The sequence below is a fragment of the Cannabis sativa genome, chromosome 5 (genome assembly GCF_029168945.1).
Source record: "Cannabis sativa cultivar Pink pepper isolate KNU-18-1 chromosome 5, ASM2916894v1, whole genome shotgun sequence".
Classification (NCBI taxonomy): Eukaryota; Viridiplantae; Streptophyta; class Magnoliopsida; order Rosales; family Cannabaceae; genus Cannabis; species Cannabis sativa.
In genome coordinates, this window is record NC_083605.1 from 30,163,788 (window position 1) to 30,235,876 (window position 72,089).

At 35.5% G+C, this 72,089-nt stretch overlaps 1 protein-coding gene across 1 annotated transcript; it reads right to left on the minus strand.

The window, feature by feature from the left end:
• Nucleotides 1-40,110: 40,110 nt before the first annotated feature.
• On the minus strand, nucleotides 40,111-42,221 carry LOC133038260 (serine/threonine-protein kinase PBL34-like). The gene is made up of 3 exons (XM_061116352.1): nucleotides 42,199-42,221; nucleotides 41,020-41,422; nucleotides 40,111-40,514 (listed from the first exon to the last, which is right to left on the minus strand). Exons 1-3 carry the CDS (start codon nucleotides 42,219-42,221, stop codon nucleotides 40,266-40,268), a joined length of 675 nt encoding a protein of 224 aa, XP_060972335.1. The 3' UTR covers nucleotides 40,111-40,265.
• Nucleotides 42,222-72,089: the final 29,868 nt, after the last annotated feature.

Here is a 72,089-nt window from a genome sequence, read left to right on the forward strand (position 1 = left end):
GTATTTATATAATTTTTTTTTTTTGAAATCAATGTATTTATATAATTTGTAATTTAAATTAATAATTATAACTATTTAAATTCTTAATACAGATATGTATTAAATCAAATTAAATTTTATTTTTTTAGAAAAATATTTAATATAGTGGTACTTTTTGTGTGTCACTATATCTCCAAAAATATTATTAAAAAGAAAAAAAAAAGATATAGTGACACTTCATGTGTGTGGCTGTTACCTTTTCAGTCTGACAAAACTTGACTCTGTACACCTATAGTGACACGCAAAAAATGAATGCAAAAAGTTTCAGTGACACGTGTGAAGTGTCACTAAAAATTGTCTTTCCAGTCACCCTCATTAGTGACGTGCGTTGAAGTGTCACTATACACTTTTAGAGTTACTCAATGTGTCACTAAAACCCGATTTTCTAGTAGTGTTCACAAGATTTAGATGCTTCATAACACCTAAAAAATTCACTTCATTTATACAGTCTTTATGCCCTGGACACTAGAATGCAAATACATGGTAATTTTCATTAGATAACTTCAAGCACCTGACAATGGCATTCCAAAAGCAACATTGATCTTCTAAAACAAAATCCATTTCAACAAATCAAAGATTTCAATAGCTATTTTTTATCGGTTGAACATGTACAAAATGGGTTCCTTCTTAATTGAACACTTGAACAACATGATGAGTTCTAGAATTGCAAATTAGTGAACGTTTTTTTTTTCTTTTTATAAAACTTTTTCTTAGGACTATAAAACACTTCCAACACATTATTCAGATTTGTCAACAAGCTACTGCAAATCCAAGATTCTTGAAACAGACCAAACAATGAAACAATACAAACATAAATGGATTTGTATATACATCGTGCCAAAAAGAAAAGAAATGAGGAAAGACATGCCTGGAAGCCACTACGATTCAACTATTTGATCGCAACATCAATCTTACAGGGAAGGGCATCTTCGTTGTCGTCCTGTCGTCAATCTCAACATCCGACCCCGAAACCTTAACAACTCCTCTGTAAACGCAGCCAAAACCTCCCTCCCCAAACAACAATGCCATACTGAACCCTCTGGTGGCCGATTTGAGCTCGGAGAACGTGAGCACCCTCAGATCATTGGCTCTACGCAGACTCAGGAACTCGTAAACACCAATGAAGTCAGAAAAGTCCTTGGAGTCGGAATCGAACTCGGAGCGGCGATTACTGTCAAGGCTGCTGGAGGCAACACTTAGCGAGCGAGCCCAAGACACCTTGGAGCGAGAGTTTGCTAATGAAGATGGTGATAATGCTGGAGTTTGCCAATGAAGATGGTGATAATGCTGGAGTTTGCCAATGAAGATGGTGATAATGCTGGAGTTTGCCGAGCTCTGTTTTTTTTTTTTTCTGAGGAGATAGTGTGAGAGAGAGCAAGAAGCCGTATAATTGGTAAAGAAATATATATTTGTGCACAAATTTTAATCTGACCGTATAAATGAATAAAAAATTACTTATAAAAGTATAAATAAAAAAAAAAGAACCTTACTTATTTTTTACACTGAAATTAATTTGTTTTTTAAAAAAAGAAATTTGAAACAGGTAATCATTTTTAAAAGATTTTTAAACTGAAATTAAGATTTGAAACAGGTAATCATTTTTAAAAGATCCTAATGTTTGTAGAACAAAATAGATATTTAATGTATATATATAACGTTTTCATTTTCATTTTCTGCACATAATCAAACTATCAAAATACTATAAAATCTAGTGTCCAGTCCACATCTCTTACTTTCGACCTATATTATATAGTGATCACACTCATCTTTACAAAATTTTGGAAATGGTATTGCATTTTCTTATTCCTTCTTCAATTAATTAGTTAATTATTATTATTATTATTGTTGTTATTATTATTACCGTTTATGTTAGTTAGTTTTTTGATTTTATATTACTTAGTTTTGTCAATGCATGTTAGTTGTTAGTTATTATTTGTTTCTTAAACACAGTATTTAAATACAAAAGATTATATCTCATAATATCCTAATCTTAATAGTATAACTTTAAAGTTTATATATATATGAGTAATTACATAACGTTTTCAATCTCATTTTCACACTCAAAATTAATTACTCTCTCTTACTCTTAATCTCTCTTCTTCGACCTACAATAACAATTTATCTTCGTCCATTAAAAAATTTGCAAATGGTATTTATATTTTTCCTTATTAATTATCATTAATTATTATTTCTTTGTTATGCTTATTAATATATTAATTTAATTTGGATTTTAGATGGATGAAAATATGATACATAACTTATGCTCCATATTTAATGGAATTGAGGAGAGTGATGACAATGACATCATAAGACTTCCAACTCCTCCATTTTACGAAGAATATTTAACAGCGTATAATCAGTGTGTATTAGATCAACATTTCAAGATATATTATGAAGATGAAAAAGAAAATATGATCGAAGTTGATGGTAGATTGAGTGACAAAAATTACGAACAAGAACTCTACACTCCTAAGCTTTCTGATTATTTGCCTAACCAAAACAAATCCGAAGAGGTATATACATTTACACTTAGTAAACAAACACATAAAACTTATAATTTATTGCATTGATGTTCTTACTTTATAATTATAATATGCATAAAACAGTAAAGTGTTGACTATGAAACAAAATTAGAGTCTACAAAACGAAAACTCCACAACAATTACCAAAAAGTAGAGCAAAAGAAGCATACAACGATAAAACTTTCAGAGGAAAAAGATTTTTCCAAAAAAATCAAGGTACCGGAAAGTAACAAGGTCGATGATCACTTGTGTGACAAAAGGTCCCGAACAGTAGAATCAAACACCCAAAAGCTTCTTGATCATCTTCTTGTGAACAAACTCAAAAAGGTATATTATTTATACTTATTAGACAAACACATAAATTATAATTTGTTGCATTTATATTCTTTTTTTTTACATTGATGTTCTTACTTTATAATTATAATATGCATGAAACAGCAAAGTGTTGACCTAGAAGCAAAACTTGAATCCACAAAACGAAAACTCTACAACAATTACCAAAAAATAGAGCAAAAGAAGCATAAAACGATAAATCTTTCTGAGGTAAATAATTTTTCCGAAAAAATCAAGGTACCAGAAAGTAACAATGCTCATGAGCACTTGTGTGACAAAAGGTCCCAAGCAATAGAACCAAACACCCAAAAGTTTCTTGATCATCTCCCTAAGAACAGACCCGAAAAAGGTATATTATATTTACACTTATTAGACAAACACATAAATTATAATTTATTGCATTTATATTTTTTTTTTGTATTGATGTTCTTACTCTATAATGATAATATGCACAAACAGCAACAAAGTGTTAATCTTGAAGCAAAACTAGAGTCTACAAAACGAAAACTCCATGACAGTTATCAAAAAATTGAAAAAAAGAAACACCAATCAATCTTACTTTCTGAGGTGAAAAATTACTCCAAAAAGATCGAGGTACCAAAGATTATCAGAAATTCCTTGCAAGTAAAACAAAACCCTCTCAAACTTTCTGATTGTGTGCCTAAGCAAAATAAATTTGAAAAGGTACATATATTTATATTTATTAGCCATAGAATTAAAAATTATAAGTTGTTCCATTAATGTTCTTACTTTATGATTATAATATGCATGAAACAGCAAAGTGTTGACCATGAGACAAAACTAGAGTCCACAAAAAGGAAACAAATGGAGCAAAAGAAGCATATAATATGCATGAAACAACAAAATATTGATCTTGAAACTAAACTAGAGTCGACAAAACAGAAACTCCACAACAGTTACCAAAAAATTGAACAAAAGAAGCATAAGACAATTCAACTTCTTGAGGTAAAAGATTTGCCCAGGACAACAGAGGTACAAATTTTATTTAACTTGTACAATTTCATTACTAATGCTTTCTTACTTGATAAAATCAATACATTAATACTTATTATTATTTTGATTCAGAGTAAGAGGCGATGCTTGTGGCATAGACGTTAGATGAACAAAATGATAATTTTGCAAATGATTGGTGGTTTGAGTGGGTACCAACCTAGTTGGGATGTACTCAAATCATCCAACAATGCAACTCAAATCAAAGGATGCTACAATTTCATGTATATAATTATTTCACAAATGAAGACTATAATTCTTACTTCATCTATCCAATTTCAAAATATGTTTATATCATAGACACAAGAACAATTATATATTCTTATAATGTAATACAAAATTATTTGACATATTTACTATTACTAATCAATTTACCTTTTTTAAAGGCATAAATTACTAATCATAATTTGTACAATGTAGTCTTAACTCTTTATTTGTAATGTAAGAAAAATGTAATGCAAGAAAGATAGAACTTTGAGAGTTGAGAAATTAAAATTGTTGTATTTTGAGAGTAAATTGTAACAAAGAGAGAAAGAACTGAGTGGCCAAAGGGATAAGAGAATTTTTTTCAACGGGAGAATTGATTCTTATTGTAATCTTTGATTGTGCTTAAAGCCATTAGTAGTGCTTTGTACATCGCATAATTTAATTTAATAATTATTATAAAATATCATTAATCATTCGTAAGACGTTACCTTAAAATTGTACTAAGAAAAAAAATTATAGATAAGTATTATAGCAATGATTTATTATTATATTGATACCAAAGAGGCTAAATTGCTAAGTGAAATTCAAAGTGGATGTGATCATTGGATAGCATGGACCAGTTTTATTTTTATTTTTGAAAATAGCATTTATAAATAAAAGATCTTCTTAAGTTCTTGCTCATTACATGTTAAGAAGACTTCTATAATTTAATTTCTGGTGTACTTGTACTTTTTATGTCTATTTTTTATTTTCTTCAAAAAAAAAAATTCTCTTTTTTTTTTTTTCTAATTTGTTTTGTGCATAAAACAGGGTTTGAGGTTGTTGATTTGTGCATAACATAGTTCAATTTTATCTTGCTCAGTTTCACCAACAACTACAATAATATCAATTCATTTTCTACTTTCATCTACTACATTAGATGATTGAACAATATTTCTTATATTACAGTCAAAGTGTCATATTGGTAGGTCCTGTTGAGAAAAGAATGGACCTACCCACAAAACATGAAGCCAATGATTATTTTACTCATTCAAAAAAAGAGAAAAAATTCCACTCACCAAATTAAACACTTAAACCAAAACATAGAAGAAGTCACCTTCCCTATATATATACACATTATAAAGATTTCTCTGCTTGCATCAAATGTGTTTGGAATGATCATGGTGTTCAGAGGTTCTTGTTGGGTTTTATGCCCTAAATAAAACTCATTTCAATATAATCAGATTTACTTATTAATATAGATCAGAAATAACATTTAATGTTGCATGGTTCACATGATTTATTTCATGATTATATGTACATAATCTATAAATTCATCTAAAACTCTTTTCACATACTTGATCCTGTTTATTGTGCCGTCAACACATTGGAAAGTAAACATGACTATGTGAATAAAGTTTCCTAGATTTATCAGACATAGGGTTTTACTGATATGATAATCTACAACAGAGTTTACTTGCATTTGGAGAAATGCTATGTTCTTTCCAGAGCATTGGTTAAAGTAAAGCTCAGGTTGGATGCATGGAGTATGCATCGGAAGGGACCGATATTGAACTTAGACTTAGATTTATTAAACTTACCGTAATATCTATTCAAGTCAATATCGCCTAGTTGATCCTAGATCAAATGATCTTAATCGTGATATGATTAGGCTCAATCTCGAGAGGCTATTCGTGTTCTTTGATGTGTTAGTTAAGCCTACTTTTAGGTCAGGGTGATACGTACATTTTGGGAACACGGTAGTGCAATTGAGTGGGAGCGCTATCATAAACATGGAATCCATAGCTTCTATCTGGCGAATAGTAAGCAAAGGATGATCTCCTTCGAGCTTGAACAAACGAACATAAATGGTGGAGTACTCATTTCACATAAGCTGAAATATCATTTATACGGGGTCAAGTGTTTTAAGGATAAAATACATTGTAGGGTGTAACGGTAATCTAATCCCTTTACAGTGTAGATCATTCATATATAGGATCATTGATCACATTAGGATTATAACAATGGATAACTAATGATGTGTCTATATGGTGGAACATATAGAGCATTCTATATACTAAGAGTGCAATTCTAAGTTCTATGCGTGGATTCAACGAAGAATTAATAAGTTAGTGAATTTTAGTGCTAAATTCTCGATCTACTTATTGGAAGCTCGGTTATATAGACCCATGGTCCCCGCACTAGTTGAGATAATATTGCTTGTAAGACTCATATAATTGGTTTTGATTAATCAATTATAATTCTCAAATTAGACTATGTCTATTTGTGAATTTTTCACTAAGTAAGGGCGAAATTGTAAAGAAAGAGTTTTAGGGGCATATTTGTTAATTATGATACTTTGTATGGTTCAATTAATAAATATGATAAATGACAATATTATTTAATAATTATTTCTAGTTATTAAATAGTTAGAATTGGCATTTAAATGGTTGCATTAGAAAATTAGCGTTTTTGAGAAAATCAGATTCAGAAAAGGTAAAACAGCAAAATTGCAAAAAGTGAGGCCCAAATCCACTAGTATAGGGCCAGCCACTTTTGTAGGAAATTTAAACTGATTTTTTTCATTATTTTAATGCCAAATAATTCAAACCTAACCCTAGTGGAATGCTATAAATAGATAGTGAAGGCTTCAGGAAATTTACACTTAAAATTTCTACACTTCTGATTCAGAAAAAACTGAGCCTCTCTCTCCCCCTATCTTTGGCCGAACCCACTTTCTCTTTCTTCTTCCTTCAATGTCGAAAATCTTAGTGTGAGAGTAGTGCCCATACACAGCAAGTGATACCTCAATCATAGTGAGGAAGATCGTGAAGAAAGACATTCAGCAAAAGGAGTTTCAGCATCAAAGATTCAGAGAAAGAGATCCAGGTTCAGATATTGATAATGCTCTGCTACAGAAAGGAATCAAGGGCTAGATATCTGAACGGAAGGAGTCATATTATTCCGCTGCACCCAATGTAAGGTTTCCTAAACTTTATATGTGTTTATTTCATCGTTTTAGAAAGTTCATATTTAGGGTGTTAATAAACATACTTGTGAGTAGATCTAAGATCCTGGTAAAATAATTTCCAACAACTGGCCTCAGAGCCATGGTAATTGATTTACTTGCAAGAAATTTGGACTTTAAAACGATTGTTTGTTTGTTTTTGGATGCTATCATGTTGTATTGAGTGTTATTTGATGATTGATTGATGTTTGTAAATTTTCGTGAAAAATAATTGCGATTCTGTTTCTGGAATTATTTTTATTGGATAGTATGGAAAAAATTAAGCAAGTTACTTTTTTACAGAACTCAATTTCGATTTAATTTGAATTAGTTATGATTTTTTGAAGATTCGAAAAAATCGGAGCTGTGCTGAAATTTTCCTGCGATTGCGAAAACTGTCCGTACAGCTCACAATTTTTTCGTTTTTCTTCATTTTTTCATGCTTTTTCATAGAATTAACTTCCGATTTTTTGTGTAGTTCTGTATTTATACTATTACTATTCCTAATTCAATTCTAATTATCATTTTGAATTAATTTAATATTTTTTAAATTTAATTCAAAATATTAGTGTAATTTGAATTTGAAAATAGTTAGTATCTATCTTTTTTGCTTAATAATCTATCTTATTTTTAAATTTGATTATATCTTATTTTATTTTTAAATTTAAGGTCAGATTTTAATATTTTAAATTAATTTTTTTTTAAATAATTTGACCTTATTTAAATTTAAATAAGATAACAATAATCATGTAATTTTAAATAGATGTAAGATATTTTGCTAACTTTTAAATTTTGTTATTTTATTTATTTAAATTACATTTAAAATCTGAAAAAGATATTCATTTATCTTTTTTAATTTTTTATTTAATTTTTATTTATAAAATAACATTTAATTTTTAAAAGTAGTTAGCAAATTTTGAAATGATATTTAGGTTGGTTGAAACGTAATTTTTCAAAATTGTAGAATTAATTTTAAATTTAATTTTTTTTTAAAATTTCGAATATTTCAAATTTTATTTTAAATTTTCGAAAATAAATATTTTATTTATTTTATTAATTATTTCGAAATTAATAATTTAATTTAAAATTAAATAAATCCTACATCCAACTATCCAGCTAACCTTGTTGCAGGAGTATGTGTTTTAGCTTGTGTGTAAGTTTTCAAAACCTATTATTACTTGATTGCAAATGTGACAGTCAGTAGTCCCGTGATCCGTAAGGGGAAATACCGGGTAAGCTGTACAATCTCACACCGCCTGGGGAAGTTCAAGTGGGATGATTCTAAGACTGTGTAGGTATGGGACTACACAGTTGAATAGAGCTTAAATGGATTGATTGGTACTACCTATATCAACAAGGTGCATCTTGTTTTTCGGTAGCCCATCACGAAAGAACTCCACAGTTAAGCGTGCTTGGCCTGGAGTAATTTAAGGATGGGTGACCTCCTGGGAAGTTTTCCCAGGAAGCGTGCGAGTGAGGACAAAGTACGCTGGAAACACTCGTGTTGGTCTGTAGGGCTAGTCATCAATCCAGGAAGCAGCCAGAGTGGCGTACTCGTGTATAAGAGTCATTCATTCCGTGGGTGTAAGGACCCAATGGAGGCTTGAAGTGTTGGAAATTATTTTACCAGGATCTTAGATCTACTCACAAGTATGTTTATTAACATCCTAAATAAAAACTTTCTAAAACGATAAATTAAACACATATAAAGTTTAAGAAACCTTACATTGGGTGCAGCGGAATATAATGACTCCTTCCGTTCAGATCTCTAACCCTTGAATCCTTTCTGTAGCAGAGTATTATCAAGATCTGAACCTGGATCTTCTTCTCTGAATCCTTGATGCTGAATCTCCTTTGCTGATGATCTTTCTTCACGATCTTCCTCACTATGATTGAGGTATTTCTTGATGTGTGTGTGCACTACTCTAATCACTAAGAGAGGTTCGAAATATGAAGGAAGAATAGAGAGAGAGAGTGGCGGCTAGAGAAGAGAGTGGATGCTCAGGTTTTTCTGATTCAGAAAGTGTAATTTTCCTGAAGCCTTCACTATCTATTTATAGCATTCCACTAGGGTTAGATTTGAATTATATGGCATTAAAATAATGAAAAAATCAATTTAAAATACCTATAAAGGTGGCCGGCCATGGCTTAGGTGGACTGGGCCTTGATTTTTACAATTTTGCAATTTCAACACCTTTCGTATCTGATTTTCTCAAAAATGCCAATTTCCTAATTCAATCATTTAAATGCCAATTCTAACTATTTAATAACTATAAATAATTATTAAATAATATTGTCATTTATCATATTTATTAATTGAACCATACAAAGTATCATAATTAACAAATATGCCCCTATAAACTCTTTCTTTACAATTTCGACCTTACTTAGTGAAAATTTCACAAATAGACATAGTCTAATTCGTGAATTATAATTGATTTATCAAAACCAATTACATGAGTCTTACAAGCAATATTATCTCAACTAGTGGGGGGACCATGGGTCTATATAACCGAGCTTCCAATAAGTAGATCAAGAATTTAGCACTAAAATTCACTAACTTATTAATTCTTCGTTGAATCCACGCATAGAACTTATAATTGCACTCTCGGTATATAGAATGCTCTATATGTTCCACCATATAGACACATCATTAGTTATCCATTGTTATAATCCTAATTTGATCAATGATCCTCTATATGAATGATCTACACAGTAAAGGGATTAAATTGCCGTAACACTCTACTATGTATTTTATCCTTAAAACACTTGACCCCGTATAAATGATATTTCAGCTTATGTGAAATGAGATCTCCACCATTTATTTTTGTTTGGTCAAGCTCGAAGGAGATCATCCTTTGCTTACTATTTGCCAGATAGAAGCTATAGATTCCATGTTTATGCTAGCGCTCCCACTCAATTGCACTACCGTGTTCCCAAAATGTACGTATCACCCTGACCTAAAAGTAGGCTTAACTAACAATTCAAAGAACACGAATAGCCTTTCAAGATTGAGCCTAATGATAACAGGATTAAGATCATTTGATCTAGGATCAACTTGGCGATATTGACTTGAATAGATTTTACGGTAAGTTTAATTAAATCTAAATCAAAGTTCAATATCGGTCCCTTCCGATGCATACTCCATGCATCCAACCTGAGCTTTACTTTAACCAATGTTCTGGAAAGAACATAGTATTTCTCCAAATACAAGTAAACTCTTGTTGTAGATTATCATATCAGTAAAACCCTGTGTCTGATAAATCTAGGAAACTTTATTCACATAGTCATGTTTACTTTCCAATGTGATGACAGCACAATAAACATGATCAAGTATGTGAAAAGGGTTTAAGATGAATTTATAAATCAAATAGACAAGCTATTGATAAAGTGAACCAAAACATACACAAATGAATGAAAAATACTTCTGTTTCTTTATTGATGTTGAATAAAATAGATTACATTGAAATGGAGTTTTATTTAGGGCATAAAACCTAACAAACTCCCACTTGCACTAATATAAAACTAATTATTACATATCAATTAATCCTATATTCTGACGGTGCTTTTCAAAGGCTGTCACGGCCAAGACTTTGGTAAATGGATCAGCTAGGTTGTCCTCTGTGTCAACTTTCTCAACTAGTACATCCCCTCTTGCCACGTATTCTCTGATAATGTGATACTTCCTTTCAATGTGTTTGCTTCTCTTGTGGCTTCGAGGTTCTTTACTGTTTGCTATTGCTCCATTGTTATCACAGAGTAGTACCAGAGGCTTTTCCATTCCAGGAACAACTCCTATGCTGGTGAAGAACTTTCTTAGCCAGACAAGTTCTTTAGCGGCTTAATTTCTTGCTATGTATTCAGCTTCCATAGTTGAGTCTGATATCGCGGTTTGTTTAGCACTTCTCCAAACCACTGCTCCACCCCCAAGAGTAAACACCATCCCAGATGTTGATTTCCTGTCTTCAGGACTTGCTTGGAAATCTGAATCAGTGTAGCCTATGGGATTTAAAGCACCACCCTTGTAGACTAACACAAGATTCCTTGTACTCTTTAAGTATTTCAAAATATACTTAACTGCATTCCAATGTTCTTGTCCTGGCTTAGACTGATACATGCTCACGATTCCAACAGCATAACAGATGTCAGGTCTAGTGCATAACATTGCATACATTAGACTTCCAACTGCAGAGGCATAGGGAATTCTCGCCATGTCCTCTATCTCTTGAGGATCAGTCGGTGACTGTGCCTTAGATAGACGAATACCATATCTAGAAGGCATGTTTGCCCCATTGGTGTTGTTCATGGAGAATCTCTCTAAGACTTTGTCTATGTAGGTTGTTTGAGAGAGAGCAAGAGATCTGTTCTTCCGGTTTCTGATAATCTGAATACCAAGAACATAGGCTGCTTCACCCAAATCTTTGATATCGAATTGAGTGTTGAGCCATTCCTTAATGTGAGTCATTTTCTTGACATTGTTTCCAATGATCAAAATGTCATCAACATAAAGGACCAGGAATACTACTATTTGGTCTTCCTTGAGTTGGTAAACACAAGGTTCATCTTCATTCTGAAGAAAGCCGTAGGTCTTGATGATTTCATCAAACCTTTTGTTCCATGAGCGAGAAGCTTGCTTAAGTCCATAGATAGACCTGTTTAACTTGCAAACTTTCTTTTCTTGCCCAGGAAGAACATAACCTTCTGGTTGCTCCATATAGATGGTTTCTTCAAGTACCCCATTAAGGAAGGCAGTCTTGACATCCATTTGCCAGATTTCATAATCGAAAGCAGCAGCTATGGAGAGAAGAATTCGGATGGATTTGAGCATGGCAACAGGACTAAAAGTTTCCTCATAGTCCACGCCTTCTCTTTGGGTATAACCCTTGGCTACAAGTCTAGCTTTAAAAGTTTCGACTTCGCCTCCAGCTCCTCTTTTCTTCTTGTAAACCCACTTGCATCCTATCGGATGATAGTCATCGAGTGCGTCTACATATTCCCGGACTTTGTTCTTTTTCATGGAATCCATTTCGAATCCATGCGGTGACCATCGTTTCGTTGCGGACTAGCCATTGCCTCGTTTATAGGTTAATGGATCGTCATCAATACCGTCACCTACGACCATATTGATTTCACCATCCAAGCCATAACGAGCGAGGTTTTGTTGAAACCCTCCCACTACGACGAGGTACGGTTGTCTTCTCGAACGAAACTTTAGTAGTAGATTTCTCGGTTTGTTCAGGCGAGGGAGTGGGATTGTCCTCTTCACGTGTGGAAGAGAACGGAACATTGGAAGGACTTATATCTGAAAGCATTTCCTCCAACACTACTTTACTTTGTGATTTGAAATTCTTAATATAGTCATCTTCAAGGAAAGTGGCATTTTGTAGAAACAAACACTTTATCATCCTTGCGACTATAAAATAGTCCACCCCTAGTCTCTTTAGAATTACCGACAAACATGCAAACTTCAGTACGTGACTCAAGTTTGCGGCGTGCTCTTTCTTAAGACATGAGCAGGGCACCCCCAGATTCTGTAATGGCATAAACTAGGTGTACGACCATTCCAAAGTTCTAAAGGTGTCTTAGGGATTGATTTAGATGGAACAACATTTAAAATGTCAGTTGCCATCTGAATTGCATATCCCCAGAAGGACGTAGGTAGAGTTGAATAACTCAGCATAGACCTAACCATTTCCAAAAGAGTGCGATTTCTTCTTTCTGCAACTCCATTTTGTTGTGGAGTAGCTGGGGCAGTGTATTGGGATTCAATTCCAAGTTCAATTAAATGATCTTTGAACTGCATATCCATATATTCTCCACCCCTATCAGTTCGCAAGATCTTTAATGATTTACCTAATTGGTTTTGGGCCAAAGCATGAAATTCTTGAAACTTTTCAAACGTTTCAGATTTCTTTTGCATTAGGTAAAGAAAACTATATCTAGAGAAATCGCCAATGAAAGTGACAAAATACTCATAACCACCTCGGGCTTTGACATTCAAAGGTCCGCAGACATCGGAATGCACTAACCCTAGAGGGATTTTGGCACGCTCTCCCTTTGCAGAGAAAGAACGTTTAGTCATTTTTCCTTCTAGGCAGGACTCGCATGCGCGGTTCACCTAAGACGACATTTTTCAATGGACCGTCTTTGGTGAGCCTATTGAGTCTATCAAAGCCTATATGACCTAAACGTAAATGCCATAGATAAGTTTGATCATCATTATCAATCTCTTTTCTTTTTAGGTTTCTAGGTCTAGCTACACTGTAAAGTCCACTATTTAGTGAGATTTGAGTACTCGGTCTTAAAACATAAAGCCCTTGTTCCATTATAGCAACACATATTTGAAATCCATTACGAGAAATTGAATAATTTGTACTCAAAAAATTCAATATATAAGATTGTGTTTGCAAACATGAGACACTAATCAAGTTTCTACTAAAGTTTGGAATAAATAAAACATTTTCTAAAATTAAAAATCTTTGTTGAAACTTGATGCGGGCTTTTCCTCTAGCTTTGACCGATACTAATTCGCCATTGCCAACTTTAAGCTGTAACTCTCCTGGAAGCAGATTTTCCCAAGTTTCAAGCAACTGCAGTGAAGAACATACATGGTTAGTAGACCCAGAATCAACAATCCAGATGGATTTGTCGTTCTCTAAAACACATGATTCAAAGACAAAAGCATTACCTTCGTTTGAATTCTTTAGAAGCCTGGGACATCGTTCTTCATGATGACCCTTTTTATTACAATTCGAACATAGAAGATTATGTCTGATAATTGTACTTGAAGAAGCAGTTTTGCTAGATCCTTCATACCTAGTCCTTTTCCTTCGATTATTGATTGCAAACCCAGGGGGACCCATTGCAATCAAGTTCCGTTCATGGGCTCGTAATTCTGCTTCGAGCTTGTCCATGTCGGAGGAGTTAGAATTGTTGATCATGTAAGAGATAACAAATTCATTATACTCCGGAGGAAGACTATTGAGGATAAGTTGGACCCATTGTTCTCTTGATAAATCAATTCCCAGTAGATTTGCTTTTTGGAACTTCAGATTCATCATCAACAGGTGCGAGTTAATGCAACTACCAGGATGCATTTTACCACTATAGAGTTCTTTTGCTAAGATAGTAACTAAGAGAGGATCAGGGTGAGGGTTATTCATAATGACACTACAACACATCAATAAAACAGAAGTAAGGTTTTGGCTCATAAATTCATACACAATTTAGAAAATAACAAGTAATGACATATGTTATAGAAATACTAAATCTAACATAGTTTATTTTCCAAGGTATTTCAACAAACTGATACAGTGTCCCGTTTAGGCGAGAGTCAAAGCATCATCCATTGAATAGAGTTGTCAGCTCATCTAAAATGATAACCATTCTAGCAACCTTTTATTCGATCAAGATTGGAATTCAGCGTTGTCCCGTTTAGGCGAGAGTCAAGGCAATTCTATCTTATGAGCTTCCACCATTGTTTCATAACTTGCAAGTCAAGTATGGTCGCCACCATTAGGGTGATCTATACCATACAAAACAATTACAAACTACTTATCAAGCGAGGTTAAACGGTGCGAAATTGCTAATGAACGTTCCTCCATTAGGGAGGATTACTCACTAAAACAAACGCGGTGTAAGACCCACAATGGAGATCGAATGTCTCTTGATTAAAAGCTCATTATTTAAAAATAATATATGTATTTTGTATAATCATTTAAATTCGATATTATAATAATGAAAAATTACAAATTAAAGTTGGTTTAAATAAAAATCAACTTTAATTAATTTTCAATTATTATTTAAATTTGAAAAATAAATTCAAATAAATATCGAACAAGTTCCATAATATAATAATGAAAAATTAAAAATCAAAAATCAAAATTGATTTAAATAAAAAATCAACTTTAATTAATTTTCAATTATTAATTAAATTCAAAAAAAATTTGAATAATAATGGAACAAATTTGAAAATATCTTGTTTAAGTTGTTTTAGAAGAATCTAAAAAATCAACTTAAATATCTTTCAAATCAGATTTAATTAAATTCAAAATTAAGTTGTAACCACTTAATTTTGTAGATATTTTAAGTTAATATTCAAAAAGATATTAACCTAAAAATATCTAAAATATTCCATTTTAAGTTAAAATTTGAAAAAATATCAACTTAAAAAATATCTAAAGAATCTTAATAACCAATGCCTAAAATTCCTCAATTTAATTTTGAAATTTTGAATTCAAAAGATATTCAGATTTAAGTTGGTTAGTTGTAGACAACTAAATATCAACTTAAATGGGAATATTTAATGAAAAATTTAAATTAAGTTCCAGAAAGAATCTAGATGGTTATAATTCTATATTTAATTAAATACAATAAAATACATATAGTTTAGCTTAGAATATAAAATTCTTTAAACTATGATTTTCTAAATTAATTTCAAAATAAATGAAATTAATTATGTTGCTAATCAATTTTAATTAGGTTAAACTAGTGTAATTAACCTAGTACAGTCATTCAAATCAGGCAAATGGGCCTTCACAATTGGGGTGGTTCATGTGAGGGGGTGTTGGGTTCAGTATGTCGTACCCACTTCTATGGCTCTCAACTCTCACACAAGGCCCAAAAGAGAGGAATTTAACCTTAATAAGAACAACTGTTATTAATTGAATAGGCCCAAAAACTAAATGGGCCTAAATAAATTCTATCAAGAACTATGATAATTTATTTTAGCAACATTAACCTATATGCATCTATAATAAAATTAAACACATAGGCTCACACAGGCACACTTTGGATGGGTCCTATCATGTTGCTAGGTCATACACAGATGAAAGAAGATTGTAAATATAACTGTTACAAATTATTATCTTGACCAAGGGAGCCATCAGATCATTAGATCTGGCAAAAGGTAACCATGGCTATTTGCAATCAAGTAATAATAGGTTTTGAAAACTTACACACAAGTTAAAACACATACTCCTGCAACAGGGTTAGCTGGATAGTTGGATGTAGGATTTATTTAATTTTAAATTAAATATTTAATTTCGAAAAAAAAAATCGAAAATTTTAAATTTTTTTTTTTTAAAAATTCGAAAATTAAAAAAAATTTAAATTTAAAATTAAACCTACAATTTTGAAAAATTAGGTTTCAACCAACCTAAATATCATTTCAAAAATTTGCTAACTACTTTTAAATTTTAAATGTTATTTTATAAATGAAAATTAAATAAAAAAATTAGAAAAGATAAATAAATATCTTTTTCAAATTTTAAATGTAATTTAAATAAATAAAATAACAAAATTTAAAAAATTAGCAAAATATCTTACATCTATTTAAAATTACATGATTATAAATATGTTATTTTAAATTTAAATAAGGTCAAAATATCTAAAAAGATTTAAAAAAAAATCTTAAAAGATAAGATATAATTAAAAATATCTTAAAAGATAAGATATTTTAAAATATCTTAAAAGATTTTATAAATATCTTATAAAATCTGACCTTAAATTTATAAAAAAATATAATCAAATTTAAAAATAAGATAGATATTTAAGCAAGAAGATAGATACTAATTCTATTCAAATTCAAATTACACTAATATCTTGAATTAAATTTAAAAAATATTAAATTAATTCAAAATGATAATTAGAATTGAATTAGGAATAGTAATAGTATAAATACAAAACTATACAAAAAATTGGAAGTTAATTCCATGAAAAAGCATGAAAAATTGAAGAAAAACAAAAAAATTCGAAACTGTACGGACAGATTTGCGATCGCAGGAAAATATCAGCACAGCCCCGATTTTTTCAAATCTTCAAAAAATCATAACTAATTCAAATAAAATTCAAATTAAGTTCTGTAAAAAGCTAACTTGCTTAATTTTTTTCCATACTATCCAATAAAAATAATTCCAGAGATAAAATCGCAATTATTTTTTACGAAAAATTCACAAACATCAATCAATCATCAAATAACACTCAATACAACATGATACCATCCAAAGAACATACAAACAATCGTTTTAAAGTCCAAATTTCTTGCAAGTAAATCAATTACCATGGCTCTGAGGCCAGTTGTTGGAAATTATTTTACCAGGATCTTAGATCTACTCACAAGTATGTTTATTAACATCCTAAATAAGAACTTTCTAAAACGATAAATTAAACACATATAAAGTTTAAGAAACCTTACATTGGGTGCAGCGGAATATAATGACTCCTTCCGTTCAGATATCTAGCCCTTGATTCCTTTCTGTAACAGAGCATTATCAATATCTGAACCTGGATCTCTTTCTCTGAATCTTTGATGCTGAAACTCCTTTTGCTGAATGTCTTTCTTCACGATCTTCCTCACTATGATTGAGGTATCACTTGATGTGTGTGGGCACTACTCATACACTAAGGATTTCGAAATTATCAAGAGGGAAGAGAAAGAAGAAGTGGCAGCTAAAGATAGGGAGAGAGAAAGCTCAGGTTTTCTGAATCAGAAGAAGTGTTTTTCCTGAAGCATTCACTATCTATTTATAGCATTCCACTAGGGTTAGATTTGAATTATATGACATTAAAATAATGAAAAAATCAACTTAAAATACCTACATAGGTGGCCGGCCATACACTTAGTGGATTGGGCCTTGCTTTTTGCAATTTTGCAATTTTAACACCTTTTGTATCTGATTTTCTCAAAAATGCCAATTTCCTAATTCAACCATTTAAATGCCAATTCTAACTATTTAATAACTATAAATAATTATTAAATAATATTGTCATTTATCATATTTATTAATTGAACCATACAAAGTATCATAATTAACAAATATGCCCCTAAAACTCTTTCTTTACAATTTCGCCCTTACTTAGTGAAAAATTCACAAATAGACATAGTCTAACTTGTGAATTATAATTGATTAATCAAAACCAATTACATGAGTCTTACAAGCAATATTATCTCAACTAGTGGGGGGACCATGGGTCTATATAACCGAGCTTCCAATAAGTAGATCAAGAATTTATTACTAAAATTTACTAACTTATTAATTCTTCGTTGAATCCGCGCATAGAACTTAAAATTGCACTCTCAGTATATAGAATGCTCTATATGTTCCACCATATAGACACATCATTAGTTATCCATTGTTATAATCCTAATGTGATCAATTATCCTCTATATGAATGATCTACACAGTAAAGAGATTAAATTACCGTAACACCCTACTATGTATTTTATCCTTAAAACACTTGACCCCGTATAAATGATATTTCAGCTTATGTGAAATGAGATCTCCACCATTTATTTTCGCTTGGTCAAGCTCGAAGGTGATCATCCTTTGCTTACTATTCGCCAGATAGAAGCAATAGATTCCATGTTTATGCTAGCGCTCCCACTCAATCGCACTACCGTGTTCCCAAAAAGTACGTATCACCCTGACCTAAAAGTAGGCTTAACTAACAATTCAAGGAACACGAATAGCCTTTCAAGATTGAGCCTAATCATAACAGGATTAAGATCATTTGATCTAGGATCAACTAGGCGATATTGACTTGAATAGATTTTACGGTAAGTTTAATTAAATCTAAGTCAAAGTTCAATATCGGTCCCTTCCGATGCATATTCCATGCATCCAACCTGAGCTTTACTTTAACCAATGTTCTGGAAAGAACATAGTATTTCTCCAAATACAAGTAAACTCTTGTTGTAGATTATCATATCAGTAAAACCCTGTGTCTGATAAATCTAGGAAACTTTATTCACATAGTCATGTTTACTTTCCAATGTGATGACAGCAAAATAAACATGATCAAGTATGTGAAAAGGGTTTAAGATGAATTTATAAATCAAATAGACAAGCTATTCATAAAGTGAACCAAAACATACACAAATGAATGAAAAATACTTCTGTTTCTTTATTGATGTTGAATAAAATAGATTACATTGAAATGGAGTTTTATTTAGGGCATAAAACCTAACATGAAGCGGGGACGTTACAAATGGTATCAGAGCCTTGACCCAGCCGGAAGTGTGGTCGACGAGGACGTCGGACCCCGTAAGGGGGGGTGATTGTGACAGTCAGTAGTCCCGTGATCCGTAAGGGGAAATACCGGGTAAGCTGTACAATCTCACACCGCCTGGGGAAGGTCAAGTGGGATGATTCTAAGACTGTGTAGGTATGGGACTACACAGTTGAATAGAGCTTAAATGGATTTATTGGTACTACCTATATCAACAAGGTGCATCTTGTTTTTCGGTAGCCCATCACGAAAGAACTCCACAGTTAAGCGTGCTTGGCCTGGAGTAATTTAAGGATGGGTGACCTCCTAGGAAGTTTTCCCAGGAAGCGTGCGAGTGAGGACAAAGTACGCTGGAAACACTCGTGTTGGTCTGTAGGGCTAGTCATCAATCCAGGAAGCAGCCGGAGTGGCGTACTCGTGTATAAGAGTCATTCATTCCGTGTGTGTAAGGACCCAATGGAGGCTTGAAGCGGGGACGTTACAATTAGAACTCAAAGCTTGAGCTTTAATGGTGTTTTTCGTATCTGTGATTTCTGGGTTGTTTTGATGCCTTAGAAATGTTCTAGGGGAGGTATAGAACAGGTCTGGAAGGTTTCATGTGATTTGGGATTGATTTGAGCAAGATATGAATTTTTGATTGTTGCTGCCTGCGAGGAACCGGAATTCCGGTTGTGCATCCGGAATTCCGGATGAGGGTGCTGAATTTTCCCAGAACCAGAATTCCGGTTGGGCAACCGGTCTACCGGTTGGGGAAAATTCAGGGACCCTAGTTTTTCTCGTTTTTATGTTTTAGGGGGTATTGCCATGCTTTTTATCGATAGGGAAACTTTTAGTTCCTAGTTTAAGTCCCCGGGAAGTGATTTAGCGTGTCACTTATAGCGTTGTGATTTTTATAGTTTAGGAGCCTGTAATCCGCCGCTCAGCTAAAGTTCCAGTCAGGTTGACCGGCACACCTGAATTCAGAATCCAGGTAAGATTAGTATAACAGTATGCATATGTAGAATACATGTTTAGCGTGCATGTAGGAAGCCTGTTAGATTACATTAGTTATGTATGTTGGCTTCGAACCGTCCAACCCTGTCACGTCGGTACAGGCTGGAGTATGACCAGCAGCCAGAGTATGACCGGTTTGACCGATCAGGCTGACACTTGGTTGGTGGTTACGTACTATTGACGTATCTTGTCGGTACAGGCTGGAGTATGACCAGCAGCTGGAGTATGACCGGTTCGACCGATCAGGAGGATACTTGTCAATAGTACCGTCCCTATGAACGTTCAAAACTCAGTACCATGTTGGACATGGCAGTAGTGGCTCGATGCAGGTGTTGGACACGGCAGTAGCGGGACTCAGTATCGTGTTGGACACGGCAGTTAGGGTTATGATCAGGGGTATGGGCGTCTGATCATGACCGGGATTTATGTATGAGTATTATTATGCTTTTCTTGCTGAGTCTGTCGACTCACAGTTCTACGTTTATGTGTAGGTAAAGGCAAGGCTAAAGCTGATGGACCGTGAGCGAGCTTGTGAAGATTGTACATGTCGGGGCGGTTAGGCCTGGAGCGTACGATCCTCGGGACAGCGAGGCTGATTTTGTAACTGGTCGCTAGGCGACATTTATTTTGTGTATCAGTTAAACAGTTAAACCTTTTTGTAAATGATTTTATAATCGGGATCCCAAGTCTTTTGTAATATTATTTTATAAGTTTAATTAAAAAGCAAAAATTTTAATTAATCACGTTTTTCCATAAACCTCGTTGATTAGCAACGAGCTGCACAGTAGGTTTAAAAATCACGTAATACGCCTATGTTAATTAGGGTGTTACAATTTGGTATCAGAGCCGCCAGGTTGTCTTCCGAAGATCGTCACGACATGTACAATCATCATCAGCAGTTAGCTCGTTTCACGGTTCAGTAAGCCTTTATTGCTTTAGTATTTTATTTTATTCAGTTATGAAAAAGAAAAGCCTGTTAGGAAGCATGTTAGTAGCCTGATAGTAGAATAGGCGCATGTTTCGTTTTTTTTTTTAATTTCCAAATTAAGCGGCATTAGTAAGCTCTCCTTGAATACGACTCGATATGCCAACTCTTGGTTTCGCAGGCGGTTCTAATCAGATGGACGCCAGGCGGACTACCAGGAGTCAGGGCAACTCCGTAGGGTCGAACCAAGGACAGGGAGCTCAGTTTCCCCCACCTGTTAGGGGCCGAGGTAGAGGTCCTCGAGGCAGGGCTCATGGTCGGGGTGATGAGAACCCACCACAGGCTGCCCAGGCTCCCCCAGCCGATCAGGGAGCCCAGAATTGGGAGTTGCGGTTTGCGGAAATGCAAGCCTGAATCGAAGAGCAAGACCTCGAGATTCAGAGGTTGAGACAGCAGGGTGCTCCTGCAGTTCCAGTGCCCGTAGTTCCAGTGGCACCTGCCCTTGCTGCCCAGGCCGAGATAGTGGTGGCGGCCAATAGATTGGAACCTTTGTACGAACGGTTCCGGAAGCAAGCACCTTCGGTTTTCCTGGGAGGTCCGGACGTGATGAAAGCCGAGCAGTGGCTGACGGTGATTACCAAGATTTTGAACTTCATGGGTGTCACCGGTAACGACAGAGTGGTGTGGGCCACTTTCCAGTTCCAGGAGGACGCTCTGGTCTGGTGGGACATAGTGTCTCAGATCCATGACGTCACCACCATGACCTGGGAAAGGTTCCAGGAACTCTTTAACGCAAAGTACTACAACGAGGCGGTCAGAAGCGCCAAGAGGAAAGAGTTCGCTCACCTGACCCAGCGTGAGAATATGAGCGTCACTGAGTATACTACTCAGTTTGATCGGTTGGCGAGGTTAGCCTCGGGAATTGTGCCGACCGACTTCAAGAAGGAGAAGTATCTGGACAGGTTGAATGCCAAAATCAGGCACGACTTGATGATCACCACGGACGACAGCACCACCTACGCTCAGATGGTGGAGAAGGCACTGCGAGCTGAGGGCGCAGTTGGGTGTATGTCGGAGTCAGCTAGTACTCCAGTGAGTGGCGGGGCTCCTACCCCTCCTGCATCAGGCTTTAGCAGGGGGAGTAGTGGTTCGGCCATTGATCAGAGGAAGAGAGCACCCACTGCTTCCGGTGGCTCGAGTCAGAACAAGAGGTTCTGGGGGAATCAAAACAGAGGGAGTCGTCCTGGTGGTACTGAGACCCGATTCTCCTATCCCGAGTGCCCTAGCTGCAAAAGGCACCATCGGGGTGAGTGCAAAGGTCAGGGATACTTTCATTGTGGCATGCCCGGACACTTTAAGATGGACTGTCCCCAGCTCCGATCAGAGGCACCGAGAGCTCCAGCGATACCCACTCCAGCCAGGGTATTCGCCATCACTCAGGCTGATGCAGATGCCAGCCCATCAGTTGTCACAGATCAGCTTTCTATTAATAACTCGCTATATTCAGTGCTGTTTAATTCTGGGGCTACACATTCTTATGTGGCGGCCAGAGTCTTTAGTAAATTGGGTAGACCGTACGATAGATATGAATCAGGGTTTGGAACCCTATTACCTGGCGGAGAATTGGTTATCTCCAATAGGTGGATTAGGTCTATGCCGATCAGGATAGATGGTACAGAGTTAAGTGCTGATCTGATAGAGATGAGTTTAGTCGAATTCGATATTATTTTAGGAATGGATTTCCTATCTAAATATTCGGAGAGCATTGATTGTAAAAGGAAGATGGTGATCTTCCAACCGGAAAGTGAAGAACCATTTGTGTTTGTTGGTTCAGTTCAGGGATTCCGGATCCCGGTGATCTCGGCTATGTCAGCTAGAGAATTGTTGCATGGCGGTTGTTTAGGGTTTTTGGCCGTGGTGGTGGACACCACTCGGCCAGATACAATGCGGCCAGAGGACATCAAGGTGGTTCGGGAATTTTTGGATGTTTTTCCCGAAGAACTTCCAGGGTTACCACCTCAGCGGGAGATTGACTTGGTGATAGACTTGGCACCAGGGGTGGAACCGGTTTCCAAAGCCCCATATAGAATGGCTCCAGCTGAACTTAAGGAATTAAAGATTCAGCTCCAGGGGTTGCTTGACATAGGGTTCATTCGGCCCAGTGTGTCACCCTGGGGAGCCCCGGTTTTGTTCGTCAAGAAGAAGGATGGATCTATGAGGATGTGCATTGACTACAGAGAATTGAACAAGCTGACGGTGAAGAATAAATATCCATTACGTAGGATCGATGATTTGTTCGATCAGCTTCAGGGGAAGACGGTCTTTTCTAAGATTGATCTCCGTTCGGGTAATCATCAGTTGAGAATCCGAGAGGAGGACATTCCGAAGACGGCTTTCCGCACTAGGTATGGACATTACGAATTTCTGGTTATGTCATTCGGACTAACCAATGCTCCTGCAGCATTCATGGACTTGATGAATAGAGTATTCAAGGATTTCCTCGATATCTGTGTAATTGTGTTTATCGACGACATCCTCGTGTACTCTCAATCAGAAGAGGAGCATGAGTTACATCTTCAGATGGTACTGCAACGGCTTCGAGAACATAAGCTTTATGCCAAGTTCAAGAAATGTGAGTTCTGGCTATCTCAGGTGTCTTTCCTAGGGCACATTGTGAGCAAAGATGGGATCAAGGTGGATCCCGGGAAGATCGAATCCGTCAGGGATTGGCCGAGACCGAAGACAGTGACAGAGATCGGAAGCTTCTTAGGATTAGCAGGGTACTACCGTAGGTTCGTCGAAGGGTTCTCCAAAATTTCAATGCCCCTAACCGAGCTTACAAAGAAGAATCAGCGGTTTATCTGGTCAGATAAGTGCGAAGCTAGTTTTCAGGAGCTAAAACAGAGGTTGATTACCGCTCCAGTGCTAGCTTTGCCTTCAGACAGCGAGAAGTTCGTAGTTTATTGTGATGCATCCAAACAGGGTTTGGGGTGTGTATTGATGCAAGCCGATCGGGTCATCGCTTATGCCTCCCGTCAGTTAAAGGATTATGAGCAGCGATACCCGACTCATGACCTAGAGTTGGCCGCGGTGGTTTTCGCATTGAAGATTTGGCGGCATTATCTTTACGGGGAAAAGTGTGAGATCTATGCCGACCATAAAAGTCTCAAGTATTTCTTTACTCAGAAGGATTTGAATATGAGACAAAGGCGTTGGTTGGAGTTAGTGAAAGATTACGACTGTGAGATCCTCTATCACCCCGGAAAAGCTAATGTAGTGGCCGATGCCCTGAGCAGAAAGGGTCCCGGGCAAGTAGCTAGTATGGTTCAGATCTCACCTCAGCTAGCAGAGGATATGGTTAGATCCAGCATTGAGTTTGTGGTAGGTCAGCTTCACAACTTAACGCTGCAATCTGATCTGTTGGAAAGAATAAAAGTCGCTCAGATGACAGATCCAGAGTTAGTGAAGATCCGAGATGAGGTGTTGGCTGGTCAAGCCAAGGACTTTTCAGTATCAGACAGTGGGATGCTTTTGTATAAAGCCAGGGTTTGTGTTCCGAATAGTGTGGAACTTAGGAATGAGATCTTTGAGGAGGCTCATTCTACCCCGTATTCTCTGCATCCCGGCACCACTAAGATGTACCAAGATTTGAAACCGTACTTCTGGTGGAGCGGTATGAAGAAGAATTTGGTAGAATTCGTATCGAGATGCCTCACTTGTGAGCAGATTAAGGCTGAACATCAGAGACCAGCAGGGTTGTTGCAGGCTCTAACCCTACCAGAATGGAAATGGGAGGATATCACGATGGATTTTGTGGTCGGGTTACCTAGGACCACGGGTTTATTTGATTCCATCTGGGTAGTGGTGGATTGATTTACGAAATCTGCTCATTTTCTGCCAGTTAGAACAACATTTACAGTGGATCAGTTGGCAGAGTTGTATGTCAGAGAGATAGTGAGACTTCACGGGGTACCGAAGTCTATAGTTTCGGACAGGGATCCGAAGTTCACCTCCAAATTTTGGCAGAGTTTGCAGCGAGCAATGGGTACCAAGCTGAAATTTAGTACAGCATTCCATCCTCAGACAGATGGTCAGTCCGAAAGGACAATTCAGATATTGGAGGACATGTTAAGAGCCTGTGTTATGGACTTTGAAGGCTCGTGGAATAAGTATCTACCATTGATAGAATTTTCTTACAACAGTTACCAGAGTACGATAGGGATGGCTCCCTATGAACTGTTATACGGTAGGAAATGTAGATCCCCTATCCACTGGGATGAGACAGGGGAGAGGAAGTACCTAGGTCCAGAGTCAGTGCAGCGGACCAATGAGGCGATAGAAAAGATAAAAGCTAGAATGCTTGCCTCACAGAGCAGACAGAAGAGTTACGCAGATCCGAAACGCAGAGATGTTGAGTTCCAAGTAGGGGACCATGTGTTTTATGGGTATCTCCGATGAAGGGGATTAAACTTTTCGGGAAAAGAGGCAAGTTATGCCCTAGATTTACAGGACCTTTCGAGATTCTCGAGAAGATAGGTCAAGTGGCATATCGGTTAGCATTGCCTCCAGCTTTATCAGCAGTTCACAACGTATTCCATGTCTCGATGTTGAGAAAATACGTTTCAGATCCCTCTCATGTACTCAGTTATGAGAGCCTTGAGCTACAGCCAGACATGACTTATGAGGAACAGCCAGTGCAGATCCTGGATAGAAAGGATAAAGTCCTTCGGAATAAGACCATAGCATTGGTCAAGGTTCTCTGGAGAAACAGCAAGGTGGAGGAAGCCACCTGGGAGCTAGAGTCAGATATGAGAGCTCAATATCCAGAGTTATTCAGGTCAGATTTCGGGGACGAAATCCTTTTAAGGGGGGGATAGTTGTAAAGCCCGCTTAGTTTAATTTGGAAATCAGCAGTTAATTATGATTAATTATGAAAATTATTTATAGCTATTTAAATAATTTATTATACTGTTTTTTATGGAATTCAGAAATGCATGGTTATGTCATTCAGTAGTTTTCATATTTTGCATTTCCGGTGCCTGGTATTTTGGAACTCGGCGTTTGGCTCAGTAGAAATCACAACTTAGTATGTTAGTAGTTTGGGACGGTTTATTAGACAGTGGGAATGTCGGGAATGGCCGGGAATTTAGAATTTCCCAAAAATACCCCTTTAGTGTGATTTATGTGGTTTTAGTGTGGAGGGGCAAAATGGTCTTTTTGCCCCATTAATATTTTGTCTTTTAGTGAGTTTAATAATTTAAATTAATTGTTTATTTTATTTATTTGTTGGCTGAAATGAAATGTTTATTAAGTGGCTTTTATTTCATTATTCCATTTTACAAAAAATTACAATTAGTAAAAAAAAATAGAATTTTCAAAGCTTTTCTCTCAAACTCTCTCATTCTCTCTCTATTTTCGGCCAAGCTTGGGAGCTGCTAGGGCTGGGTTTTCTTGGTGAATTCAAGTGATTTTTAGCAAGATCTAAGTAATCCTAGTTAAGGTAAACCTTGCTCTAGCTCCTTTTCATGTTCTTGGAAATTTTGGATAAATTTTAATGTGATGCATGCATGATTATTTGAGTTTGTTCCTGCTGTGATGTTGTTGTTGAATTTTGTGATTTAAGCATGTTTAATTGAAGTTAAATGAGCTGTTTATATAGCATGATTCTTAGGTTGAGCAAGTTATGGTTTTTTCAATGCAAAAGTATGATTTTCAAAGAGAAATGTCTTGATTTTGTTGCTGTGATGTTGTTGAGGCTTGTTATTGTTTTCAGACGCTATTCTAAGCATATTTAAGTAGATTTAATCAGGTTTGAATGCATGTTTGAGGGGTTTGCTCAAGTTTGAGTTTAGAACTCAAAGCTGGAGCTTTAATGGTGTTTTTCGTATCTGTGATTTCTGGGTTGTTTTGATGCCTTAGAAATGTTCTAGGGGAGGTATAGAACATGTCTGGAAGGTTTCATGTGATTTGGGATTGATTTGAGCAAGATATGAATTTTTGATTGTTGCTGCCTGCGAGGAACGGGAATTCCGGTTGTGCATCCGGAATTCCGGATAAGGGTGCTGAATTTTCCCCGAACCGGAATTCCGGTTTGGCAACCGGTCTACCGGTTGGGGAAAATTCAGGGACCCTAGTTTTTCTCGTTTTTATGTTTTAGGGGGTATTGCCATGCTTTTTATCGATAGGGAAACTTTTAGTTCCTAGTTTAAGTCCCCGGGAAGTGATTTAGCGTGTCACTTATAGCGTTGTGATTATTATGGTTTAGGAGCCTGTAATCCGCCGCTCAGCTAAAGTTCCAGTCAGGTTGACCGGCACACCTGAATTCGGAATCCAGGTAAGATTAGTATAACAGTATGCATATGTAGAATACATGTTTAGCGTGCATGTAGGAAGCCTGTTAGATTACATTAGTTATGTATGTTGGCTTCGAACTGTCCAACCCTGTCACGTCGGTACAGGCTGGAGTATGACCAGCAGCCGGAGTATGACCGGTTTGACCGATCAGGCTGACACTTGGTTGGTGGTTCCGTACTATTGACGTATCCCGTCGGTACGAAATTTGGAGTATGACCGGCGGCGGAGTATGACCGGTTCGACCGATCAGGAGGATACTTGTCAATAGTACCGTCCCTATGAACGTTCAAAACTCAGTACCATGTTGGACATGGGAGTAGTGGCTCAGTACCGTGTTGGACACGGCAGTAGCGGGACTCAGTATCGTGTTGGACACGGCAGTTAGGGTTATGATTAGGGGTATGGGCGTCTGATCATGACCGGGATTTATGTATGAGTATTATTATACTTTTCTTACTGAGTCTGTCGACTCACAGTTCTACGTTTATGTGTAGGTAAAGGCAAGGCTAAAGCTGATGGACCGTGAGCGAGCTTGTGAAGATTGTACATGTCGGGGCGGTTAGGCCTGGAGCGTACGATCCTCGGGACAGCGAGGCTGATTTTGTAACTGGTCGCTAGGCGACATTTATTTTGTGTATCAGTTAAACAGTTAAACCTTTTTGTAAATGATTTTATAATCGGGATCCCGAGTCTTTTGTAATTTTATTTTATCAGTTTAATTAAAAAGCAAAAATTTTAATGGGGCAAAAAGACCATTTTGCCCCTCCACACTAAAACCACATAAATCACACTAAAGGGGTATTTTTGGGAAATTCTAAATTCCCGGCCATTCCCGACATTCCCACTGTCTAATAACCTGTCCCAAACTACTAACATACTAAGTTGTGATTTCTACTGGGCCAAACGCCGAGTTCCAAAATACCGGGCACCGGAAATGCAAAATATGAAAACTACTGAATGACATAACCATGCATTTCTGAATTCCATAAAAAACAGTATAATAAATTATTTAAATAGCTATAAATAATTTTCATAATTAATCATAATTAACTGCTGATTTCCAAATTAAACTAAGCGGGCTTTACAGCAAATAGCCATGGTTACTTTTTGCCAGATCTAATGATCTGATTGCTCCCTTGGTCAAGTTAATAATTTGTAACAGGTATACTTACAATCTTCTTTCATCTGTGTATGACCTAGCAACATGATAGGACCCATCCAAAGTGTGCCTGTGTGAGCCTATGTGTCTAATTTTATTATAGATGCATATAGGTTGTTGTTGCTAAATAAAATGTCATAGTTCTTGATAGATTTTATTTAGGCCCATTTAGTTTTTGGGCCTATTCAATTAATAACAGTTGTTCATTTTAAGGTTAAATTCCTCTCTTTTGGGCCTTGTGTGAGAGTTGGGAGCCATAGTAGTGGGTACGACATACTGAACCCAGCACCCCCTCACATGAACCACCCCAATTGTGAAGGCCCATTTGCCTGATTTGAATAACTTTACTAGGTTAATTAAACTAGTTTAACCTAATAAAATTGATTAGCAACATAATTAATTTCATTTATTTTGAAATTAATTTAAGAAAATTATAGTTTAAAGAATTTTTTATTCTAAGCTAAACTATATGTATTTTCTTGTATTTAATTAAATATAGAATTATAACCATCTAGATTCTTTCTGAAGCTTAATTTAAATTTTTCATTAAATATTCCTATTTAAGTTGATATTTAGTTATCTACAACTAACCAACTTAAATCTGAATATCTTTTGGATTTAAAATTTCAAAATTAAGTTGAAGAATTTTAGGTATTGGTTATTAAGATTCTTTAGATATTTTTTAAGTTAATATCTTTTCGAATATTAACTTAAAATGGAATATTTTAGATATTTTTTAAGTTAATATCTTTTCGAATATTAACTTAAAATGGAATATTTTCAAATTAAGTGGTTACAACTTAATTTTTGATATTTAATTAAATTTAAATTTTAAAGTATTTAAGTTCTAGATTTTTTCTAATACAACTTAAATTAGATATTTTTTCAAATTTTGTGGAAAAGATACTTAGTCAAATAAGATATTTTCTAGATAGTTATTTCTAGACTACTTATTATTTCTAATATTAAATAGGAAAATATTATACATTGTGAAATTAATTATTTTAAATAATTAATTTTGGTACAGTTTATTTTAAGTATATTTTTTCCTAGTATTAAACTAGAGATTAATAATTAAGCCTTCTCTACACTTAATTATTTATTTCTTGAATTTAATACATTTAATTAATTTGAAAATTAAATATCTAAGTTGATTTACATCATGACACTTAAATATTTCTTTTTCATGACACTTAATTAAATAGAAAATTATTTTTAGTTTAAATTTATTTTTTCAACTAAATTTAAATAATTTTCACAATATATTTTTTCTTTATTTTATTAATCAAATTTCGAAATTGCATTTCTTAAATGCTGGAATTTCGAATTTTATTTGAAAAATAGATTAAAGTTGTAAATTATTTATTTTAATTTTGGACACACTTAAATCAATAATTTTTTCATTTAATGATTAATTAAAATAAATTGAATTAAAGTATATTATTAGAAATTGAATTAATTAGTCAAAGGAAAACCTAGATAGATCATATTTTTGCTTGAAGTATTTTTCTAGTGTATTTAATTAAATAGAAAATTAATATTTAAGTTGATTTTCATCATCATACTTAAATATTTGAAATTTTTCTTATATATTTAATTAAATAGGAAAATTATATTTTTTGTTGTAAATTAATTTTATTAATTAATTTTGGGCCAACATTAAATTAGAATAATTTTTCCAGGATTATTTTTTTTTATTTTAACATGCATTTTCGAAAATTGTATCCTTGAATACTTTAATTTTTCAAAATGCAATATATATTTATAGAAAATAAAATTTGAGTTGTAAATTAATTTAAATTAATTTTGTAACAACTTAAATTGAATATTTTTCTAAATATTTATTGGAAATTATTACTAAGATGGAAATAATTCATGTTATTTTCATAACCATCTAAGTAAAATTTATAAATATTAAATTAAAATTTATATTTAGAATTTTTCATTATAAATTGGAAATTTTAAATAAATATATATTTAAAATAAATAGATTAAATAAAGAGAATCAAAGAAAATACAACTCACTTTAAATAATGAGCTTGATTATTATTAAGATATTCGATCTCCATTGTTGGTCTTACAAAAGTTAAATGTTTTTCAATATAACCTCGAGACGCTAGACTTCGTCCCCCTATGGATGGTTATTCGTTGAACGCATTTAACACCGTAAAATCTTATTTGATAAGTGTTTTGTAAGTTTTCGTCTCTATTAGACTCTCCCCTACGGTGACTACTTAGAGATAAACTTATGAAACATGAAACAATGGTGGAAGCTCATAAAATGAGAATAACCTTGACTCTCGCCTACCGGGACAACGTTGGATTCTTATTTTGATCGAATAAAAGGTTGCTAGAATGGTTTCTATTTTAGATGAGCTGACAACTCTATTCAATGAATGATACTTTGGCTCTCGCCTACCGGGACACTGTATCAGTTTGTTGAAAACCTTGGAAATTATTTAGGATTGTATGTTTTAGTATTTTCACTGGTCATTCCGACTTGCTATATGTTTAATAATTTCTGAATGGTGTATGAATTTATATTGAACCATGTTAATTTCTGTTATTAAATTGTAGTTTAATTTCGAATCTTCATTCTTGGTCTAACATGTTTGTTTATCTAATGAGATAAATCCCTAATGGATTTTCACCATTAGACATACATAATAGTGTAAGATCTCGAAAGATTAATATTGTATATGCAACATCTAGCTGTTCATCAATTGATGACACCTTAGACTAGTATTTTTACAATATGAAACAAGAAGATTACATAAATAAGATTACTTTGTCTTTCGCTAATCGAAGCATCGTTGGATTCTTATTTATAAACGAAATTATCCTAATTCCTCTTAGCTTATTCAATTCGAATTAGCTTCAAAATATATCATTGGATGAATGGTCTATAAATCATTTCATGTCATTATATTTTCTCTTAAGAAATTAAATGACGCATATGATTATAATCCCGAAATTCTATTCCCAATTGATATAAATCCTCAATCTTAGAAATCTCCTGCTTGTATGGGCAAATCAGACTTAGAATTAAATTAGCAGTGGTGGTCCAAGATAGAATTACTCATTATATTTGGTATAAATTTTAAGTCTTTGACTTTAATTTTAGATTCCAAATAGAAATTTTCTTATATTTCTAATTCCAGATACAATACAGTTACACTTTCTCAAGGGTTTAATATCCATCTTCTATTAATGGATTCAAACTGTATGGAATATGAGTTAGGTATTCTGTGACCAGGATCCACTTGCACTATTCTAAGAATTCTTTGATGTAACTAAACCTAAGTCATCAAAAGACACTACCACATTTTTCATTAATCTATGGCATTTGTATCTTGTTCATAGTGGATTTGACAAGATCAATCTCTGCAAAGAGTTAATATGCCTATATCCACTGAAAGTAGTTCATCTCATTCGCAGATGGATGTACATTCAGAGGTGGATATGAGTTTTTTGTTGTATTCTTAAAACGATCACTCTAGATTATACCTTATGCAAAGAAATTTGAAATGTTTGAAAAATTTCTTACATTTCTAGCAATGGTTAAAACCATTAAGGTAAGTGGTTAAAGATCTTGCGAACTGATAGGGGTGGAGAAATAGTTAGTAGATATGCAGTTCAAAGATCATGAAATTGATTTTTGAATTATATCCAAACTTACCTCCCCAGAAATTTCGAGTTGCATGTTGATGATTAGTTACTAGTCATTGCCTAATTCCTTCCATGGTAATACAATTTCAGAATGATGTAATGGTTGTATACTTAATGTAAATCATTACTAGATTCATGGATGACCTAATCAAAATCTTAAGAAAAGCTAGAACTGTTAACCATGTTTTGTTAGCTATTCTAAGTGATTAGGGGTGGACCATCCCATAGTCAATAGATAAGAAAGTGTTTGTTTAAACAAATACTACTTTTCTAAGATAATGACTAAGTCTGAAAACAAGTAGCAAATAAAGGAGATATTTTTTTCTTGATTCCAAAAGTGTTCTATCATCTTATTTGATATATGATGATCCCACTGCCTCTGTTGTCTTGTCACAACCAAAGAGATCAATACCATTTAGGAACTCACCTTCTTATGATTTGGGAGACACTAGTGATTAAAATTCATTGTGAGTTTAAACAAGTAATGGATTGTCAAGATAAGAAACTAAGAAGAAAGCCAATAGAACTATGGTTTAATCCATTCACATGGAATAACCTAAAGTTTTCTATTACAAGGACATAAAAGGAAATTTTAGTTAATAAGTCTATTCAATGGACTTAACAAACTTCCTGTTCCTAGTATTATAGGTTTGAGTTTATCTAAACCTATGGCTTGTGGTATACCTGGTAATTACTTACTCTAATGCAAGCAACTTACTTTAGTGAGATGCTGAAGCATTTTCTTTCTAATGGCAATCTATAGAAGCTTCACAACTTCTTAGACATAGATTTTATTTATCTAAGGAAAAGTCTCAACAATTCCAGAAAAGATAAAGCCATGAAAGAATTTCTTATATCAACAGTGAGAGGTCTTAGATATGCTTTTGTATGCCTTAGACTAGACACCTGCTGTTGAGTGGGAGTAATGAGTAGGTATCAGATTAATCTAGGAGAAGAACATTGGAAGACAATCAAGTAAATCTTAAGATAAAGAAGAGGAACAATATGTTAGTCTATAAGGGTGTGTTTAAAACTCTTAGACTACACCATATCAGATTTCGAAATTTGCCTTTGTGCTAGTAAATCTTTCTGATAAGATGGTGGTTACTCTAGGGGTGGAATAGTGATTTTGGAGAAGTGTAAAAACCTATCTAAAGTCTCTAGGTCTACCAGAGAGGGACTGAATGTTAAGGTTGCAGGAAAGGTACTTATTCAGTCTAAGGAAAGTTCTATACATTTTTGGCATCATTCAAAATTGCCTTAAACTACTAGTGTTAATTTCCTAATTAATTAAAAGTAGTTGCCAAAGGTATAGAATCCAGTATCCCAAGAGAGTAGACATATAGAGAGGAATTTCACATTATCAATGATTTTGTGATTAAAGGAAGAGTAATGGTGGAGAAAAAGTTGTGGTTAATTCAACCTTTCAGATCCTATTACGAGGAGTTTACTACTACTACACTTGATTTGTATATCGAGGTGTTGAGATTATTTGAAACGCACTTTTTGTTTTATATTAGTGCAAGTGGGAGTTTGTTGGGTTTTATGCCCTAAATAAAACACATTTCAATATAATCAGATTTACTTATTAATATAGATCAGAAATAACATTTAATCTTGCATGGTTCACATGATTTATTTCATGATTGTATGTGCATAATGTATAAATTCATCTAAAACCCTTTTCACATACTTGATCCTGTTTATTGTGCCGTCAACACATTGGAAAGTAAACATGACTATGTGAATAAAGTTTCCTAGATTTATCAGACATAGGGTTTTACTGATATGATAATCTACAACAGAGTTTACTTGCATTTGGAGAAGTGCTATGTTCTTTCCAGAGCATTGGTTAAAGTAAAGCTCAGGTTGGATGCATGGAGTATGCATCGGAAGGGACCGATATTGAACTTTGACTTAGATTTATTAAACTTACCGTAATATCTATTCAAGTCAATATCGCCTAGTTGATCCTAGATCAAATGATCTTAATCGTGATAGGATTAGGCTCAATCTCGAGAGGCTATTCGTGTTCTTTGATGTGTTAGTTAAGCCTACTTTTAGGTCAGGGTGATACGTACATTTTGGGAACACGGTAGTGCAATTGAGTGGGAGCGCTATCATAAACATGGAATCCATAGCTTCTATCCGGCGAATAGTAAGCAAAGGATGATCTCCTTCGAGCTTGACCAAACGAACATAAATGGTGGAGTACTCATTTCACATAAGCTGAAATATTATTTATACGGGGTCAAGTGTTTTAAGGATAAAATACATTGTAGGGTGTAACGGTAATCTAATCCCTTTACAGTGTAGATCATTCATATAGAGGATCATTGATCACATTAGGATTATAACAATGGATAACTAATGATGTGTCTATATGGTGGAACATATAGAGCATTCTATATACTGAGAGTGCAATTCTAAGTTCTATGCGTGGATTCAACGAAGAATTAATAAGTTAGTGAATTTTAGTGCTAAATTCTTGATCTACTTATTGGAAGTTCGGTTATATAGACCCATGGTCCCCGCACTAGTTGAGATAATATTGCTTGTAAGACTCATATAATTGGTTTTGATTAATCAATTATAATTCTCAAATTAGACTATGTCTATTTGTGAATTTTTCACTAAGTAAGGGCGAAATTGTAAAGAAAGAGTTTTAGGGGCATATTTGTTAATTATGATACTTTGTATGGTTCAATTAATAAATATGATAAATGACAATATTATTTAATAATTATTTATAGTTATTAAATAGTTAGAATTGGCATTTAAATGGTTGAATTAGAAAATTGGCGTTTTTGAGAAAATCAGATTCAGAAAAGGTAAAACTGCAAAATTGCAAAAAGTGAGGCCCAAATCCACTAGTATAGGGCCAGCCACTTTCGTAGGAAATTTAAGCTGATTTTTTTCATTATTTTAATGCCAAATAATTCAAACCTAATCCTAGTGGAATGCTATAAATAGATAGTGAAGGCTTCAGGAAATTTACACTTAAAATTTCTACACTTCTGATTCAGAAAAAACTGAGCCTCTCTCTCCCCCTATCTTTGGCCGAACCCACTTTCTCTTTCTTCTTCCTTCAATTTCAAAAATCTTAGTGTGAGAGTAGTGCCCACACACAGCAAGTGATACCTCAATCATAGTGAGGAAGATCGTGAAGAAAGACATTCAGCAAAAGGAGTTTCAGCATCAAAGATTCAGAGAAAGAGATCCAGGTTCAGATATTGATAATGCTCTGCTATAGAAAGGAATCAAGGGCTAGATATCTAAACGGAAGGAGTCATATTATTCCGCTGCACCCAATGTAAGGTTTCCTAAACTTTATATGTGTTTATTTCATCGTTTTAGAAAGTTCATATTTAGGGTGTTAATAAACATACTTGTGAGTAGATCTAAGATCCTGGTAAAATAATTTCCAACAACTCGCCTTAGAGCCATGGTAATTGATTTACTTGCAAGAAATTTGGACTTTAAAACGATTGTTTGTTTGTTTTTGGATGCTATCATGTTGTATTGAGTGTTATTTGATGATTGATTGATGTTTGTAAATTTTCGTGAAAAATAATTGCGATTCTGTTTCTGGAATTATTTTTATTGGATAGTATGGAAAAAATTAAGCAAGTTACTTTTTTACAGAACTCAATTTCGATTTAATTTGAATTAGTTATGATTTTTTGAAGATTCGAAAAAATCGGAGCTGTGTTGAAATTTTCTTGCGATCGCGAAAACTGTCCGTACAGCTCACAATTTTTTCGTTTTTCTTCATTTTTTCATGCTTTTTCATAGAATTAACTTCCGATTTTTTGTGTAGTTATGTATTTATACTATTACTATTCATAATTCAATTCTAATTATCATTTTGAATTAATTTAATATTTTTTAAATTTAATTCAAAATATTAGTGTAATTTGAATTTGAAAATAGTTAGTATCTATCTTTTTTGCTTAATAATCTATCTTATTTTTAAATTTTATTATATCTTATCTTATTTTTAAATTTAAGGTCAGATTTTAATATTTTAAATTATTTTTTTTTTAAATAATTTGACCTTATTTAAATTTTAAAATAAGATAACAATAATCATGTAATTTTAAATAGATGTAAGATATTTTGCTAACTTTTAAATTTTGTTATTTTATTTATTTAAATTACATTTAAAATCTGAAAAAGATATTCATTTATCTTTTTTAATTTTTTATTTAATTTTTATTTATAAAATAACATTTAATTTTTAAAAGTAGTTAAAAATTTTGAAATGATATTTAGGTTGGTTGAAACGTAATTTTTCAAAATTGTAGGTTTAATTTTAAATTTAAATTTTTTTTTTAAATTTCGAATATTTCAAATTTTATTTTAAATTTTCGAAAATAAATATTTTATTTATTTTATTAATTATTTCAAATTTAATAATTTAATTTAAAATTAAATAAATCCTACATCCAACTATCCAGCTAACCTTGTTGCAGGAGTATGTGTTTCAGCTTGTGTGTAAGTTTTCAAAACCTATTATTACTTGATTGCAAATAGCCATGGTTACTTTTTGCCAGATCTAATGATCTGATGGCTCCCTTGGTCAAGTTAATAATTTGTAATATGTATACTTACAATCTTCTTTCATCTGTGTATGACCTAGCAACATGATTCATTATGGTCATATCATTGATTCATTACGGTCTATTAAAAACTTAAGGAACCATTTAATCCCCCACAATTACTATATATGTTCTCTAATCAATCAATCACGTATTTCTAATCCAATGTAATTGTAATTGAAATTGAAATCAATTTGAAATCACCTCAATGTCATGAGAATTTTGAGTTTGTGTAGCTCCTCCATGACTTTCTTCTCGACTGTGTGGATTGAGTTGGGAAGCTTCTGCTGGGGTCTCAAGTAATAATCCCCCGATTCTTCTTCACTCATCTGATTAACAACATCAAGAAAAATATTTAGAACTTTATCAACAGAGGTCGAACAAGTCTATTCTCTGTACGTGAAGAAGTGGTAGCGTAAACATTGTTGTGGAATTGCCAAGCTCTTCTCCTTTCCATGGCCTGGAATAAAGGAGTTCCAAAAGAATCGCGATTGTGATGGAAACCAGATTTAAGTAGCCTCTGTCCTTAGGTTTCGGCCGGAGATGGTGGTCCAATCAGAATGCGATTGCGATGGAAACTCTAATCTCTCTGTCTCAAGTCTCAACGGATAGATTTTAGAGATAGAAAAGAAACTATTAGTTTGTGATTAAAAAACTGTATTTTCTAAGAGGGAAAGTTAACTCTATATGCATTTATTGGGTCAAAATTTATCCTCTAATTATTTGTGTATCAATATTATTTAATTACGTCAATTTTTCATTGAGCCCAAAATCACTCCTCCCATTGTTCAACTCATTCTCTCCCTCCATTCTCCCTCTCTCTTCAAGAGAACCGTACTACCGCGACCACTGCCACCATCCAAGACTACCGCCGCCATCCAAGACTACTACCACCATTTAACACCACTCGACCCACTAGAAACCCAATCGGACTAACCCTCTCGACTCCATTTCAATCTGTATGAGCCCACGCCAATCTCGTTCCTCAACAGCGAACGAAGAGACCACCGCCATGAATGGAGAGACCTATATGAGTTTATTGATTTAGAATTAAAATATAGACGAATCTTTGTTATCTATGAGTTTATGTTAGATTTAGAATGTTGAGTTTGGTCGAATCTGCGTTTTGGGCAGAAAATAAGTTTTACGCCAGGTTTGATGCCTTTCTGTTGTTGAAATGAGTGAAGGTTGAAGACATAGGTCCGATGTAGGCTCGATGTAGGTCTGATAGTGGCCCGATGCTATCCATTTATTTATTTTTTATGTTATTATTGTACACAAAAATGGGTACCATCGGACCTACGTCTACAACCTTTACTAATTCTAACAATAGAAAGGCATAGAGTTGCATCGGACCAGTATTGCACCATATATATAGTGCATATTTGAGTAGCATCGAGCCACTGTTTAGGGGTGAGCAAAAAATCAAAGAAATTGACCAAACCGAGTACACCGACCGTCCGAACACCGAAAAAACTAACACCAAAAAAATTGAAAAACCGAAAAAATCGCCTTCGATTAAAACTGCTTTTGCACGGTCGGTTTTAGTGTCAATGGCAAACCAACCAATTAAACTGCGAACCGACCAAACATATATATTATCACTATACATATATAATATAATTATTTTTGTACATATTTAATATACAGTTTTATTAAACTAGTTTTACTTCTTATCTTTTTATTTAAAGTCTTAGTTATTCATTGCTTTATTTTATTATAATTTGATGTATTTACGTATTATATAGACATTCATAAAATAATACGAGTTTTTCAATATAACTCATTACCATATTAGTAGCACAAATAATTTAAGCAAATTTAAAAAAGTTTATTTTACATTATTTATTTAACTAAGAAAGTTTCTGTTCTTAAATTATATGATATTTGATACAATACTCTAATTTTTTTAGTTTTTAAATAATTATAGCAAATTTAAAGACTCTTTTTTTTAAAAAAAAATAAAGCTCGGTTTGGTCGGTTTAAACCGACCAAACCATGTATTAAAAAAATCAATTTTTTTTAATATTTATATAATGCTCGGTCGGTTTTCGAATTATAACCATGAAAATCGAAAACTGAATTTTGAATTTTTTTTGTGTAAAAAATCGACTGTTGCTCACCCATACCACTATTGAACCTACATCTTCAGTCTGTGCTCATTTCAACAACAAAAGGCATCAGACTTGCATCGAACCACCATCAGACCTTCATCTCTTACCTCCAGATTATATTACTATCGTACCCACTATCGTACCCCATCGTATTAATCACTACAATTTTCTTTTGAGTATATATTGCAACAATTATATACAACACACAAATTTCCTAACTTTCTTTTTGTTGCCATTCGAGTTGAAAATTAGAAAAATATTTAATTATCTTTTATTTTTTCTTTTTTAGTCCTCTAAGTGTTAAAACTTCATACAATATTTTTTTTTAATTTATAAAATTTTATGCGATATGTTCTTTTAATATCAAAACTTTATGATTTTTTTTTTTAAAAAAACTTTTCCTATTATTTTGTTTTCAATTTCATGATGTTACTAATATTATTTTTAATATATTTTATTAATAAGTTGAGTTTAATTTTTATACTTTAAAATTTTATACAATATTTTATTTAAATTACTTTGATGCTTTTATTTTATCTCTGATCATTATGTATTAAACAGTGTTTATCTTTAACTGATATATAACATTTATAAATTAAAATATACATAACTTAAAATAAAACTATGCATATGTATCTTGCACCTAACATTTATATAAATTAAAATTTAAAAGCCAAAAAAAATGTAATCGTAAACCTGACAATAACAAAAACTACGTATGAGTTCTAATAGACCAAGATGACCATAATGATAGTCACGGCTACCAATTAATTCACTAATAATCATATAGTGCCAAAAGGAGAATGTTGAGCTTTTGACATAATTTCCTCAATACTTTTGATATAATCTTGCGTTTCAATATCACACACATATAAATGACAATACTAGTTGTTTCTATTTTTTATAATATTTGTTTTTATTTTCACTAAAAATATTATAGACTTTTGCAACCTAACTTTTCTACTGAAGAAAATTTAATTAATACAAATTTACAATAAATAGAAAACTCTCACTATATTACTAGGTAGGTCTCATGTAAAGCAAGTCTCCCTGTAAACCAAAGAAACTAACATATTATTAGGCAAGTCTCCATGTAAACCAAAGAAACTAACATATTATTAGGCAAGTCTCCATGACGAATCAATTCCTAGAGCAAATCATATCAAGAAAAACATTTACCAAGATCTCTACAAGAATGCAAGTTTATTAAAAAGCTAAAGGAACAATACACCCCTTAACCTTATCTACCAAAATTTGCTCTAATTTGTAGAGCTTCAACAATGGTTCCATACCACAAATGTGGCTCATTCATGAAGGCGCACAGTTACGGAAACAAATGGCGGTCAGAAATGGAGTGAGACATTTGGGCAGAAGATCGAGGCACCTTGATTCCGACATGTCTCATTTGGATATGTAATTGTGTTGTTGAACAGGTTGTCTCGATGGAAGCGAGATAAAGGTGAAACATTGAAGAATAAAAATACCAACGTACAAAGAGAAAGAAAATAAATGAGCTCGTAGTCCAAAAGTCTCTGAATCCTTCTTTCATCATCTTCCGCACAATATCCAACTAGCTTCACAAGATTTGGATGCTTCACAACACCTAAAAAATTCACTTCATTTATACATTCTTTATGCCCTGGACACTAGAATGCAAATACATGGTAAATTTCATTAGATAACTTCAAGCACCTGACAATGGCATTCCAAAAGCAACATTGATCTTCTAAAACAAAATCCATTTCAACAAATCAAAGATTTCAATAGCTATTTTTTATCGGTTGAACATGTACAAAATGGGTTCCTTCTTAATTGAACACTTGAACAACATGATGAGTTCTAGAATTGCAAATTAGTGAACGTTTTTTTTTTTCTTTTTATAAAACTTTTTCTTAGGACTATAAAACACTTCCAACACATTATTCAGATTTGTCAACAAGCTACTGCAAATCCAAGATTCTTGAAACAGACCAAACAATGAAACAATACAAACATAAATGGATTTGTATATACATCGTGTCAAAAAGAAAAGAAATGAGGAAAGACATGCCTGGAAGCCACTACGATTCAACTATTTGATCGCAACATCAATCTTACAGGGAAGGGCATCTTCGTTGTCGTCCTGTCGTCAATCTCAACATCCGACCCCGAAACCTTAACAACTCCTCTGTAAACGCAGCCAAAACCTCCCTCCCCAAACAACAATGCCATACTGAACCCTCTGGTGGCCGATTTGAGCTCGGAGAACGTGAACACCCTCAGATCATTGGCTCTACGCAGACTCAGGAACTCGTAAACACCAATGAAGTCAGAAAAGTCCTTGGAGTCGGAATCGAACTCGGAGCGGCGATTACTGTCAAGGCTGCTGGAGGCAACACTTAGCGAGCGAGCCCAAGACACCTTGGAGCGAGAGTTTGCTAATGAAGATGGTGATAATACTGGAGTTTGCCAATGAAGATGGTGATAATGCTGGAGTTTGCCAATGAAGATGGTGATAATGCTGGAGTTTGCCAATGAAGATGGTGATAATGCTGGAGTTTGCCGAGCTCTGTTTTTTTTTTTTTCTGAGGAGATAGTGTGAGAGAGAGCAAGAAGCCGTATAATTGGTAAAGAAATATATATTTGTGCATAAATTTTAATATGACCGTATAAATGAATAAAAAATTACTTATAAAAGTATAAATAAAAAAACAAAAAAACCTTACTTATTTTTTACACTGAAATTAATTTGTTTTTTAAAAAAAGAAATTTGAAACAGGTAATCATTTTTAAAAGATCCTAATGTTTGTAGAACAAAATAGATATTTAATGTATATATATAACGTTTTCATTTTCATTTTCTGCACATAATCAAACTATCAAAATACTATAAAATCTAGTGTCCAGTCCACATCTCTTACTTTCGACCTATATTATATAGTGATCACACTCATCTTTACAAAATTTTGGAAATGGTATTTCATTTTCTTATTCCTTCTTTAATTAATTAGTTAATTATTATTATTATTATTGTTGTTATTATTATTACCGTTTATGTTAGTTAGTTTTTTGATTTTATATTACTTAGTTTTGTCAATGCATGTTAGTTGTTAGTTATTATTTGTTTCTTAAACACAGTATTTAAATACAAAAGATTATATCTCATAATATCCTAATCTTAATAGTATAACTTTAAAGTTTATATATATATGAGTAATTACATAACGTTTTCAATCTCATTTTCACACTCAAAATTAATTACTCTCTCTTACTCTTAATCTCTCTTCTTCGACCTACAATAACAATTTATCTTCGTCCATTAAAAAATTTGCAAATGGTATTTATATTTTTCCTTATTAATTATCATTTAATCATTATTTCTTTTTATGCTTATTAATATATTAATTTAATTTGGATTTTAGATGGATGAAAATATGATACATAACTTATGTTCCATATTTAATGGAATTGAGGAGAGTGATGACAATGACATCATAAGACTTCCAACTCCTCCATTTGACGAAGAATATTTAACAGCGTATAATCAGTGTGTATTAGATCAACATTTCAAGATATATTATGAAGATGAAAAAGAAAATATGATCGAAGTTGATGGTAGATTGAGTGACAAAAATTACGAACAAGAACTCTACACTCCTAAGCTTTCTGATTATTTGCCTAAGCAAAACAAATCCGAAGAGGTATATACATTTACACTTAGTAAACAAACACATAAAACTTATAATTTATTGCATTGATATTGTTCTTACTTTATAATTATAATATACATAAAACAGCAGAGTGTTGACTATGAAACGAAATTAGAGTCTACAAAATGAAAACTCCACAACAATTACCAAAAAATGGAGCAAAAGAAGCATACAACGATAAAACTTTCTGAGGAAAAAGATTTTTCCAAAAAAATCAAGGTACCGGAAAGTAACAAGGTCGATGATCACTTGTGTGACAAAAGGTCCCGAACAGTAGAATCAAACACCCAAAAGCTTCTTGATCATCTTCTTGTGAACAAACTCAAAAAGGTATATTATTTATACTTATTAGACAAACACATAAATTATAATTTGTTGCATTTCTATTCTTTTTTTTTTTTACATTGATGTTCTTACTTTGTAATTATAATATGCATGAAACAGCAAAGTGTTGACCTAGAAGCAAAACTTGAATCTACAAAACGAAAACTCTACAACAATTACCAAAAAGTAGAGCAAAAGAAGCATAAAACGATAAATCTTTATGAGGTAAATGATTTTTCCGAAAAAATCAAGGTACCAGAAAGTAACAATGCTCATGAGCACTTGTGTGACAAAAGGTCCCAAGCAATAGAACCAAACACCCAAAAGTTTCTTGATCATCTCCCTAAGAACAGACCCGAAAAGGTATATTATATTTACACTTATTAGACAAACACATAAATTATAATTTATTGCATTTATATTTTTTTTTGTATTGATGTTCTTACTCTATAATTATAATATGCACAAACAGCAACAAAGTGTTAATCTTGAAGCAAAACTAGAGTCTACAAAACAAAAACTCCATGACAGTTATCAAAAAATTGAAAAAAAGAAACACCAATCAATCTTACTTTCTGAGGTGAAAAATTACTCCAAAAAGATCGAGGTACCAAAGATTATCAGAAATTCCTTGCAAGTAAAACAAAACCCTCTCAAACTTTCTGATTGTGTGCCTAAGCAAAATAAATTCGAAAAGGTACATATATTTATATTTATTAGCCATAGAATTAAAAATTATAAGTTGTTCCATTAATGTTCTTACTTTATGATTATAATATGCATGAAACAGCAAAGTGTTGACCATGAGACAAAACTAGAGTCCACAAAAAGGAAACAAATGGAGCAAAAGAAGCATATAATATGCGTGAAACAACAAAATATTGACCTTGAAACTAAACTAGAGTCTACAAAACAGAAACTCCACAACAATTACCAAAAAATGGAACAAAAGAAGCATAAGACAATTCAACTTCTTGAGGTAAAAGATTTGCCCAGGACAACAGAGGTACAAATTTTATTTAACTTGTACAGTTTCATTACTAATGCTTTCTTACTTGATAAAATCAATACATTAATACTTATTATTATTTTGATTCAGAGTAAGAGGCGATGCTTGTGGCATAGACGTTAGATGAACAAAATGATAATTTTGCAAATGATTGGTGGTTTGAGTGGGTACCAACCTAGTTGGGATGTACTCAAATCATCCAACAATGCAACTCAAATCAAAGGATGCTACAATTTCATGTATATAATTATTTCACAAATGAAGACTATAATTCTTACTTCATCTATCCAATTTCAAAATATGTTTATATCATAGACACAAGAACAATTATATATTCTTATAATGTAATACAAAATTATTTGACATATTTACTATTACTAATCAATTTACCTTTTTTAAAGGCATAAATTACTAATCATAATTTGTACAATTCTTTAGTTTTTTTATTGGTTTGATAGCTAAACTTAATTACTAAATTTATATGTAGTCTTAACTCTTTATTTGTAATGTAAGAAAAATGTAATGCAAGAAAGATAGAACTTTGAGAGTTGAGAAATTAAGAGCATGTTTGGTATTGTTTTTTGTTTTTTGTTTTCAAAGAATTGTTTTTAGAAATGAGAATAAAAAATAGTTTTTGAAGTTTTTAAAAACAAGTCATGTTTGGTTAGTGTTTTTTAAAAACAATATTGACCAAAAGTGAATTAGTTTTTAAAACAGAAAACAACATTTTGTTGTTTTCAAAATTCTTATTTTTTGTAACTTTATTTTCTGAAAATTGTTTTCAAAAATCAAGGCCAAACAAGCTAAATTGTTTTCAAAAAACAATTTTTTATTTTTAAAAACAAAAAACAGTTTTTTAGTTATGATGCCAAACATGCACTAAAATTGTTGTATTTTGAGAGTTAATTGTAACAGAGAGAGAAAGAACTGAGTGGCCAAAGGAATAAGAGAATTTTTTTCAACGGGAGAATTGATTCTTATTGTAATCTTTGATTGTGCTAAAAGCCATTAGTAGTGCTTCGTACATCGCATAATTTAATTTAATAATTATTATAAAATATCATTAATCAATCGTAAGACGTTACCTTAAAATTGTACTAAGAAAAAAAATTATAAATAAGCATTATAGCAATGATTTATTATTATATTGATACCAAAGAGGCTAAATTGCTAAGTGAAATTCAAAGTGGATGTGATCATTGGATAGCATGGACCATTTTTATTTTTATTTTTGAAAATAGGATTTATAAATAAAAGATCTTCTTAAACTCTTGCTCATTACATGTTAAGAAGACTTCTATAATTTAGTTTCTGGTGTACTTGTACTTTTTATGTCTATTTTTTATTTTCTCTAAGAAAAAAATTCTCTTTTTTTTTTTTTTTTTTTTTTTTTTTTCTAATTTGTTTTATGCATAAAACAGGGTTTGAGGTTGTTGTATTGTGCATAACATAGTACAATTTTATCTTGCTCAGTTTCACCCACAACTACAATGATATCAATTCATTTTCTAACTTCATCTACTGCATTAGATAATTGAACAATATTTCCTATATTGGTGATCTGGTCCTAAGACGAGTCTTCCCAGCCACTCAAGAACCTGGAGTGGGGCTTTTTGGGCCTAATTGGGAAGGACCATATGAAATCGAAAACGAAATCGGCTCTGGGACCTAAAGCTCAAAAGAATGGACGGAACCATGGTGCCTAGGGCCTGAAACGCTGATCACCTCCGAAAGTATTACCAATAGTCAGAAAATGTAAACTTAGGCTTTATTAAGAAAATTTGTACCAAAAAAGTATATGCAACCTCCAAATTTATGTGTAAAGTTGAGTGTCTTAAAAACAATCTTTTCATGCCACTCAGGGGGTAGTAAGGCATACCGCATGGAAAAATGTAAAATAGGCCAAAAGTTTAGAAAAGTTAAAGCAAAATATATATTTAATCATAAATGTAAAGATGTCCGGACCCAGTGACAAGCCCTAAAAAAACACTAAGGGCCTGGGGACGGGCCTTAAAATTGTCTCACCTTAAAGATAAAGATTAAAATTGTCTAAAAAAAAGGGAAAAAGACTGTAATTGTAAAAAGAAAAAATAGAAAGAGATAGTGATAGTAGTAACAGTTTGGCTTAATCAATGCGGGGTGGAAGACGAGGCCCCCTATGCTCCTCGAGCAAGGCGTCAAGTCTCTTCTTCTTCTCCCAGAAGCGAACAAGGACTTCTTCAGGCTTGGGGTAAAAATCGAGTTTGATGTTCTGGCCATTAGTTTGCCAAGCCATGAAAACGCCATCGTCGAAGCGCTTGGTGCAATGCTTGCAGGCGACAGGGTCTAGGAGCTCATCTCTTTTAGCCTTCTTCAAGGCCTTATCTTTGAAGTCCCTGAGCTCCTTCACCTCAACGGTCAAATTGGCCGTTGACTGCAAGTCTGCCTGATTCAGCTCCTCCATTGACTTCAACCTGGCAGTCAGGTCCTCTACGACCTCCTTGGCTTCTCTCAGCTCGTGCTTGGCTTTGGCCACAGCCTCGCCCTGAACCTTCAGCTCCACCCGGTGCCTCTCCTCCGCCTGTGCCTCCTTCTGTTGGGCCTCCTCCCAGAACGCTTTCCTCTTGGCCGCCAGGTCTCTCAGACTCTTCATGGCCTCGTCCATGCCCCCGAATTCGGACATGACGTACCCATGATCTATCAGGGTCTTTAAGAGGCGACCAGTCTCTGCAGCAATTTGGAAAAGAAAACTAGTATGAGATCAAATGCCATAGGATAAAGCACAAGCAAAAAGAGAAAAATGAATAACAAAAACTCACCGCGGTCATGCAGCGCTGATGTCCTGAACCTGACAAATAGTGTTCGTGGAAGTGCAGGCTACGTATCTTTTGGCCGGGAGTTGGGTCAGATGGGAAACGAATTGGCTCGTTTGTTCGGAGGCGAAGGGAGCAAGAGCAGGGCCGACGAAGCGGTTGAACCAGTCCGTCAGGGGGTCCATGTTCACGTCCCAGGCATTTTTGAAGGCCTCCTCGCGTAAAGAATTTTGTTGAGCCTCCCACAAGACCTTCTTCAGGGCTTCCACCTCAGCATTCCCCCTGTTGAAGTCATCCATGGCATAATTATGTTTGGCAATTCAAAGTTGCTGCCTCTCCTCATCAAAGGGGATCGGAGTAAGGGTGATGTCGGGGGGCACGACGTACTCCTCTACTTTAGGAGGAATCCCTGAATCTGAGCTGACGGCCGGGGTGTCCTTTCTCCTGGGCTTCTTGGAAGACTCAGCCTCAACAATTTTACCCTTGTGCTTCCGGTCGAGGGGAGCCACAATCTCGCCCTCCTCCTCCTCCTCGACCTCCCCTTCCTCGTCGATTAAGACGATTGTGCCTAGGGGGCACTGGAAGATGACCTCCCTAGTGTAACACCCTAACTATCTTAGGCGTATTACGTGATTTTTAAACGTACTGTGCAGCTCGTTGCTAATCAACGAGGTTTATGGAAAAACGTGATTAATTAAAATTTTGCTTTTTCATTAAACTTATAAACCAAATTACAAAAGTCTCGGGATCCCGATTTATAAAATCATTTACAAACGTTTTAACTGTTTAACTTTTACATCAAAATAAAGTCGTCTAACGACAGTTACAAAAATCTCAGCCGTGCTGTCCCGAGGATCGTACGCTCCAGGCCTAACCGCCCCGACATGTACAACCTTCATAAGCTCGCTCACGGTCCATCAGCTACAGCCTTGCCTTTACCTACACATGAACATAAACTGTGAGTCGACAGACTCAGTAAGAAAAGCATAATAATACTCATACATAATTCTAACTGCCGTGTCCAACACGATACTGAGTCCCGCTACTGCCATGTCCAACACGGTACTGAGCCACTACTGCCATGTCCAACATGGTACTGAGTTCTGAACGTTCATAGGGACGGTACTATTGACACGTAACAACCTGATCGGTCGAACCGGTCATACTCCGGCTGCTGGTCATACTCCAGCCTGTACCGACGTGTTACTATATCCTCCTGATCGGTCGAACCGGTCATACTCCGGCTGCTGGTCATACTCCAGCCTGTACCGACGGGATACGTCAATAGCACGGAACCACCAACCAAGTGTCAGCTTGATCGATCAAACCGGTCATACTCCGGCTGCTGGTCATACTCCAGCCTGTACCGACGTGACAGGGTTGGATGGTTCGAAGCCAACATACAACTAATGTAATCTAAAAGGCTTCCTACATGCTCGCTAAACATGTAATCTACATATGCATACTGTTATACTAATCTTACCTGGATTCCGATTTCAGGTGTGCAGGTCAACTCGACCGGAACCGAAGCCGAACGGCGGATTGCGGCTCCTAAACCATAAAAATCACAACGCTATAAGTTGACACGCTAAATCACTTCCCGGGGACTAAAACTTGAAACTAAAAGTTTCCCTATCGATAAAAAGCATGGCAATACCCCTAAAAACCCAAAAACGAGGAAAACTAGGGTTCTGAAAAATCCCCCAACCGGTAGACCGGTTGCCCAACCGGAATTCCGGTTCTGGGAAATTCAGGACCCCCATCCGGAATTCCGGATGCTCAACCGGAATTCCGGTTCCTCGCAGGCAGCAACCTCAAAAATTCATAACTTGCACAATTCAACCCCAAATCACATGAAACCTTCCAGACCTGTTCTATACCTCCCCTAGAACATTTCTAAGGCAACAAAACCACCCAGATTGCACGAATTCAAAACTCACCATTAGAGCTCAAGCTTTGAGTTCTAAACTCAAACTTGAGCAAACCTAGCTAGCATGCAATCAAATCCATCTAAACTTACTTAAACAAGCTTAACTAAGCCTCAGAAAACAATCAAAAACATCAACAATATCACAGCAACAGAACATAGACATTTCTCTTAGAAAACCACATTTTTGAGCTAAAAATCAAGACTTTGAACAACACAACTAGCATGCATCATAACCAGCTCTATTCTACTCAATTGAACAGGATTTAAACCTCAGAAATCATATCACAAACACAGCAGCAACAACACCTCAAGCAAGCATGCATTTACTCACATTTTCACCATTTAATTCAAGAAAATAAAGAGAAAGAGTTAGAATCACCTACCACAATCAAGAGCTCACAAATTAAGGTTGAATCAAGCTTTGAACATTGAAGAAAAACCCAGCTTTGCACCCCAAATACCCAGCCGAAAATGGAGAGGAAAAGAGAGAGAGTTTTCTTGAAAATTTCCAATTTTTTTTTCTAAGTGTTGTAAAATGAAAGAAATAAAAGGAATAAAGCCATTTAACCCAAAATCATTTCAGCCAACAATTAACAATTAAAATAAACATTTATTCCAATTAATAATCACTAAAAGACAAAATATCATTGGGGCAAAAGACCATTTTGCCCCTCCATACTAAACCACATAATAACCACTAAAGGGGTATTTTTGGGAAATTCTAAATTCCCGGCCATTCCCGACATTCCCAATGTCTAAAACCCGTCCCCAAAATACTAACATACTAAGTTGTGATTTCTACTGAGCCATACGCCGAGTTCCAAAATACCGGACACCGGAAATGCGAAACATAAAAGTTACTGATGACATAATCATGCATTTCTGAATTCCGTAAATAACAGTAATAAATTATTTAAATGGCTATAAATAATTTCATAATTAAACATAAACAGCTGCTAATTTCCAAATTAACTAAGCGGGCTTTACAACTATTCCCCCCTTAAAAGGATTTCATCCCCGAAATCTAACCTGAATAACTCTGGATATTGAGCTCGCATATCTGACTCTAGCTCCCAGGTGGCTTCCTCCACCTTGCTGTTTTTCCAGAGAACCTTGACCAATGCTATGGTCTTATTCCGAAGGACTTTATCCTTTCTATCCAGGATCTGCACTGGTTGTTCCTCATATGACATGTCTGGCCGAAGCTGAAGACTCTCATAACTGAGTATATGAGAGGGGTCTGAAACGTATTTTCTCAACATTGAGACATGGAATACGTTGTGCACTGCTGATAAGGCTGGAGGCAATGCTAACCGATATGCCACTTGACCTATCTTCTCGAGAATCTCGAAAGGTCCTGTAAATCTAGGGCATAACTTGCCTCTTTTCCCGAAACGTTTAATCCCCTTCATCGGAGATACCCGTAAAAACACATGTTCCCCTACTTGGAACTCAACATCTCTGCGCTTCGGATCTGCGTAACTCTTCTGTCTGCTCTGTGAGGCAAGCATTCTAGCTTTTATCTTTTCTATTGCCTCATTGGTCCGCTGAACTGACTCCGGACCTAGGTATTTCCTCTCCCCTGTCTCATCCCAGTGGATAGGGGATCTACACTTTCTACCGTACAACAGTTCGTAGGGTGCCATCCCTATCGTACTCTGATAACTGTTGTTGTACGAGAATTCTATTAACGGTAGATATTTACTCCATGAACCCTCAAAGTCCATAACACAGGCTCTCAACATATCCTCCAATATCTGAATTGTCCTTTCGGACTGACCATCTGTCTGAGGATGGAATGCTGTACTGAATTTTAGCTTCGTACCCATTGCCCGTTGCAAACTTTGCCAAAATTTGGAGGTGAACTTCGGATCCCTGTCCGAAACTATAGACTTCGGTACCCCGTGAAGTCTCACTATCTCCCTGACATATAACTCTGCCAACTGATCCACTGTAAATGTTGTTCTAACCGGCAGAAAATGAGCAGATTTCGTAAATCGGTCTACCACTACCCAGATGGAATCATACATACCCGTGGTCCTAGGTAACCCGACCATAAAATCCATCGTAATATCCTCCCATTTCCATTCTGGTAGGGTTAGAGGCTGCAACAACCCTGCTGGTCTCTGATGTTCAGCCTTGATCTGCTGACAAGTGAGGCATCTCGATACGAATTCTACCAAATTCTTCTTCATACCGCTCCACCAGAAGTACGGTTTCAAATCTTGGTACATCTTGGTGGTGCCGGGATGCAGAGAATACGGGGTAGAATGAGCCTCCTCAAAGATCTCGTTTCTCAAGTCCACACTGCTCGGGACACAAACCCTGGCTTTATACAAAAGCATCCCACTATCTGACACTGAAAAGTCTTTGGCTTGACCAGCCAATACCTCATCTCGGATCTTCACTAACTCCGGATCTGTCGTCTGAGCAACCTTTATTCTTTCTAACAGGTCAGATTGCAGCGTTAAGTTGTGAAGCTGACCTACCACAAACTCAATGCTGGATCTAACCATATCCTCTGCTAGCTGAGGTGAGATCTGAACCATGCTAGCTACTTGCCCGGGACCCTTTCTACTCAGGGCATCGGCCACTACGTTGGCTTTTCCGGGATGATAGAGGATCTCGCAATCGTAGTCCTTCACTAATTCTAACCAACGCCTTTGTCTCATGTTCAAATCTTTCTGAGTAAAGAAATACTTGAGACTCTTATGGTCGGTATAGATCTCACACTTCTCTCCATACAGGTAATGCCGCCAAATCTTCAGTGCAAAAACCACTGCGGCTAATTCTAAATCATGAGTCGGGTATCGCTGTTCATAATCCTTTAACTGACGGGAGGCATAAGCGATAACCCGATCGGCTTGCATCAATACGCACCCCAAACCCTGTTTGGATGCGTCACAGTAGACTACGAACTTCTCCTTGTCCGAAGGCAAAGCTAGTACCGGAGCAGTAATTAACCTCTGTTTCAGCTCCTGAAAACTAGCTTCGCATTTATCTGACCAGATAAATCGCTGATTCTTCTTTGTAAGTTCGGTCAGGGGCATTGAAATTTTGGAGAACCCCTCCACGAACCTACGGTAGTACCCAGCTAATCCCAAGAAGCTTCTGATCTCTGTCACTGTCTTCGGTCTCGGCCAATCCCTGACGGATTCAATCTTCCCGGGATCCACCTTGATCCCATCTTTACTCACCATGTGCCCTAGGAAGGACACCTGAGACAACCAGAACTTACCTTTCTTGAACTTGACATAAAGCTTATGTTCTCGAATTCGTTGCAGTACCATTTGAAGATGTAACTCATGCTCCTCTTCTGATTGAGAGTACACGAGGATGTCGTCGATAAACACATTCACACAGATATCGAGGAAATCCTTGAATACTCTATTCATCAGGTCCATGAATGCTGCAAGAGCATTGGTTAGTCCGAGTGACATAACGAGAAATTCGTAATGTCCATACCTAGTGCGGAAAGCCGTCTTTGGAATGTCCTCCTCTCGGATTCTCAACTGATGATAACCCGAACGGAGATCAATCTTAGAAAAGACCGTCTTTCCCTGAAGCTGATCGAACAAGTCATCGATCCTAGGTAATGGATATTTATTCTTCACCGTCAGCTTGTTCAATTCTCTGTAGTCGATGCACATCCTCATAGATCCATCCTTCTTCTTGACGAACAAAACCGGGGCTCCCCAGGGTGACACACTGGGCCGAATGAACCCTATGTCAAGCAACCCTTGGAGCTGAATCTTTAATTCCTTAAGTTCAGCTGGTGCCATCCTATACGGGGCTTTGGAAACCGGATCCACCCCTGGTGCTAAGTCAATCACAAAATCAATCTCCCGCTGAGGTGGTAACCCTGGAAGTTCTTCGGGAAAAACGTCCATAAATTCCCGAACCACTCTAATGTCTTCTGGCCGAATGGTATCTGGCCGAGTGGTGTCCACCACCACGGCCAGAAACCCTAAGCAACCGCCGTGCAATAATTCTCTCGCTGACATAGCCGAGATCACCGGGATTCGAGATCCCTGAACTGAACCAACAAATACAAATGGTTCTTCACTTTCCGGTTGGAAGACCACCATCTTCCTCTTACAGTCAATGCTCGCCGAATATTTAGATAGGAAATCCATTCCTAAAATAATATCAAATTCGACTAAGCTCATCTTTATCAGATCAGCGCTTAACTCTCTACCATCTATCCTGACCGGCATAGACCTAATCCACCTATTGGAGATAACCAATTCTCCGCCAGGTAACAGGGTTCCAAACCCTGATTCATATCTATCATACAGTCTTTCCAATTTTCTAAAGACTTTGGTTGCCACATAAGACATTCTTGACCTAAACACCCACTCGGAGGATGCCTCTTACTAATGAGACACTCCATTAGGAATAACGGGTCTCAACACTAGCCTGACGACTGTCTTGATTCTGGTTCCCTCGGAACCTCTTGTTCTGCCTCGAGCCACCGGATGCAGTGGATGATTTCCTCCTCCAGTCCATGGCCGAACCACTACCTCCCCTGCTGAAACTTGACGCAGAAGGGGTAGGAGCCCCGCCACATTCCGAAGTCCTAACTGATTCCCCATACATCTAGTTGCGCCCTCAGCTCACCATGCTTTCTTCGCCATCTCAGCTTAGATGGTCTTATCGTCGGTAGTGATCATAAGGTCATACTTGATCTTCACATTAAGTCCATCGAGATATTTTCTTTCTTACTGAAATCGGTTGGCGCAAATCCCGAGGCTAACCTCGCCAACCGGCTGAACTGAGTAATATATTCCGTCATGCTCATATTCTCTCGCTGGGTCAGGTGGGCGAACTCTTTCCTCTTGGCGCTTCTGACCGCCTCATTGTAATATTTCGCGTTGAAGAGTTCCTAAAACCTTTCCCAGGTCATAGTGATAACGTCATGGATCTAAGACACCATGTCCCACCAGACCAGAGCGTCTTCTTAAAACTGAAAAGTGGCACTCACCACTCTGTCGTTCCCGGTGACACCCATAAAGTTCAAGATCTTGGTGATCACCGTCAGCCACTGCTCGGCTTTCACTACATCCGGACCTCCCAGGAAAACCGGAGGTGCCTGCTTCCGGAACCGTTCGTACAAGGTTCCAATCTATTGGCCGCCACCACTAACTCGGCCTGGGCAGCAGGGGCAGGTGCCACTGGAACTACGGGCACTGGAACTGCAAGAGCACCCTGCTGTCTCAACCTCTGAATCTCGAGATCTTGCTCTTCTATCCGGGTTTGCGTTTCCGCAAACCGTAACTTCTCAATTCTGGGCTTCCTGATTGACTTGGGCAGCCTGCGGCGAGTTAACATCACTCCAACCGCGAACCCTGCCCCTGGGACCTCTACCTCGGCCCAAAACACTTGAGGGGAACTGAGCTCCTCGACCTTGATCTGACCCGACCGAGATGCCCTGACTCCTAATATTTCACCTGGCGTCCATCTAGTCTGAACCGCCTCAAAATCCCGAGTTGGCACTTCAGGTCACGATCATCGAGAGCTTACTAATGCCGCTTAATTTGGAAATTAAAAACGAAACATGCGCCTATTCTACTATCAGGCTACTAACATGCTTCCTAACAAGCTTTTCTTTTTCATAACTGAATAAAATAAACTACTAAAGCAATAAAGGCTTACTGAACCGTGAAACGAGCTAACTGCTGATGATGATTGTACATGTCGTGACGATCTTCGGAAGACAACCTGGCGGCTCTGATACCAAATTGTAACACCCTAACTATCTTAGGCGTATTACGTGATTTTTAAACGTACTGTGCAGCTCGTTGCTAATCAACGAGGTTTATGGAAAAACGTGATTAATTAAAATTTTGCTTTTTCATTAAACTTATAAACCAAATTACAAAAGTCTCGGGATCCCGATTTATAAAATCATTTACAAACGTTTTAACTGTTTAACTTTTACATCAAAATAAAGTCGTCTAACGACAGTTACAAAAATCTCAGCCGTGCTGTCCCGAGGATCGTACGCTCCAGGCCTAACCGCCCCGACATGTACAACCTTCATAAGCTCGCTCACGGTCCATCAGCTACAGCCTTACCTTTACCTACACATGAACATAAACTGTGAGTCGACAGACTCAGTAAGAAAAGCATAATAATACTCATACATAATTCTAACTGCCGTGTCCAACACGATACTGAGTCCCGCTACTGCCATGTCCAACATGGTACTGAGCCACTACTGCCATGTCCAACATGGTACTGAGTTCTGAACGTTCATAGGGACGGTACTATTGACACGTAACAACCTGATCGGTCGAACCGGTCATACTCAGGAAGCTATTGGTCATACTCCGGGCTGTACCGACGTGTTACTATATCCTCCCGATCGGTCGAACCGGTCATACTCCGCCGCTGGTCATACTCCGGGCTCGTACCGACGGGATACGTCAATAGCACGGAACCACCAACCAAGTGTCGGCTTGATCGATCAAACCGGTCATACTCACATTTCGCTTTGGTCATACTCCACCGTACCGACGTGACGGGGTTGGATGGTTCGAAGCCAACATACAACTAATGTAATCTAAAAGGCTTCCTACATGCTCGCTAAACATGTAATCTACATATGCATACCGTTATACTAATCTTACTCCGGATTCCGATTTCAGGTGTGCAGGTCAACCCGACCGGAACCGAAGCCGAACTACGGACATCGGCTCCTAAACCATAAAAATCACAACGCTATAAGTGACACGCTAAATCACTTCCCGGGGACTAAAACTTGAAACTAAAAGTTTCCCTATCGATAAAAAGCATGGCAATACCCCTAAAAACCCAAAAACGAGGAAAACTAGGGTTCTGAAAAATCCCCCAACCGGTAGACCGGTTGCCCAACCTAATTACGGTTCCGGGAAATTCGGGACCCCCATCCGAATTCCGGATGCTCAACCGAATTCCGGTTCCTCGCGACGACAACCTCAAAAATTCATAACTTGCACAATTCAACCCCAAATCACATGAAACCTTCCAGACCTGTTCTATACCTCCCCTAGAACATTTCTAAGGCAACAAAACCACCCAGATTGCACGAATTCAAAAATCACCATTAGAGCTCAAGCTTTGAGTTCTAAACTCAAACTTGAGCAAACCTAGCTAGCATGCAATCAAATCCATCTAAACTTACTTAAACAAGCTTAACTAAGCCTCGTAAAAACAATCAAAAACATCAACAATATCACAAAGAATAACATAGACATTTCTCTTAGAAAACCACATTTTTGAGCTAAAAATCAAGACTTTGAACAACACAACTAGCATGCATCATAACCAGCTCTATTCTACTCAATTGAACAGGATTTAAACCTCAGAAATCATATCACAAACACAGCAGCAACAACACCTCAAGCAAGCATGCATTTACTCACATTTTCACCATTTAATTCAAGAAAATAAAGAGAAAGAGTTAGAATCACCTACCACAATCAAGAGCTCACAAATTAAGGTTGAATCAAGCTTTGAACATTGAAGAAAAACCCAGCTTTGCACCCCAAATACCCAGGGGAAAATGGAGAGGAAAAGAGAGAGAGTTTTCTTGAAAATTTCCAATTTTTTTTCTAAGTGTTGTAAAATGAAAGAAATAAAAGGAATAAAGCCATTTAACCCAAAATCATTTCAGCCAACAATTAACAATTAAAATAAACATTTATTCCAATTAATAATCACTAAAAGACAAAATATCATTGGGGCAAAAGACCATTTTGCCCCTCCATACTAAACCACATAATAACCACTAAAGGGGTATTTTTGGGAAATTCTAAATTCCCGGCCATTCCCGACATTCCCAATGTCTAAAACCCGTCCCCAAAATACTAACATACTAAGTTGTGATTTCTACTGAGCCATACGCCGAGTTCCAAAATACCGGACACCGGAAATGCGAAACATAAAAGTTACTGATGACATAATCATGCATTTCTGAATTCCGTAAATAACAGTAATAAATTATTTAAATGGCTATAAATAATTTCATAATTAAACATAAACAGCTGCTAATTTCCAAATTAACTAAGCGGGCTTTACAACTATTCCCCCCTTAAAAGGATTTCGTCCCCGAAATCTAACCTGAATAACTCTGGATATTGAGCTCGCATATCTGACTCTAGCTCCCAGGTGGCTTCCTCCACCTTGCTGTTTTTCCAGAGAACCTTGACCAATGCTATGGTCTTATTCCGAAGGACTTTATCCTTTCTATCCAGGATCTGCACTGGTTGTTCCTCATATGACATGTCTGGCTGAAGCTGAAGACTCTCATAACTGAGTATATGAGAGGGGTCTGAAACGTATTTTCTCAACATTGAGACATGGAATACGTTGTGCACTGCTGATAAGGCTGGAGGCAATGCTAACCGATATGCCACTTGACCTATCTTCTCGAGAATCTCGAAAGGTCCTGTAAATCTAGGGCATAACTTGCCTCTTTTCCCGAAACGTTTAATCCCCTTCATCGGAGATACCCGTAAAAACACATGTTCCCCTACTTGGAACTCAACATCTCCGCGCTTCTGGACCGCGTAACTCTTCCGTCCGCTTCCGTGAGGCAAGCATTCTAGCTTTTATCTTTTCTATTGCCTCATTGGTCCGCTGAACTGACTCCGGACTAGGGTATTCCTCTCCCCTGTCTCATCCCAGTGGATAGGGGATCTACAGTTTCTACCGTACAACAGTTCGTAGGGTGCCATCCCTATCGTACTCTGATAACTGTTGTTGTACGAGAATTCTATTAACGGTAGATATTTACTCCATGAACCCTCAAAGTCCATAACACAAGCTCTCAACATATCCTCCAATATCTGAATTGTCCTTTCGGGTGACCATCCGTCTGAGGATGGAATGCTGTACTGAATTTTAGCTTCGTACCCATTGCCCGTTGCAAACTTTGCCAAAATTTGGAGGTGAACTTCGGATCCCTGTCCGAAACTATAGACTTCGGTACCCCGTGAAGTCTCACTATCTCCCTGACATATAACTCTGCCAACTGATCCACTGTAAATGTTGTTCTAACCGGCAGAAAATGAGCAGATTTCGTAAATCGGTCTACCACTACCCAGATGGAATCATACATACCCGTGGTCCTAGGTAACCCGACCATAAAATCCATCGTAATATCCTCCCATTTCCATTCTGGTAGGGTTAGAGGCTGCAACAACCCTGCTGGTCTCTGATGTTCAGCCTTGATCTGCTGACAAGTGAGGCATCTCAATACGAATTCTACCAAATTCTTCTTCATACCGCTCCACCAGAAGTACGGTTTCAAATCTTGGTACATCTTGGTGGTGCCGGGATGCAGAGAATACGGGGTAGAATGAGCCTCCTCAAAGATCTCGTTTCTCAAGTCCACACTGCTCGGGACACAAACCCTGGCTTTATACAAAAGCATCCCACTATCTGACACTGAAAAGTCTTTGGCTTGACCAGCCAATACCTCATCTCGGATCTTCACTAACTCCGGATCTGTCGTCTGAGCAACCTTTATTCTTTCTAACAGGTCAGATTGCAGCGTTAAGTTGTGAAGCTGACCTACCACAAACTCAATGCTGGATCTAACCATATCCTCTGCTAGCTGAGGTGAGATCTGAACCATGCTAGCTACTTGCCCGGGACCCTTTACGCTCGTGGGCATCGGCCACTACGTGGGCTTTTCCGGGATGATAGAGGATCTCGCAATCGTAGTCCTTCACTAATTCTAACCAACGCCTTTGTCTCATGTTCAAATCTTTCTGAGTAAAGAAATACTTGAGACTCTTATGGTCGGTATAGATCTCACACTTCTCTCCATACAGGTAATGCCGCCAAATCTTCAGTGCAAAAACCACTGCGGCTAATTCTAAATCATGAGTCGGGTATCGCTGTTCATAATCCTTTAACTGACGGGAGGCATAAGCGATAACCCGATCGGCTTGCATCAATACGCACCCCAAACCCTGTTTGGATGCGTCACAGTAGACTACGAACTTCTCCTTGTCCGAAGGCAAAGCTAGTACCGGAGCAGTAATCAACCTCTCGTTTCGGCTCACCGAAAACTAGCTTCGCATTTATACGACCGCATAAATCGCTGATTCTTCTTTGTAAGTTCGGTCAGGGGCATTGAAATTTTGGAGAACCCCTCCACGAACCTACGGTAGTACCCAGCTAATCCCAAGAAGCTTCTGATCTCTGTCACTGTCTTCGGTCTCGGCCAATCCCTGACGGATTCAATCTTCCCGGGATCCACCTTGATCCCATCTTTACTCACCATGTGCCCTAGGAAGGACACCTGAGACAACCAGAACTTACCTTTCTTGAACTTGACGTAAAGCTTATGTTCTCGAAGTCATTGCAGTACCATTTGAAGATGAAACTCATGCTCCTCTTCTGATTGAGAGTACACGAGGATGTCGTCGATAAACACATTCACACAGATATCGAGGAAATCCTTGAATACTCTATTCATCAGGTCCATGAATGCTGCAAGAGCATTGGTTAGTCCGAGTGACATAACCAGAAATTCGTAATCTCAGCCGTGCTGTCCCGAGGATCGTACGCTCCAGGCCTAACCGCCCCGACATGTACAACCTTCATAAGCTCGCTCACGGTCCATCAGCTACAGCCTTGCCTTTACCTACACATGAACATAAACTGTGAGTCGACAGACTCAGTAAGAAAAGCATAATAATACTCATACATAATTCTAACTGCCGTGTCCAACACGATACTGAGTCCCGCTACTGCCATGTCCAACATGGTACTGAGCCACTACTGCCATGTCCAACATGGTACTGAGTTCTGAACGTTCATAGGGACGGTACTATTGACACGTAACCACCTGATCGGTCGAACCGGTCATACTCCGGCTGCTGGTCATACTCCAGCCTGTACCGACGTGTTACTATATCCTCCTGATCGGTCGAACCGGTCATACTCCGGCTGCTGGTCATACTCCAGCCTGTACCGACGGGATACGTCAATAGCACGGAACCACCAACCAAGTGTCAGCTTGATCGATCAAACCGGTCATACTCCGGCTGCTGGTCATACTCCAGCCTGTACCGACGTGACAGGGTTGGATGGTTCGAAGCCAACATACAACTAATGTAATCTAAAAGGCTTCCTACATGCTCGCTAAACATGTAATCTACATATGCATACTGTTATACTAATCTTACCTGGATTCCGATTTCAGGTGTGCCGGTCAACCTGACTGGAACTGAAGCTGAACGGCGGATTACTGGCTCCTAAACCATAAAAATCACAACGCTATAAGTGACACGCTAAATCACTTCCCGGGGACTAAAACTTGAAACTAAAAGTTTCCCTATCGATAAAAAGCATGGCAATACCCCTAAAAACCCAAAAACGAGGAAAACTAGGGTTCTGAAAAATCCCCCAACCGGTAGACCGGTTGCCCAACCGGAATTACGGTTCTGGGAAATTCAGGACCCCCATCCGGAATTCCGGATGCTCAACCGGAATTCCGGTTCCTCGCAGGCAGCAACCTCAAAAATTCATAACTTGCACAATTCAACCCCAAATCACATGAAACCTTCCAGACCTGTTCTATACCTCCCCTAGAACATTTCTAAGGCAACAAAACCACCCAGATTGCACGAATTCAAAAATCACCATTAGAGCTCAAGCTTTGAGTTCTAAACTCAAACTTGAGCAAACCTAGCTAGCATGCAATCAAATCCATCTAAACTTACTTAAACAAGCTTAACTAAGCCTCAGAAAACAATCAAAAACATCAACAATATCACAGCAACAGAACATAGACATTTCTCTTAGAAAACCACATTTTTGAGCTAAAAATCAAGACTTTGAACAACACAACTAGCATGCATCATAACCAGCTCTATTCTACTCAATTGAACAGGATTTAAACCTCAGAAATCATATCACAAACACAGCAGCAACAACACCTCAAGCAAGCATGCATTTACTCACATTTTCACCATTTAATTCAAGAAAATAAAGAGAAAGAGTTAGAATCACCTACCACAATCAAGAGCTCACAAATTAAGGTTGAATCAAGCTTTGAAAATTGAAGAAAAACCCAGCTTTGCACCCCAAATACCCAGCCGAAAATGGAGAGGAAAAGAGAGAGAGTTTTCTTGAAAATTTCCAATTTTTTTTTCTAAGTGTTGTAAAATGAAAGAAATAAAAGGAATAAAGCCATTTAACCCAAAATCATTTCAGCCAACAATTAACAATTAAAATAAACATTTATTCCAATTAATAATCACTAAAAGACAAAATATCATTGGGGCAAAAGACCATTTTGCCCCTCCATACTAAACCACATAATAACCACTAAAGGGGTATTTTTGGGAAATTCTAAATTCCCGGCCATTCCCGACATTCCCAATGTCTAAAACCCGTCCCCAAAATACTAACATACTAAGTTGTGATTTCTACTGAGCCATACGCCGAGTTCCAAAATACCGGACACCGGAAATGCGAAACATAAAAGTTACTGATGACATAATCATGCATTTCTGAATTCCGTAAATAACAGTAATAAATTATTTAAATGGCTATAAATAATTTCATAATTAAACATAAACAGCTGCTAATTTCCAAATTAACTAAGCGGGCTTTACAACTATTCCCCCCTTAAAAGGATTTCGTCCCCGAAATCTAACCTGAATAACTCTGGATATTGAGCTCGCATATCTGACTCTAGCTCCCAGGTGGCTTCCTCCACCTTGCTGTTTTTCCAGAGAACCTTGACCAATGCTATGGTCTTATTCCGAAGGACTTTATCCTTTCTATCCAGGATCTGCACTGGTTGTTCCTCATATGACATGTCTGGCTGAAGCTGAAGACTCTCATAACTGAGTATATGAGAGGGGTCTGAAACGTATTTTCTCAACATTGAGACATGGAATACGTTGTGCACTGCTGATAAGGCTGGAGGCAATGCTAACCGATATGCCACTTGACCTATCTTCTCGAGAATCTCGAAAGGTCCTGTAAATCTAGGGCATAACTTGCCTCTTTTCCCGAAACGTTTAATCCCCTTCATCGGAGATACCCGTAAAAACACATGTTCCCCTACTTGGAACTCAACATCTCTGCGCTTCGGATCTGCGTAACTCTTCTGTCTGCTCTGTGAGGCAAGCATTCTAGCTTTTATCTTTTCTATTGCCTCATTGGTCCGCTGAACTGACTCCGGACCTAGGTATTTCCTCTCCCCTGTCTCATCCCAGTGGATAGGGGATCTACAGTTTCTACCGTACAACAGTTCGTAGGGTGCCATCCCTATCGTACTCTGATAACTGTTGTTGTACGAGAATTCTATTAACGGTAGATATTTACTCCATGAACCCTCAAAGTCCATAACACAGGCTCTCAACATATCCTCCAATATCTGAATTGTCCTTTCGGACTGACCATCTGTCTGAGGATGGAATGCTGTACTGAATTTTAGCTTCGTACCCATTGCCCGTTGCAAACTTTGCCAAAATTTGGAGGTGAACTTCGGATCCCTGTCCGAAACTATAGACTTCGGTACCCCGTGAAGTCTCACTATCTCACCGACATATAACTCGCCAACCGATCCACCGTAAATGTTGTTCTAACCGGCAGAAAATGAGCAGATTTCGTAAATCGGTCTACCACTACCCAGATGGAATCATACATACCCGTGGTCCTAGGTAACCCGACCATAAAATCCATCGTAATATCCTCCCATTTCCATTCTGGTAGGGTTAGAGGCTGCAACAACCCTGCTGGTCTCTGATGTTCAGCCTTGATCTGCTGACAAGTGAGGCATCTCAATACGAATTCTACCAAATTCTTCTTCATACCGCTCCACCAGAAGTACGGTTTCAAATCTTGGTACATCTTGGTGGTGCCGGGATGCAGAGAATACGGGGTAGAATGAGCCTCCTCAAAGATCTCGTTTCTCAAGTCCACACTGCTCGGGACACAAACCCTGGCTTTATACAAAAGCATCCCACTATCTGACACTGAAAAGTCTTTGGCTTGACCAGCCAATACCTCATCTCGGATCTTCACTAACTCCGGATCTGTCGTCTGAGCAACCTTTATTCTTTCTAACAGGTCAGATTGCAGCGTTAAGTTGTGAAGCTGACCTACCACAAACTCAATGCTGGATCTAACCATATCCTCTGCTAGCTGAGGTGAGATCTGAACCATGCTAGCTACTTGCCCGGGACCCTTTCTGCTCAGGGCATCGGCCACTACGTTGGCTTTTCCGGGATGATAGAGGATCTCGCAATCGTAGTCCTTCACTAATTCTAACCAACGCCTTTGTCTCATGTTCAAATCTTTCTGAGTAAAGAAATACTTGAGACTCTTATGGTCGGTATAGATCTCACACTTCTCTCCATACAGGTAATGCCGCCAAATCTTCAGTGCAAAAACCACTGCGGCTAATTCTAAATCATGAGTCGGGTATCGCTGTTCATAATCCTTTAACTGACGGGAGGCATAAGCGATAACCCGATCGGCTTGCATCAATACGCACCCCAAACCCTGTTTGGATGCGTCACAGTAGACTACGAACTTCTCCTTGTCCGAAGGCAAAGCTAGCAGCGGAACATAATGACTCCTTCCGTTCAGATATCTAGCCCTTGATTCCTTTCTGTAGCAGAGCATTATCAATATCTGAACCTAGATCTCTTTCTCTGAATCTTTGATGCTGAAACTCCTTTTGCTGAATGTCTTTCTTCACGATCTTCCTCACTATGATTGAGGTATCACTTGCTGTATGTGGGCACTACTCATACACTAAGAATTTCGAAATTCAAGAGGGAAGAGAAAGAAGAAGTGGCAGCTAAAGATAGGGAGAGAGAAAGGCTCAGGTTTTTCTCTGAAGGAAAAATAGAAAATTTAAGTGTAATTTTCCTAAAGCCTTCACTATCTATTTATAGCATTCCACTAGGGTTAGGTTTGAATTATTTGGCATTAAAATAATGAAAATATCAGTTTAAATTTCCTACAAAAGTGGCAGGCCCTATACTAGTGGATTTGGGCCTCACTTTTTGCAATTTTGCAGTTTTACCTTTTCTGCATCTGATTTTCTCAAAAACGCCAATTTTCTAATTCAACCATTTAAATGCCAATTCTAACTATTTAATAACTATAAATAATTATTAAATAATATTGTCATTTATCATATTTATTAATTGAACCATACAAAGTATCATAATTAACAAATATGCCCCTAAAACTCTTTCTTTACAATTTCGCCCTTACTCAGTGAAAAATTCACAAATAGACATAGTCTAATTTGAGAATTATAATTGATTAATCAAAACCAATTACATGAGTCTTACAAGCAATATTATCTCAACTAGTCGGGGGACCATGGGTCTATATAACCGAGCTTCCAATAAGTAGATCAAGAATTTAGCACTAAAATTCACTAACTTATTAATTCTTCGTTGAATCCACACATAGAACTTAGAATTGCACTCTCGGTATATAGAATGCTCTATATGTTCCACCATATAGACACATCATTAGTTATCCATTGTTATAATCCTAATGTGATCAATGATCCTCTATATGAATGATCTACACTGTAAAGGGATTAAATTATCGTTACACCCTACAATGTATTTATTCCTTAAAACACTTGACCCCGTATAAATGATATTTCAGCTTATGTGAAATGAGTACTCCACCATTTATGTTCGTTTGGTCAAGCTCGAAGGAGATCATCCTTTGCTTACTATTCGCCAGATAGAAGCTATAGATTCCATGTTTATGTTAGCGCTCCCACTCAATTGCACTACCGTGTTCCCAAAATGTACGTATCACCCTGACCTAAAAGTAGGCTTAACTAACAAATCAAAGAACACGAATAGCCTTTCAAGATTGAGTCTAATCATAACAGGATTAAGAACATTTGATCTAGGATCAACTTGGCGATATTGACTTGAATAGATTTTACGGTAAGTTTAATAAATCTAAGTCAAAGTTCAATATCGGTCCCTTCCGATGCATACTCCATGCATCCAACCTGAGCTTTACTTTAACCAATGTTCTGGAAAGAACATAGCACTTCTCCAAATGCAAGTAAACTCTGTTGTAGATTATCATATCAGTAAAACCCTATGTCTGATAAATCTAGGAAACTTTATTCACATAGTCATGTTTACTTTCCAATGTGTTGACGGCACAATAAACAGGATCAAGTATGTGAAAAGGGTTTCAGATGAATTTATACATTATGTACATATAATCATGAAATAAATCATGTGAACCATGCAACATTAAATGTTATTTCTGATCTATATTAATAAGTAAATCTGATTATATTGAAATGAGTTTTATTTAGGGCATAAAACCCAACAAACTCCCACTTGCACTAATATAAAACAAAAAGTGTGTTTCAAATGATCTCAACACCTCGATATACAAATCAAGTGTAGTAGTAGTAAACTCCTCGTAATAGGATCTGAAAGGTCTAATTAAACACAACCTTTTCTCCACCATTACTCTTCCTTTAATCACAAAATCATTGATAATGTGAAATTCCTCTCTATATGTCTACTCTCTTGGGATACTGGATTCTATACCTTTGGCAACTACTTTTAGTTAATCAGGAAATTAACACTAGTAGTTTAAGGCAATTTGGAATGGTGCCAAAGATGTATAGAACTTTCCTTAGACTGAATAAGTACCTTTCCTGCAGCTTTAACATTCAGTCTCTCTCTGGTAGACCTAGAGACTTCAGATAGGTTTTTACACTTCTCCAAAATCACTATTCCAACCCCAGAGTAATCACCATCTTATCAGAAAGATTTTCTAGCACAAAGGCAAATTTCGAAATCTGATATGGTGTAGTCTAAGAGTTTTAAACACACCCTTATAGACTAACATATAGTTGCTCTTCTTAATCTTAAAATTTACTTGATTGTCTTCCAATGTTCTTCTCCTGGATTAATCTGATACCTACTCATTACTCCCACTCAACAGCAGGTGTCTGGTCTAAGGCATACAAAAGTATATCTAAGACCTCTCACTGTTGATTTAAGAAATTCTTTCATGGCTTTATCTTTTCTGGAATAGTTGAGACTTTTCCTTAGATAAATAAAATCTATGCCTAAGAAGTGGTGAAGCTTCTATAGATTGCCATTAGAAAGAAAATGCTTCAGCATCTTACTAAAGTAAGTTGCTTGCATTAGAGTAAGTAATTACCAGGTATACCACAAGCCATAGGTTTAGATAAACTCAAACCTATAATACTAGGAACAGGAAGTTTTGTTAAGTCCATTGAATGGACTTATAAACGAAAATTTTCTTTTATGTCCTTGTAATAGAAAACTTTAGGTTACTCCATGTGAATGGATTAAACCATAATTCTATTGGCTTTCTTCTTAGTTTCTTATCTTGACAATCCATTACTTGTTTAAACTCACAATGGATTTTAATCACTAGTGTCTCCCAAGTCATAAGAAGGTGAGTTCCTAGAAACTCTCCCACTACGACAAGGTACCGTGAATTATGTCTAAGAAAATGGTATTAACCTCTTTGGTTGTGACAAGAAAACAGAGGCAGTGGGATCATCATATGTTATATAAGATGATAGAACACTTTTGGAATCAAGAAAAATATCTCCTTTATTTGCTACTTTATTTTCAGACTTAGTCATTTTCTTAGAAAAGTAGTATTTGTTTGAACAAACACTTTCTTATCTATTGACAATGGGATGGTCCACCCCTAATCACTTAGAACAGCTAACAAACCATGGTTAACAGTTCTAGCTTTTCTTAAGATTTTGATTAGGTCATCCATGAATCTAGTAATGATTTACATTAAGTATACAACCATTACATCATTCTGAAATTGTATTACCATAGAAGGAATGAGGCAACGACTAGTAACTAATCATCAACATGCAACTCGAAATTTCTGGGGAGGTAAGTTTGGATATAATTCAAAAATCAATTTAATGATCTTTGAACTGCATATCTACTAACTAATTCTCGACCCCTATCAGTTCGCAAGATCTTTAACCACTTACCTTAATGGTTTTAACCATTGCTAGAAATTAATGAAATTTTCAAACATTTCAAATTTCTTGCTAAAAGGTATAATCTAGAGTGATCGTTTTAAGAATACAACGAAAATCTCATGTCCACCCCTGAATGTACATCCATCTGCGAATGAGATGAACTACTTTCAGTGGATATAGGCATATTAACTCTTTCCAGAGATTGATCTTGTCAAATCCACTATGAACAAGATACAAATGCCATAGATTAAAAAAAAATGTGGTTGTGTCGTTTTTATGACTTAGGTATAGTTACATCAAAGAGTTCTTAGAATACTGTAAGTGGATCCTGGTCACAGAATACCTAACTCATATTCCATACAATTTTAATCCATTAATAGAAGATGGATATTAAACACTTGAGAAAGTGTAACTGTATTGTATTCTGGAATTAGAAATATAAGAAAATTTCTATTTGGAATCTAAAATTAAAGTCAAAGACTTAAATTTATACCAAATATAATGAGTAATTCTTTCTTGGACCACCACTACTAATAAACTCTAAGTCAGATTTGTCCATATAAGTAGGAGATTTCTAAGATTGAGGATTTATATCAATTGGGAATAGAATTTCGGGATTATAATCATATGCGTCATATAAAATGACGTGAAATGATTTATAGACCATTCATCCAATGATATGTTATTGAGCTAATTCGCAATGAATAAGCTAAGAGGAATTAGGATAATTTCGTTTATAAATAAGAATCCAACGATGCTTCGATTAGCGAAAGTCAAAGTAATCTTATTTATACAATCTTCTTGTTTCATATCGTAAAAATACTAGTCTAAGGTGTCATCGATTGATGAACAGCTAGATGTCGCATATACAATATTTATCTTTAGAGATCTAACACTATTATGTATGTCTAATGGTGAAAATCCACTAGGGATTTATCTCATTAGATAAACAAGCCAAGTTAGACCAACAATGAAGATTCGAAATTAAACTACAACTTAATAACAGAAAATAACATGGTTCAATATAAATTCATACACAATTCAGAAATTATAAGCATATAGCAAGTAGGAATGACAAGTGAAAATACTGAAACATACAATCCTAAATAATTTCCAAGGTTTTCAACAAACTGATATCAGTGTCCCGTTTAGGCGAGAGTCAAAGCTACCATTCATTGAATAGAGTTGCCAGCTCGTCTAAAATGTTAAACATTCTAGCAACCTTTTATTCGATCAAGATTGGAATTCAGCGTTGTCCCGTTTAGGCGAGAGTCAAGGCAATTCTATCTTATGAGCTTCCACCATTGTTTCATAATTTTCAAGTCAAGTATGGTCGCCACCATTAGGGTGATCCATACCATACAAAACACTTACAAACTACTTATCATGCGAGGTTAAACGGTGCGAAATTGCTAATGAACGTTCCTCCATTAGGGAGGATTACTCACTAAAACAAACGCGGTGTAAAACCCACAATGGAGATCGAATGTCTTAATAATAAAGCTCATTATATAAATAGAGTTGTATTTTCTTTGATTCTCTTTATTGATTCTATTTATTTTAAATATATATTTATTTAATTAAAATTTCCAATTTAGAATGAAAAATTCTAAATATAAATTTTAATTTAATATTTATAAATTTTACTTAGATGGTTATGAAAATAACATGAATTATTTCCATCTTAGTAATAATTTCCAATAAATATTTAGAAAAATATTCAATTTAAGTTGTTACAAAATTAATTTAAATTAATTTACAACTCAAATTTAATTTTCTATAAATATATATTGCATTTCAAAAAATTAAAATATTCAAGGATACAATTTTCGAAAATGCAAGTTAAAATAAAAAAATTAATCCTGGAAAAATTATTCTAATTTAATGTTGGCCCAAAATTAATTAATAAAATTAATTTACAACAAAAAATATAATTTTCCTATTTAATTAAATATATAAGAAAAATTTCAAATATTTAAGTATGATGATGAAAATCAACTTAAATATTAATTTTCTATTTAATTAAATACACTAGAAAAATACTTCAAGTAAAAATATCATCTATCTAGATTTTCCTTTGACTAATTAATTCAATTTCTAATAATATATTTTAATTCATTTATTTTTAAATTAGTCAATTAATGAAAAAATCATTGATTTAAGTTGGTCCAAAATTAAAATAAATAATTTACAACTTTAATCTATTTTTCAAATAAAATTCGAAATTCCAGCATTTAAGAAATGCAATTTCAAAATTTGATTAATAAAATAAAGAAAAAATATATTTTGAAAATTATTTAAATTTAGTTGAAAAATTAAATTTCAACTAAAAATAATTTTCTATTTAATTAAGTGTCATGAGAAAGAAATATTTAAGTATCATGATGAAAACCAACTTAGATATTTAATTTTCAAATTAATTATATGTATTAAATTAAAGAAATAAATAATTAAGTGTAGAGAAGGCTTAATTATTAATCTCTAGTTTAATACTAGGAAAAATATACTTAAAATAAATTGTACCAAAATTAATTATATAAATAATTAATTTCACAATGTATATTATTTTCCTATTTAACATTAGAAATAATAAGTAGTCTAGAAATAACTATCTAGAAAATATCTTATTTGACTAAGTATCTTTTCCACAAAATTTGAAAAAATATCTAATTTAAGTTGTATTAGAAAAAATCTAGAACTTAAATATTTTCAAATTTAAATTTAATTAAATATCAAAAATTAAGTTGTAACCACTTAATTCAAAAATATTCCATTTTAAGTTAATATTCGAAAAGATATTAACCTAAAAAATATCTAAAATATTCCATTTTAAGTTAATATTCGAAAAGATATTAACTTAAAAAATATCTAAAGAATCTTAATAACCAATGCCTAAAATTCCTCAACTTAATTTTGAAATTTGAAATTCAAAAGATATTCAGATTTAAGTTGGTTAGTTGTAGATAACTAAATATCAACTTAAATAGGAATATTTAATGAAAAATTTAAATTAAGCTCCAGAAAGAATCTAGATGGTTATAATTTTATATTTAATTAAATACAAGAAAATACATATAGTTTAGCTTAGAATAAAAAATTCTTTAAACTATAATTTTCTTAAATTAATTTCAAAATAAATGAAATTAATTATGTTGCTAATCAATTTTATTAGGTTAAACTAGTTTAATTAACCTAGTATAGTTATTCAAATCAGGCAAATGGGCCTTCACAATTGGGGTGGTTCATGTGAGGGGGTACTGCTGGGTTCAGTATGTCGTACCCACTTCTATGGCTCCCAACTCTCACACAAGGCCCAAAAGAGAGGAATTTAACCTTAATAAGAACAACTGTTATTAATTGAATAAGCCCAATAACTAAATGGGCCTAAATAAATTCTATCAAGAACTATGATAATTTATTTTAGCAACAACAACCTATATGTATCTATAATCAAATTAAACACATAGGCTCACACAGGCACACTTTGGATGGGTCCTATCATGTTGCTAGGTCATACACAGATGAAAGAAGATTGTAAATATACCTGTTACAAATTATTATCTTGACCAAGGGAGCCATCAGATCATTAGATCTGGCAAAAAGTAACCATGGCTATTTGCAATCAAGTAATAATAGGTTTTGAAAACTTACACACAAGCTAAAACACATACTCCTGCAACAAGGTTAGCTGGATAGTTGGATGTAGGATTTATTTAATTTTAAATTGAATAATTAATTTCGAAAATAATTAATTAAATAAAAAAAAATTTGAATCATTCAAAATTTAAAAAAAAAAATTAAATTTAAAATTAAACCTACAATTTTGAAAAATTAGGTTTCAACCAACCTAAATATCATTTCAAAATTTGCTAACTACTTTTAAAATTTAAATGTTATTTTATAAATAAAAATTAGAAAAGATAAGTTAAATATCTTTTTCAGATTTTAAATTTAATTTAAATAAATAAAATAACAAAATTTAAAAGTTAGCAAAATATCTTACATCTATTTAAAATTACATGATTATAATTATCTTATTTTAAATTTAAATAAGGTCAAAATATCTAAAAAAGATTTAATTTAAAAAATATATAAATCTGACCTTAAATTTAAAATTAAGATAAGATACAATCAAATTTAAAAATAAGATAGATTTTTAAGCAAGAAGATAGATACTAATTCTATTCAAATTCAAATTACACTAATATCTTGAATTAAATTTAAAAAATATTAAATTAATTCAAAATGATAATTAGAATTGAATTAGGAATAGTAATAGTATAAATACAAAACTATACAAAAAATTAGAAGTTAATTCCATGAAAAATCGAAGAAAAACGAAAAAATTGTGAACTGTACGGACAGTTTTCGCGATCGCAGGAAAATTTCAGCACAGCTCCGATTTTTTCAAATCTTCAAAAATTCATAACTAATTCAAATAAAATCGAAATTGAGTTCTGTAAAAGGCTAACTTGCTTAATTTTTTCCATACTATCCAATAAAAATAATGCCAGAAACAGAATCGCAATTATTTTTCACGAAAATTTACAAACATCAATCAATCATCAAATAACACTCAATACAACATGATACCATCCAAAAAACATACAAACAATCGTTTTAAAGTCCAAATTTCTTGCAAGTAAATCAATTACCATGGCTCTGAGGCCAGTTGTTGGAAATTATTTTACCAGGATCTTAGATCTACTCACAAGTATGTTTATTAACATCCTAAATAAGAACTTTCTAAAACGATAAATTAAACACATATAAAGTTTAAGAAACCTTACATTGGGTGCAGCGGAATATAATGACTCCTTCCGTTCAGATATCTAGCCCTTGATTCCTTTCTGTAGCAGAGCATTATCAATATCTGAACCTGGATTTCTTTCTCTGAATCTTTGATGCTGAAACTCCTTTTGCTGAATGTCTTTCTTCACGATCTTCCTCACTATGATTGAGGTATCACTTGCTGTGTGTGGGCACTACTCATACACTAAGAATTTCGAAATTCAAGAGGGAAGATAAAGGAGAAGTGGCAGCTAAAGATAGGGAGAGAGAAAGGCTCAGGTTTTTCTCTGAAGGAAAAATAGAAAATTTAAGTGTAATTTTCCTGAAGCCTTCACTATCTATTTATAGCATTCCACTAGGGTTAGGTTTGAATTATTTGGCATTAAAATAATGAAAATATCAGTTTAAATTTCCTACAAAAGTGGCAGGCCCTATACTAGTGGATTTGGGCCTCACTTTTTGCAATTTTGCAGTTTTACCTTTTCTGCATCTGATTTTCTCAAAAACGCCAATTTTCTAATTCAACCATTTAAATGCCAATTCTAACTATTTAATAACTATAAATAATTATTAAATAATATTGTCATTTATCATATTTATTAATTGAACCATACAAAGTATCATA

Bases quoted from the DNA above. Each gene is read 5' to 3' on its own strand.
- LOC133038260 (XM_061116352.1), bottom strand. From the start codon at position 42,221: ATGGACGAAGATAAATTGTTATT. The intron at 41,423-42,198 runs GTAGGTCGAAGA...GGCAAACTCCAG, and splicing joins GACGAAGATAAATTGTTATT to CATTATCACCATCTTCATTG. The intron at 40,515-41,019 runs GTAAGATTGATG...GGTGTTGTGAAG, and splicing joins CAACGAAGATGCCCTTCCCT to CATCCAAATCTTGTGAAGCT.